Below are 72089 nucleotides of genomic sequence, written 5' to 3'. Positions count from 1 at the left end.
AAATCCGTTGCTAAAAGCATAAAAATAAGCTTGAAACCTTGTTGTCATAGGAATGATCCCAAAAGCAGCATTTTAAAATTTTAAATAAAAGAATTTATCATGTGTTAACTCCTTACAAACCTTAACAGCGCTCATCGCTTGTTTGTACCTCACCTCTACATTAGCACACAACTGGAACGCCTATAAAACACTGTTAGCGCTACATGGGCTCAACCACCACCCGCATGCCGTGTTGGATGGTATACTACCCACCCACCGAATTGGCTTGACTTACTTTTGGCTTGGCAGGCAGGGACTGCAACTGCTCTGCCGTCTGATCACTGAACTTGCTTTTACATGGACGACAGTTCTCCAGCACACTGAGCGCATTTCATTTTTATTTTTTTTATTTTTTTTTCTCTCTCTTACTTTCCACTTCACACCAGAAGCCTTCATGCAAAATGTTTCCCATTTATCATCGGTCTCTCTCTCTCTCTCTCTCTCTCTCTCTCTCTCTCTCTCTCTCTCTCTCTCTCTCTCTCTCTCTCTCTCTCTCTCTCTCTCTCTCACTCTCTCTCTCTCTCTCTCTCTCTCTCTCTCTCTCTCTCTCTCACACACACACACACAACACACACACACACACACACACACAGAGCCAGTGTATCGCTCTCAATCTCCCCCACATCCGCCCATTCATTTCTCTCTCTCACTCTCTGTCCCTCGTTGGAAACACATAACACTCACACCTTTTACAGCCCTGAACTGCTCGTAACTGGAGAACTCAAGTGTGTGAGACAAGCATGATAACTACCCATATCATTCTGATGCGGCCCACCCACCAACCTACCAGTCCACCTCTCGTTCACTCTCTCTTATTCTCACCTCATTCAACTATTCTCTATCTCTCTCTCCATTAATTCATTAGTCGGCATGCAACTTGAAGCCACTAGAACAACCCGTGCTTTTCTATGTGTTGCATGCAACCAAACAACCCCCCATCACATGCAGCACGACCAAAATCTTTGCCCATAGTCACTCAACTTTCTCTCTCTCACTCTGCGGCCACCAAACCAACCACGCATGCAGTGACCTGACATCTTTCTCTCTCACTCACTCATGCATGCACACACACACACACTCATTTTCTATCGATGCCACTCTCAGAAGAACGTCTCTCTCTCTCTCTCACCAACCACGAGCATCAACTCGTCTCTCTCTCCTTCATTCTTTTGTTGCAGCCTCTTTGGTGGCCATAAGACCTCTTGGAAGAGTAGCCTTCAAGACTTTGTGATTGGCCAAAAGCTTTTACTACCCCCCCTCCCCCCACTATCTCTCTCTCTCTCTCTCTCTCTCTCTCTCTCTCTCTCTCTCTCTCTCTCTCCCCTCCCAGGAAGACTACTTACACAAGTGCATCTCTTCAACGACTAATCTCTCTCCCCAAATACCACTACCTACAAAGGCGGGGAGAGAGACAAGTGGACTTTAGTACTTTGTCCTTTGTATCACTTGCAAGAAATTGCTTCATGATGGAAACTTGTAGAGTTTTCCATGTCTTTGGGGCTTCCTTGTTGCCACAAAGGCTAGCCCACCATTGACGAGCCGATTTTTGAAAGTGCATAGCTACATGGTGTAGCTTGGAGGACTCCATGAAGCCCTCGTCTCCAAAGGCCGCATCAAATTGTTGGATGAAGGCCAATACTTTGTCAGTGGCACCAAAGGTACCATCACAGGTGAGAAAAGAGATACTCTTTCTTCCCTCTTTGAACTTCTTCAGCTTTTGTGACCTTCACCATGCAGGGCATGATTTGTGATGTCCTCCCCTCTTGTATTCTCTAGAAGAATAGCGATAGCTTTCATCGGAAGAGGAGGAAGGTGAAGAAGAAGGAGAAGAGTGTGACCTCTTTCTTGAACTTTTCTTCCTTTGTTTCCTCTCTTCCCTTTCGGGGTGACGAGGAGAAGGATTGTGTGTTGATTGTTTCCTCTTGGGAGGAGTTGGCGATCGTCTAGACCGTCATCTTTGTGGAGCCATATTTTCAGAGGAACTTAGGGATTCATTATTTTCTTGTTCTTTGGATTCCTCCTCTCGTATGGGAGAGAGTCTTCTTTTGGGGGTCTCATCAAGAGGCCTCATAAGCTCTCTCTCCTCTTGGAGAGGAAGGGAAATCCCATAAGCACGAAGTTGTTGAGTAACTTTGGCTTGCAAAGAAGGGTTGCCCATAGCTTGCTGCAACCCAGTAACAAGATAATTGACAAACATGGGGGCATCATCATTAGCACCTTCATGTGAAAAATCAAAGTTACCAATGTTCATTCTATTCTCTTGGTTATTGTCATCCATGCTAATTATACTTATGTGTTTACTTCGTGTATTCTTTGGCAATCTAAAACCTTAGTTGCTACTCCTCTTAGACTTTGAAAACCAGCACTTAAGTATTTACACCCGCGGCTCGAATTGGTTAAGTATAGAGAGCAGTGGAGTGGGTCTAATATTGTAGAATTGCCGAGGGCTAGCTCCTTTTGAAATTCTTATGGCTCAATAATGGTAAAGCCGTAAGCAAGTCTAAAAAGACCCCATTATTAAGACCAAATCTCCCAATGTGTGCACCATATCCCACATAGTGGGCTCAACAAAATCGATAATAGATCCCAATCCCACTTACCCTAATGTAATTAACAAAATCAACCATTAAAAGGCTACTTAAGGACCTCTCTTCTTAAGCAAGAAAAGAGAAACCAAATGTTCTGATACCAATGTAATGGAAATGGCCTATGAACTTTGAGAACATCGGAATTAAGAGAATTAGAGTGAGCATTTTGGTGAGATTACTTTGAGAACATAGAGGGTGAACTTAATTGATGGTAGCAACATAAACATAGTACTTGATTAACTTGGCATGAGCAATACTTTGGCAAGAGAGAGTATTGAGAGCATGAAAATAGTTGAGGACCGTATTTACTTAATGCCGGTTCCCCCCTCCAAAAGGCATTTGTATTATAGATTCTCCCATCAAGAGAGACTTGTTACAATACAATCTTTGTGTTCCTTGTGACCTAGGTGATGCAATGAAGATGGAAAGCTTCATGCATCATGAGAATAACATAAAATTTGCAAAAAGCATTAACTATCCCGAGCCTCAGTCCCAAGGCGTCAAACACCTTCGGAGGTGGAGAGAGCTAGCGGGGAATGAGGGTAGGGAAGAGGAAGAAGAATCATTCATAGAAAAAAGATATAGTTCCTCACTTATTATCACTCTTATTGCTTAGCATAGAATAATATCATAGTGATGAAGATGAAGAAGATAGCAAAATTAAGCTTTGAAGCATGGCTCTTGGTTGGATTTGCATTCCATAGCCAAGAGTGTTGGTGTAGGCTCTCAACTTCTCAACAAGCTTGGAGGAGAAGATGGAGCTCTTGTACTTTGCACTGCACACAACGAGAGAGAGAGAGAGTGTGTGTGGGTGTGGGAGAGTATACCCCCTCTCATGCTTATCCACCCCTCTCTCTCTCTCTCTCTCTCTCTCTCATTATTTGATTATATCATTGGGACATGTGTCCTCTTTTTCCTCTTTGAGAGAAAGAAATTAATTATTTATTTTTATGCATCTAAATTCTCATTGGAGAATTCAAGCACATCATGAGGGCCAAATGGGGAGGATCTTGACATGTGTCTTTTATGCTTCTTAAGATATCATGTTTGAATTGAACACTTCAAGCACCTTAGTCATTTAAACATGAAAATTGTTTATGCCTCTTGAGAGATCATGTTTGAATTTAACACTTAAAGGACCTTAGTCATTTAAGCATGAGAAGCACCTCAAGCTTGGGCAAGGTTCCCACAAACACCTTAAGCACCTTAGTTAGCAAGAACGACAAGCACCTCATGCTTGGGTAGGATTCCCACCTCAAGGTCAGTCCTAGCTTGCCTAAGGTCAAAGGAATTTTTACACTAACTTTTGGATGTCTTTATGAAGCTAACCCTAAGGTCTTTAAGCTCTATTAGGTAGCATTGCTCTTTAACAGACCATCTCTCATTTGGAACCCCTTTAACCTTGGCCCCGTGTTGAGACAGATCCATAAGCACATGTCTATATTCTAGCCCTTGTTCCAGTTTATTCTCCCACATTAAATGATTAGTTTAATATGAGAGAATCATTTGGGTTGGTTAGATATTAGATGTTATGACATTACCTCTTTCTCTTGAAATCATAGTCGTCCTCGACTATGAGGTAGAAGAGATAAAGTCTTAGTCATTAGTCTACGTTTCTTAGTGGGTAGAGGATCCCTTTTCACCCTACGACATCATTCCAGAATGCATGACTAGTCCATTTGGTGCTTGGGAGACTTAGCTGCCACAAGCATGTCTGTTGTTTAGTCCATATCATACTCCCAAAGTAGAGTGACAAATTCTACTTGGTGTTTGAGTGACGTTGTCATCACAAATATGATTCTAAGCATGTATACTATTTAAATTTGTGCACAAAAGAGGATTAGCCTTATAAGACAAAAGCATTGTTCATTTAGAAAGCATTTACATTTGCTTACTCTAGTGTAGCATTGTAAGCATTGACATGGTTCATATTATCCTTAAGCTAGTTTCTTGCATTCTTAAACTTAACAAGATATCATTGGATAATCTTATCGTTTCTTAGTACCTTGTCTTCATCTAGAAGAATCAATTTGGGTTGCAACACCTATTCTTGATCCTCAATCTTTGGCGGGTCCTCAATTATTGGTTCTTTTGGTGGCTCTCCTTTGTAAGGCTTGAGTAGGCTCACATGGCTAGTATTGTGAATGAGCCAATGGTTGGGCAACTTTAACTAATAAGCCATCTCATTGATTGGCTTAAGTTTTATTTTTTAAAGGACCATAGTATCTTTTTGCTAGTTTAGCATAATACTCTCGGTGGTCCGTAGGATTCTTGCCCGTAGTATACCTTAGATGAGCCTTGAGAAACTTTAGCAATACCCAATCATTTTCCTTAAAGGTTAAGGCTCTTATGTGCTTATTAGCAGCAGCCCTTTTTGCCTTTTCTGTGAGATGGATATAACCTTTTTAATCTTTGGAAAAGATCCTTGTACGTCTCAGCTATATTCATCAGCAGCGAAGATCTTCCCATGTACTTTAAGTAGTAAGGAACTTTTGGATCTTTCCTCTTTATCCTCGAAAGGTACCTTCCCCCATAGAAGTATGTACAATATCATTGTACGTATACTCTATAAGAGGTAGGTACTTCTCTCAATAAGAACTTTGATCTACCTTTATGACATAGGCTTTTAGTAGATCAAGAATCGTTACGTTAGTTATTTTACTTTGTTCATCCGTTTGTGGATAGGCCAAAAGAGAAATTTAATCTAATTCGTAGATTCTCAAAGAGACCCTTCCAAAAATTATTGATCATTCTAGGATCTTTGTCTAACACTACGGATGTTGGCAAGCCATGATACTTGAAAATTTGAGATTTCAAAAGGGTTGTCATTTGATGTGCCTTAATAGTCTTTTTGACAGGCATAGAGTGTGTTTTCTTGCTAAGCCTGTCGACTAAAACAATCCAAGTTGCTTCCCTTGGTCAAATTTTGACTTTTGGCATACCATGCATTTTGAAACGTACTCTTCATGGTATGTTTACTTTTCATGGTAGGCCAACAGAAATACATTTTTACTCCTCGAAGAGTAGATTATGGAATCCTTATGCCCCGCATAATGAGAAGCATGGGATTCATACTTGACTTTGTTATTGTATGGGTGAATAACACATAGCCTATTGCCATTTGGAAGATAACCATCCTCCAAGGTGAATGGTTCTTTTTTCTTCCCTAATGCAAAGGCTGTAGTCACGTACTTAAATTCTCGGACAGTAGCATACTCATCTATCATAAAAGATAGATCATTGTGAGTTTATATAGACATCACATTTACCCTTGGCTGTCGTGAAAGTGCATCGACCACTTGATTGTGCTTGCCAACAATGTGAGCAATATGAAATTTAGATTGCAAAAGAAAATTTTCCCACCTCATTTGTTTGTCGGAGAGCTTGGTTTGCGTCATGAAGTTCTTGAGGCTTGTGATCCATTCGTAGGATGAAAGGAGCTCCCAAGAGATAGTGCTTCCATGTGCCTAGGGCATGTAGAATAGCTAAACGCTTTTTTTCGTATATGTCCAAGACCCATTCATCGGCATTGAGCCTTCGGCTCTCCTATGCTATGGCATGCCCTTCTTGAAGCAAAACTGCTCCAAGGCAATCACCACAAGCATCACATAGGACCTCAAATGGCTTTGAGAGATCTTGTGCTAATTAAACGCAGTCTAGAACAATGCGGACAAAATTGCGAGAAATATTGTGTTGCGTATGTATGAAAAAAAATCATAAAAACTATGCCATACTACATGTGCTACGAGAAGTGTTGACAATTTAAAGCAAACCAAAAGACTAGTGATAAATCCCAACATCATACAAGAGCTGATAAAGATAATGTGATATCCGTAAAAATTTGGGCTACATTAGAGATCTACGAAAGGAGGGCAGAAGGGAGCCTTGATAGGCTTATTACAAAATAAAATTAAAAGAGAAAAAAAAAACATGTCTATGGTGTAGGGTTGGGGAAAATAGAGCTAGGGGGGTCAAGGCGAGGTTTCTTGGTGTCAGTGGAGGGTGGTTGTCAGTGGAAGGTGGTTGTCCGAGAAGGTGCTTGGTGAGGCATATTAGAATAGAGTTTAAGGCGTGGATGGAGGCCTGCACGTCCAAAAGTCGAAGGCAAAGCTTTTGGAAGCGGTTTTCCAGGCGGTCGTAGTCTCGTCGAAGTTGTGTGAGCTCATCTTGCAAGGGCTGGTTTAGATAAGGATTGTATCAGTTTGGTCTCATTTTTTTGAAGACGAGTAATGTAACATCTCTTTTCATTTCTTTCTTTCCCTTCCCCCCTTCCACTATGCTTCCCTAGAGAGGCGGACATTCACAAAGCTTTTAAACGATTGCTGCAATACTTTCTAGCACAACGCCAAGCATCCACATGCATAGAAGATGATGATGATGATTTTAATCTGATGTTTTTAGGGTTTTAGTTTTAGTTCTTTTTAATCTACTTTTTCACTTTACTTTCTTTTATTTTGTCATGAGATATTGTATTAGATCCACCGAGATTGTATGTTACAGTGTAGACATATAGTACAATGTTCGCAGTATATGTCCTTATTATTATAGATAGAAGATAAATGGTATAGAAAAACATAATACATTCCATAAGTAAATACAATATAATATATAGGTAAAATCATAAGTTGGACATATACATCTCAATCAATGAAGATATTATTAAATATCATAATACACAATGCTAGTATATAAGAAAATCATAGAAATAAGATACTAGAATTAATGTAGATATAAAGTAAAAATATATATACCATACAATGTAAATTGAATACTACATAACAATAATTCATTGTTTATTTATTTTATGTGTTTTATAGATGAAAATAGTATTAGTATATCACAATTACATTATATAATGATATATCAACATATTAATTAATGTAATAAATTATTAAAAATTACAACCTTATAAGTAGATAAATAAAATAATTATAATACCTTAATAGTGTATATTATATAAAGAATAACAGTAGAGGTTATATGATAGTCAACAAGAAACTATTATTTTCATTGCATATAAAGATGTAAACTCACATTTTTCATTAGTTTATCTCCTTGACGTTCACGATTTCCACGAATATACACGCCCTCATCACTCTATTGTCCTTTTGGCACGTCAAGTTCAACACTTTCCATACAATATACCCACACCATAGCATGATTTTTGACCCCCACGACCTATATATCTTTTGTTTATTACTAACTCCTGACAACCTCTCACTCAAATGACTCAATGTTATGTTTTCAAACTTAATCACATTATGAGTTGTAAATCCCTGTACGTTTATTTAGTCTACAATATTGAATCCAAGTGTTTATCTTGAATTGCATTTTATTTTTGACCTTCTTTAACATGTTCAATTACTAATGATTCACACAGAGCTGGATAGAACATCAGGTCACCGAACACTAACCATATTGTATCAAATACTAAGGTACTTTCTTTGTACCCTTATACATACTAACCTAGCCTTTTATAGTATTGTCTGGCTCTCTCTCCTACCGCATCATGACACACCTCCCAATCACATTCAGACAGCAAGACGTAAGTACACAAACTTTGCTTACATGGCTTGCTTTTCAATTTGATTTCTACGTGTATTTCAAGAGTCTTTGAATTTTCTTGCCTGAGTATTTGCAAATATATATCTAATAAGAGTATTTAAAACTTCTATCGCACAATCTCTCAGTCTAATATTCTAGTTTGATAAATGGTCATTTAATTTTCTTTCTTGTGAGTTGCTTTCTTTCTAGATGCCTCTCAGAGACACCTCATATAATTTTGCACCATGAAGTATACCCTTGCACATTTTCAAAGACATGCCTCCTCTACTTATCTGCATTATTTTTTGAGCTATGAAATCTAACATCTCTAACATTGTGGTTTATACTTGCATTGTATAGCATTATAATTGAGACCACTTCACATTCAGTTGTATAGCTACTCCTATAAACAACATTTTGTAACTACCTTCTACAAACATGCACTTAAATTTGGTGTCAAATAGGTGGTAAATATTTTCTCCTTTACGTTTTGTCTAGTCCATTGGTCATAAGCACACAGATTCACCAGTTTAGGTAGTGTGTAAATGCTCATCCTAGTGAAGATTTGTCGATTTAAGAAACACCAATTGTCCGTGTAGATCCGCCGATTTAGGTAGCATTAGTGCAAATTCACCGATTTAGGCAGCACATCTTTTGGTGTAGATCCGTTGATTTAGGCAATACTGATCACAAAATCATGTTGCAGTGGCTGGCCACCACTGTAACTGGTATGAATTTGTTGCCCGGGTATACAAAATGAAGGATATTTGGATTTTGGATTTGAAATGGGTATATGTTGGCAGTTATTTGGATTTGGACTTAAATTGGGAATTGGTATATGATGCTTTTTTGTCGCGACGGTTTATGAAAGTGAACTTGAGATTGATGAGAATAGATTATTGAATGATGAGTGTGACCAATGATATCCTAATTCATCAAGGTGTGACATACACTGCTTATTCTAGTGGTATGGGACACTAGAATATGTAGTATGTGGATGACAACAGGCATAACCAATGTTGTTTAGTTTAATAAATTTTTCTTTTACTATGTGATATTTTGACACAAAATACTTATCACTGTTTTTGACAAGTATCATTTGCAAATTCTTATCTTTGCAAACTGAGGACAATTGCTTTCCAATGGAGAGGTATGTTCATTGTTATGGAATTGATATTTTACTATTTATTACAGCTGACATGTGAAAAAGGCTTGACCAATTTAGGCCTATGCAAACGGATATGTATACTATGTGCATTTGAATATTCAAGTGCTCTTTTATGAGCTTTGGCCATTTATGACCGATCGGCCGGTTTGTACTCACATTGACCATTCAAGAAATCTATAAATCAAATACATGCAAGAGGGAAATGGTCACTCTAGCATGGGGGGAGATTGCACCCAGTGTCTGTGTCATTCTTCTTCTCTCCTCTCTTCTCTCATGCCGTGTCGGCATAGCACTCCGCTCTAGGAGGTGCACCTGCACGTGTTTTCCTACTCTCTGTCACTCTTTGTCTCTCTCCTCTTGCTTATAGCTCAAATTATGAGCAAGTATGATTAGCAGGTATGCAAGCTTGTCGTTCATGCACTATGTTGTGCTATTTTTGGTATTTTGCAGGGATCTCCATGCCTCCGTTTGTAGCACAACATATGTACTTGACCTTCAGCCAAAAAGTTGGAACCAAATTATGATCGAATATGACCATGGAAGTCTTTAATAAAGCTTTAAAACATTAAGTTATTCTCTTTGATGGGAACAAATAGTGGTTTTCTATTAAATTTTGTTACAAATGATAGTCAAAAACTTCTTAACATTGCTATATTTTTAACTATGTATGGTTTGCTTTGATAGAGCTCGCCAAAGTACACACTTGTCATTAGTTATTTCACGATTCAAAAGCTACAAGTAGTGACACTGCTAACTTTTTCAACCTCAAATCTTGCCCAGTACCATAGACCACCCTCTCGAGCAAGATAAGTCCTTTCCTACTTTTACATGTCAAGTTCGTACTTGTATAGAAAGAACCACGACTCATGGACTTAGGAGGTACTATCTGACACTAATCATAATATAGCTTACGGTAGCTATCTTGTATAACTTAGAAGGACCTTCAAGCAAGCATCTTACCTTCATTAACTCCACTCAATCTTTAACTAAGTTTTTTCTATGTACAATTATACCATTATAGACGTTAAGTCGCATTGCTATTCTTTTATTTTTAACATAGTTTAATTGTCATATCATGTTTTACCTTAAACAAGATGGCACATTGTTTTATTTCCAAGTAAATTATTGATACAAAATTAACACTTTTTGAAATTGTTACCTACACTTTAGTACAAGTTTAATATCATGGTACATGCTTTTCAGATGCACTATATCCTTCAATCATCTCTTGCATTGTCTCTTACACTTGTACTAAATGGACTTTCTATTAACATCATTGATATTGAGTTATAGCATGAGTTTATTTGATTTGGGACGATTGTCAACATTTGGTATACACTGCATCACGTCCAACATATTATAATTTGGTACCAGGTAAATGTTTTGTATTTTTTATGTCTCGTCTAGTCCAATGGTCCCAAGTACACAGATTCGCCGATTTAAACAGTGTGAAAATACTCATCCTGGTGCAGATTTTCCGATTTTAGCAACACCAGTTGTCCGTGCAGATCCGTCGATTTAGGCATCACACCGACAAATTACAGATTCATTATTTCAAACAAAATTAAATGCAGATCCGCTAGTTTAGGAAGCATTAGTGCAGATTCGCCAATTTAATCAGTACGTCATATTGGTGTAGACTCGCCGGTTGAGGCAACACCGATCACAAAATCATGCTGCAGTGGCTGGCCACCACTGTATAACTGATATGATTTTGTTACCAGGGTATACAAAATGAAGGATATTTGGATTTGGATTCAAAATGGGTATATGTTGGCAGATATTTGGATTTGGATTTGGAATGGGTATATGATGATTTTTTCTCGTGGCAGTCTTTATGGAATTAAACATCAGATTGATCAGAAGTGATTATGATGAGTGTGACCAATGATATCATGATTCATTAGGGTATGACATATATTGCTTATTCTAATGGTATGGGACACTAGAATAAGTAGTATGTGGATGACGACAAGTATAAGCAATGTTGTTTAGTTTCATTATTTTTCTTTTCTTTTACTAGGTGCTATTCTTGACACAGATTTGTAATCATTGTTTTTTACACGTATCATTTCTCATATTTCTTATCTTTGCAATTGAGGACAGTTGCTTTCCAATGGAGAGGTATGTTATGGAATTGATATTTTACTATTTATTGCAGCTGACAAGTGGAAAAGTACTGACCGATCTATGCCTATGCGAACAGATATGTATATTTATGTACATTCTATTATTCAAGTGCTCTTTTATGAGCTTTGGCCATTTATGACCGTCCGGCCAGTTTGTACTCAATTTGACCATTCAAGAAATCTATAAATCAAATACTGCAAGAGGAAAATGGACACTCTTGCACGGGGGAAGATTGTACCCAGTTCTTGTGTGTTTCTTCTCTCCCCTCCTCTCTTCTCTCTTGCCATGCCGGTGTGTCACTCCACTATAGTAGGCGCATCTACACAAGCTCTTCTGCTCTCTTACGCGTTATATCTCTCTCTTTTGGCGTACGACTTCTATTTTGTGCTCATGGTATTTGCCGGGTATGCATATTTGTATGTTTCATGGGTTGCAATATGTTCTCTTTGGTATTTTGCAGGGTCTTCCACGCATCTGTTTGTAGCACTCCGCTCTTACGTGGTACGATAAGTTTTGAGTAAACCCCCCTTCTTTGCTCTTACATGCTAATACCCTCTCTTTGATGAAGTGGTAATGCACCTCAATGTGCTTTGTTCTTACATGAAACACTGGGTTTCAAGCCAATTGTATGATGATGATGTTGTTACAATAGATGACAACTGGCCACTATACATGTACTCCAAACTCTTGAAGTAGCAGTCCCAACCATGCTACCTTACATGTTGCCACTGCAACAACCCTATACTCTACCTCTGTACTCGATAGAGAAATTGCAGGTTGATTCTTTCCGCTCTATGTGATAGCAACACTCCTAAGTGAAAACATCAATGCGTTAGTAGACCTGCGATCGTATGTGCTACCGGCCTAATCTGCATTTGTGTGTACCATAGAGTTGCAAGTCCATATCATCCCTATAAAAGAGTGCATAATCCAAAGTAGCACTCACATAGCACAATGTGCACCTCACTGCATCCAAGTGTGGTTTCCTGGGAGACTACATAAACTGACTCACCAATGCAACTGTATAGCTCAAGGTTAGACGTGAGATAGTCAAGTAGATCAAGCTACCCACAATCTTCCTGTACATGGTAGCATTCTCAAGTACTTGACCTACATCATTCCCCAACTTCAAAGTTTGATCTAGGGCCATTGAAATCAGCTTACAATCAGCCATACCATATTTTTCAACATGTCCAGAGCATATTATCTTTGTGGTAGCCATACACCCTCTTTTATGCGAACAATTTCAATGCCCAAGAAATACCCCAAGTCTTCCAAGTCTTTCATCTCACAATCTTGCATAAGTAGACCTTGTACACCCTTTACTTCAATCACATTATCACCTCCAACAATTAGGTCATCTTCATAGATGTATATCACCACAATTCCTGCCTCGTTGTTATGTGCACACATTGAATGATCTACATCACACATCTCAAAGCCCAAAGAAATGAGGAATGCCAAATCCTCTTATACCAAGATTTAGGTGCTTGCTTCAGCCCATACAATGCTTTCTTTAACCTACATATAAGCTCACATAGACTCATATTCTCATAAACCTGTATACACAACTTCCTCCAAGTCTCCATTCAAGAAAGTATTCTTTACATTCATTTGTTTCAACACCCATCCTAAAGTTGTGGTCACTGCAATAAACACACAAATAGTAGCCATCTTGGCTACCGGGTTTCTCCTCATAATCGATCCCATAAGTTTGTCTTTGCATAACCTTTGGCCACAAGCTTGGCCTTGTACTTGCTCACACTGCATCATTATTGTGCTTTATTTTCTAGAACCACTTCCATCCAATTTCCTTCTTTCCCTTTAGTAATGGCACCAAATCCCATGTTCCATTTGCATCAAGGGCAACCATCTCTTCATCCATAGCTTGCCACCATTTTTCATCTTTACAACATCCTCAAAACACGTGGATTCTACCTCCTCAGTAATCTTCACCATATATGCACAATGATGAGCCACATAATAGTCATAAGTCAATATCTGCTCATGATTTCTTACTCTTTCAAACCTACATGGTTTAGGATCACTTCCAAGTGCCTTGTTCCCTATTTGCATCCTTCTTGCACCCGGAGTCTTCACAGAGGGTATTCCAAACTCCTCATCAGAACCACTGCTATCATTATCATCATGATTGGCACCCAAACATTATCACTAGATTTTTCCACATTTGCAGACATAGTATTCAGTATGTGCTTCACCAGAAATAGCCTCCCAGGTTCATCTACATTCCTGCTAGTGGTTGCATAATTATTTTTTTGTCTCCTGTTTGGACAGTCACATTCAAAGTGACCATGTCTCCCACAATTCTAGCATACTACATTTCCATCTTGACTAGTATTATTACGCTATGCATTTCCACAACCTCTTCAACCACCTTTGTTCTGTCTTTGATTGTTATTCTGCTATTGTGCTTGGTGGTTGTCTCTTCCTCGATGTTCTCCATGACCTGTACCACATCTTCTTCCTCTTCCTCTGTTGTTGAAGAGGACCTGTTCAAAATTATTTCTACCATGTGTAGAGAAGTCTTCCTCAAGTTTCTTCTCTTCCACAATCAGTAAGAACATTAAATCTATAAATGATGGAATGTTCTCTTGAAGATGGATACCAGTCTTAAACTGTTCGTATTATGGACCCAAACCTTGGATACATACTTCCACTTTATCATCATCATCAACTATAACACCAATTGATGCAAGCAAGTCACATATATTATGTATCTTCAATGAGTAGTCACTGATAGACAAGTTTTTATTATCTATTGTAGAGAAGTCTTCCTTAAGTTCTTTCTCTTCCACGATCAGTAAGAACATTAAATCTATAAATGATGGAATGTTCTCTCGAAGATGGATACCAGTCTTAAACTGTTCATATTATGGACCCAAACCTTGGATACATACTTCCACTTTATCATCATCATCAACTATAACACCAATTGATGCAAGCAACTCACATATGCTATGTATCTTCAATGAGTAGTCATTGATAGACAAGTTTTTCTTCTATAATGTATTCAACTCAGTCTTCAAATGTAGCTTTCTTTCTTTTGTGTTGGTCCCATCCAACAACAATAAGGCACCCCGAGCCTCCTTAGGGGTGTGAGCATTATATGTGCCCGATCATAGTGTCATGCACACTCACCAAAAGCAAATACATGGCCTTGTTCCCTGATTCCAATCTTTAAAAATCTTTATCTGCGCAGCACTTGCACCTTCCTTTGGTAACATTGGTGTTGTCTCATGTTCTCTATCAATGTACTCTCAATAGCCTTTATCCATAAGGAGATTTTTCATTCTAAACTTCCAAGCATGGAAGTTGTTCTTATCCAACTTCTCATTGACAATCTGGTTAAGTTCAACATTGTTAGACGACATGTTTTCAACCCTTCAATGAGTCACTGAGTAGCCTACTAAAAATAGTCACTTACCACACCCAAAACCACAATATATGTACATAAACTTGTTTCACAGTGCCAAACAATATTTTTGAACACTGCATTCAAAGTGGAGCTTTTTGCACCACCAAAATGTAGATCTGCAGAATCTCAAATCTTAGTGTTCCTACATGCGAACGCACTCCAACTCCAAAATGGGGACTGAAATGCCCAAATGGAGGTCTAGTTGCACAATCATAGGATTGTATAGAATCCCAAGATGCACAATATCCCAAAAAGAAATCACCTCAATTGTAGATCATTTGACAATAGCTCGCGAGAATCCCGAGACTGCTTCCTCTATTGCTCTTGCTTGCTGCTCCAAGCTCCTCAGACACAACCAAGCTCTGATACCATGTTAAGAGAGAGGGTTTGAGCTCTTGCAAGAACACACACACTCACATATATGGAGACAAACCATGTCCTTCTTCTTTTTTACTAACTCAAGATAAGAGGTCTACAAAAGAAACATAGGGAAAAAATAACAACTTAAAGGGAAACTAGTACAACGGTCTAGTATGAACCGCTAGTGAGTGAGGTGAATGGATAAGTGTGTCATCACTCCGGTAAGTAGAACAAATGAGTGTAATATAGCTGTAATATCACTACCAAAGATATGTGTATCCACCAAGGCATGCCAATGATGTGATGACTCTCGGTGATAGTCATCTGGGATTCATACATGTTGAGCTTGATGTCTCAACATCCTTTAGTCTAAGGAATGAGTTGCCCATCTTTCAAGATGCCATTTCTTTGCTGCAAACATGTTGAGAAACCAAAGATCTATGGTATTGTGGCCCATTGATGGATGGAATGTATTAGTCTTTGGGATATTGTCAAAATTGTATGGATGATCATATTATCATTCTTGGAGCTCTTTTATATGAGGGTTTCCCCAGAATTAGGAACAAACAATTTAGGTTTTTGATAAGCTTCTTGTGGCGGATGTCATCTGAGATCCCTTGAGATGAATGGATTGTAGGATATGCAAAGCATGTCCAAGGCCAAGAAGCTCTGGGCCATTTTCCAAGGACGCACGCAAAGGGCGCTTCTTCAAATCAATCTTGAAGGCATGTGGCATCACACAAGATGTTGACATGGGTTGAGCCAAGATGAGATAGCTAGTGAAGGGTTGTTGAGAAATAGGACAAGGGTTACTTCAATTGATGAAAAGAGAGGGTTTCTCTCAAGCCCAAAGATTTGTTTGTAGAAAGTGGTCTTTTGGAATGCAATGACTACAAGACAAGACCAAAAAGAACTTTGGAATGTGGTCTCATGGAACTCAACTTCTATAAAATATGACAGAAAGGGATAGCTTAAGATGCCACCATTTTTGAAAACCAGAAGGTAATGAATCTCTTTTCAAGCATTATAGACCCGAAATGAAAAGCAACCCTCCTATACTAGAGGAGAAACAAATGTGACCCTTCAACACTCAAGGAGAAGCATATCGTAATCCTCCAAATTTGGAGGACGAAAAAAAGTATACAGGGGAAGCACATGTTCTCTACGGTTTATAATAACTGGGGGAGAACGGTGACACCACCCCGCCATACCATCATAAAATTTTTGTTTTTTATTGCAGGCATGGCATGCAAGCACACAATGTGTAGATGAAAATGTTTATAACTATCGACATCAGCTAAAATCTGATTTTTCATTCTTGTGAGGTATGGACGATTGAGAACTTTTACACGTGCTTTGGGATCAATTTTGACACAAAATACAGGTACATTACTATCCTTCCATTAAAGCATATTCAAGAATGATTTGCTGTACGAATGTGATTGCAATTGAACTATTCCCTACAAAGTAATTATGGCACACTATTTGAGCTCTCACTAGCAAGAATAAAGATTCCAAAGCAATCGCACTGAGGGTAGATCTGTCTAACCCGGTGTAGAAGGTTCTCTCTCTCTCTCTCTCTCTCTCTCTCTCTCTCTCTCTCTCTCTCTCTCTCTCTCTCTCTCTCTCTCTCTCTCTCTAGCGATTCCATGTGTATCCTAAACTGAGCAAGAAGTAGGCAAATCCATTTAAGCCACAATAGAAGGTTCTCTCTCTCTCTCTCTCTCTCTCACGTGAAGTGGTGTCAAAGATTGTTTTGTTGTTGCTTCTTTCTTGTGAAGATGAAGACTTCTCCTTTTTCGAAAGTGCCATCATTGGCAAGATACTGGCAACCTTGTTTTTAACAATTATCTTTTGCTACAACGTGATATGCATGGATGGGGATGGCCCGTTGTGTCTGATGCTAATGTTGATTTGTAGAGAAGCATAGTTGTTGCTACTGCTATCGAGTGGTTGCTTTTGTAGAAGCATCAACAGGGATGTCAGTTTTGTTGATGAATGGGATGCAAAGCTCTTGTTCCTGCTGCTCGGCACACTAGGACTTAAAAATTATCTTGAGTAGCAATACTTGGAAAAGTTGATTTAGGGTCTCATTTCCATGAGGCCAAAGAGTGGTAGATTGGTTATCCTAGTTCCTTCTCGAACAATAGGTCTTGGGGTCAAAAACCCTCAGATAGACCTTAGCTGATTTAGGACTTTTTGTCCTTATGAGTATCCTTCTCTTAAGCTCTCACCCCCCTATCTAAGTAACAAGCTATGTGCATGAACTATCTAATAATTGCATGGATGTCCTCGATACCAAGAATGGCCTCTTCATATCTACAAAGAGAAAAATAAAAATAAAGAGAGAACCATGAAAAAGAAATGGTAGATCCATGTTTGTAGATCTGCATTGCCATGATCCATGTACCACTACCTTACAAATTATGTACGCTGATAGGCGATTTGACTTTAAATATGAGAATGCCATCCAGGGGTACAAACCAAGGTGTGTGATGTAGCCCTTAATGGTTATCATTTTCGTACATGAGGAGGCATTGGGGGTTACTTTCTCCCTCTGAACTCAAGGGTGACCTAGGTGCATAGTGTAGGTTCTAGGTCTACATGTTTTGTTTGCCTAATAAGTTTGCTAAGCTATCTTGTGTTGTTGTGTGTTTTTGCAATGCGTTTAGCCTTTATTCGGGAAATGTCATCAAATGACGTGGAATTTTTTGTGACATTTTAGTGACGATGTGTGAACTTACGACATGGCAATGATGACACGATGATTGTTGATGTGGTAGTGATAATGTAACACCTTGCTGAGGTTATGTTGTTTGCATGGTGGCAAGCTATACAATGTGGGTATCAACTCAAAGCTCTTGATGAGACCTTTCCAAAAAGCACACTTTTATGGTTGAAAGCTCAATCTTGCAGATAAAGATTTTATTTTTTATGTGGGGGGTATTGATACATTTTGAAAAATTCTGGACTTGCACACATATGTAGGTCGTTTTAAAACTTTGTGGACTATTTAGCGCACATAATTTTGAGGAGTACAAGACCTCCTCACCTTGGGATGACATAGACACATTGCTTTGCAAGGGGACTTAAGAATGTGTTGTCTATGTACTACTCTCACCACCATAGCTTGACAAAACGATTCACCACAAATTTTTGTTCACTTAGCTTGCCTTTATAGACCCCCGCTAACCGTTCTTGCAATATGGGGGACTCCCATGTTTAAATGGAGTTATATCTGCTAAAGCTTTTGTTCCTTGGCCCTATTGCGTAACGTAAGTACCACTTTCATAAATCCTTCATGTCTTCTTGAGCTCTTGACACTAAGATAGTGCACAATAGTGAGTTTGGATGCTTCCATTGAGTAACAAGCTTCTCTCTGGCGCCTCTTCTTGAGCACCTCATATGCCTAATGTAAACAACAAACCGGTCACTTTGTCGCACTGTGCCCTTGGATGGGGACCATTTTTTACGCCCTTCGTGCGCCAATTCAGCGTCAAGCATCTATGTAGAACACCCTTTGTGCCAAATAGCTTATGACCATTGACCTAAGCCATGATGAAAATTACAAAGCTTCTCCTCTTCTTCTCACTTCGTGGCCACGTGCCCACATGTTTTAATACAACGAAGAGTTTGAGAAATATCTGTTACTCCAACCGTCAACGACGTGCGTTCGAGACTCGAGAGGCCTCTCTCTCTCTCTCTCTCTCACACACACACACACACACACACACACACACACACACACACACACGTACGCACGCACAGAGCAGACCTGTAATGGCGCTCGCATCCCCAATTGATTGCATTTCGCTGCCTTGCGACCTTCCATCGCGGGTGGAAGCTGCTCCAAAACCTCATTCTTTTGTCCGTGCAAGCTCTCTTCTCTCTCACCGCTTATCGATTGCGTATCAGTCGTTCAGAGGCCCTTCCAGATGGGTCTGCCTAGCTTCGACAGCTTCTCCAGGGCCCCTTGACGATCCTGATGGGCATGATGAAGACGAGCTTGACGTTGAGCAGGCGCTTCATTTGGATGGCCAGATCCCCTCCACTTCAGATGCGCTTCTCAAGCAAGTATCTTCTCGTGCCTACGACATGCGGCGGCGTTTGGAGCAGAGTAAAGACAGCAGCAGCTATGATGGTTGGTTCTCCCTCATATTTTCTGAGAGTTCCAGGGTTAATGTTTTAGTTTTGAGTAATTTAAACACGTTAAGTACCTTAATATGTCTTTGAAGATCGAGTTGAATGGTTGATTAGGGCTTCAGCTGATTTTTCTGGTATTCAAGCAAGCTATGCCCAGCCATTTGTGGTCTAGTGAGAAGACAACAAACAATGCCAAACTAGTGAGCAAGTACGAAGTACTGCGATTTGTTCACATCTTTTGAGGCTTTCCCTAGCAGGAATACTATCACATGCGCCAACAATGCCTCTTATCGAATTAAATGAATGTAATCCTTTCTTTGTAAGGGCATGCAACAGTGAAGAAATCTTTGCAAAGATCTTGGTAAGCCTCCTTTAACAGGTATGCAAGCCCAATAAGCTCCTCATTTTATGCACGTTCTTCAAATGTGGCTAATTTTGTCTACCTTGGCGGGATTCATACAAACACACTCATGAGGGATGAAGTTTAATGCATAGTTACCAGAATGGGAAACCGGAACGGGAATGGGGAACGGGAACGTGGAACAAAATGCCATTCCCTGTTACGGGTACTCACGTTTGAAACACGGAACGGGGATTCGGAACGGGAACTTGGAATGGGAACGGGGAACGGAGACCTGAAAACGGCCATTCCCTGTTACTATGGTTTAATGCCACAGCATAGTGGGCGAGGGCATTAGTCTTTCTCTATGCAAGAGGCAGCAGCTTCGGAGGAACACACGGATATGCTTGGATTGGATGTGGTCATTGGTATATTTCAAGGAGCCTACGGTTCTTGGATGCATTGGTGATATCCTCATTATTGTATGGGATACAGATTTGGGGGCGTAGTTGCTACCGTTGCAATTTTTATAGTCGAATGTATGATGGATAGTCACTATGATGTCCAAGATGGTTCAATAGAAGGCCGTAGGGCCGTATGAGGTCGTTAGAGAAGAATTGGGAGCTACACAAGCTCTTGTGGGAGCTTCCAAGTCATTGAGATGCTAGATTGGCAACCATGGGGAGAGGTGTTGGTATGCACAAATGTCAGCCTGGTATCACTTTTATGGCTTTGCTATAAACAACTTGCCAAACTTTTAGTACTCCTAATCTCCTTGGATGCACCATCGCTCACATTTCCTTGTTCAAAAATCAACAAGACTCTTGGATAAGATCTTCTGCAACTTGATATAGAGAGGACGTGGGTGACTCCTTCTTGAGAGTTGGGAACAAAATGGCTTTTTACAAAGTGCATTTTCTTCACATTACTAAGGATGGCCTTATTTTTTCTGCCGAGACATGGATTCACGGCTCACGGGCTTGGTTTCATAGGACAGCTTTGCACCTCCCTCATCAATTGCAGAGAGAGACATGTAGATACACTTGATTAACTCCGTAGCGAAGATATTGGACTAAGAAGCCCATGTGCTGTGCCTCAAGAAAATTCAAGAACATGGTCTATGAAGTCTTTGGTCTCCACTAGTGCTTGGTCTAGTAAAGCATCATAGCCTATAACCTTTGTACAGGGAACCTTTATCTATGAAGTCTGTGGCCTCCACTAGTGCCTGCTTCAATAAAGCATCATAGTCTGCAACATTGTTACCTAGAACGAAAAATCGGAATGTGGAACTGGAAGGGGAACGGAAACGGGCAATTCCCTGTTATACAGATACTCACGTCTAAAACACGGAATGGGGATTCGAAACGGGAAGTTGGAATGGGAATGGGGAACGGAAGCCTAAAATTGGCAACTTCTTGTAACTATGGTTTGTAACCTTTGTCTAGGGAATCTCATATATGGTTTGTAAATTGTATGTGATCATGGAAGAGCTCTTTGGAACTAAAAATATCAAGCCCTGTGAAGGAGAATACTGCATGAGGATGTCCACACAGTGGCCCCTACCTCAATCGAGTGGCAAGAGATTTTCATGGGCCTAAACCATAGAAATGAGCAGTCAATCACATGGATAGAGGAACATTTGAAGGCGATGCAAACCTCATCAATTGAGAAAAATCAGTATCGTAACTTTCTCACAATAGTCCGTAAAGGGAGAGGCACTTGCATAGTTATGTGAAATGGGGAAATGAGAATAAGAACGAAACCAAAAGTGGAATTGGCACTACTTTTGGGGAGTTTTTAGTAATTGTAGGGAGTGGAAATGGAGAGGGAACTGATGATGGAAACAGAATCGGGGAGACGGGGAAAAGAATGATTTTTGGGGAGTTTTGTGTAATGGTAGGCACCTGTGACCACTGACTTGTGACTGGATCTCCAAGAGCCAATAAAAGATTGAATTGGAGTCTGGACAGCTCAAGGGCATCAAGACTGGCACCTCAGTGCCTGTGAGTGCCTATCTTTGTGCTCTGCCAGCATGTCCAGCTGCTCTGACGGACTCTTTGGTCTGATAACCTTTCACCAGGGGCCTATAAGGAGTCTGCTCCACATCCTCAATACACTATCTCTCTACCCGTCTATAAATAAGGATAGGGTTCTCCTTACCATGGCTGCTTGCCTGCCTATCTCTTATCTTTGTCTTTGCTGCCCACTTTGACTAGTCTACTGCTTACTCTTGACTCCTTTAATGTTTGTCCAGCTCGCATGGAGTGCCCCGTGCTAAGCAAAGATCTGTTGTGGCTGAGAAGATTGCGACTCTCTTTATTGCTAGCTCGGGGAAAATCCTTCAAGTGACCCATCATTTGACAACTGAGGCACGGCCGATTGTAGTGGAGGTTCTTGCTATATCAATGTCTTTCATTCATAGCACATCGAGCTCCTTTGTGGTAGATATACATGACTAGCCATTGAGTCATTGTGATAGTTTGCCAGTGAGCGTGATACTTCATGTTGGTTTGCATAGGTATCATCTTGGTTTGAGCTACATGGATTAGTATGGACAGGCTACTTGCCCCCTTTTGAGTATTCCTTGGTTGCACTATCCCTCACCCTCACACATTTAGAGATTAGCAAGATAATCTAACGTGATCTCATTTCTTTGGATTCTAAAGGACTTGGCAGTCCCTGCCACACGGTTGGGGACAAAGATGGCTTTTTATTGAGACCATCTTCTACGCGCGACAAATGATGGGTTCATCTCACGCCTTAGGTATATGGACACCCACCTATTACATGGCATTAGATGTGCTATTAGTCAGCTACGCACCTCATCTCACGAGTTGGAGATAGAGACAGGGTAGCTAGAGGCACCTTTGTCTCCTGTGTCTCCTCTTCTTATGGATCTCTTAGCTTTTGATCTGACTCTGCTAGAAGTACCTGTCAAAGAAGACTCCCACAGAGCCTCTTGCCCCTCGTGTCTCTCTAGCTCCTTTGTCTACTCTTGCCCCTAGTGTCTCTCCATCTCCTTCGTTTGCTCTCTGTGCTCATGCACTATGCTGCGATAGTCTAGCATCAATTGCACTCCTTGTGTCCCTGCTTCTTTTGTTAGGTTCTTCTGGGGTTCTTCTTTAGGTTTAGCAGGTGTTTTAGCTTTACCCTTAGATTCATTTTGAGAGTTCTTTTCCGAAGGATTAGAGGAAGATGGGCTAGAAGAGTTACCATTCTTACCATTCTTACTTTTCTTACCGTTCTGTGGGTTCTGAGGAGTCTGAGATTACTGTGAGAAGACTTGTTCTCCTTGGGCTTTCCTTTGTTGTGCTTCATCTCTTGCGCGAGAGCAATCTCTACCGCCTTGTTGAGATCTATGGGGTCAAGGACTTCGACATCGAACCTGATATACTCGTCCAACCCGAAAATAAAAGCCTCTTTACGTTTCTCATCCAATTTTGCGTAATTGGGTGCCAAGCTGCAAAACACGGTTAGAAAAAGACGATTGGGGTAGCATTTTGCTTGAGATTGCACCAATCTTCCTTTAACTGCGCTAGGTATTGAGGTGGCATGAACTGCGCCTTGAGCTTGTCTTGGAAGTCGGCCCAACTGAAAGAAAGGGGCACGCCTTCCTCCGCTTCCTCTAGGTGCACGACTATTTGTGCCTCTTGCCACGCTTGATACCAATTACGCTGACTGGTCTGATCTGAAAACGTTGGCTTTCATAGATTAGTTCTTGTGAGAAAACGTTGGGTTGAAGCTAGTATGTCTTGTGCTCCTACTGGCTCCCAGGTGATCTGCCTTCTACTGGTGCCCAAGGGGCTTCATTTATAGGTTTGCCCTACCTAGTTTTCCAACAAAAATCACTTATTAATAAATTAGTGAAAAATTGTGTATTTTGGGAAAAAAAGTTATATGCTCTGGAAAATGCTCATGCTAACTGACTCTCTTGTGCAAGAGAGGGTATGCAAGGAGTGCAACTGATGCTAGACTATGGTAGAAGCGTGTCCACGTGGGGCAAGTGGAGTGCGCATGTGACATCCCCCCCTGTTAAAAGTGAGGCACAACTGTTGAACTTCTATCTGTACTGCTGATGTTGACTGATGAATGCTTCTGATGCTGTGGATGCACAAACCAATGCAGATTCCTTCGAAACCAGGGACTGATGGTACTGTGGGTGTTGTGGGTATTGCTGGCGATGCAAACACCGTGTAAGGGTCATTGTCCAGCCTTACTACGATTGTCGAATATCAGCCTGAGCTCTATACCAGATAGTGCTGACTCTGCTTGCTGTAGCAAGAGTTGTTCCCTGAACACTGACTGTGGTGAAAACATTACCGGTCCTGATGGATTGAGGTTTGGTTCCGGAGTCCTTTCCAAAGGTTCAATGAGGAGGGAAATGGATGCACGCTATATGCGAATGTGAATGCAGAAGAGGTTAGGGATCGTGTCTCCAACTCCTTCGATATCCGCATAAGAGGCAAGTAGATCCTAGTACTCAAGATCTGGGTTTTCATGTATCCGATGTCGATCTTCCTTTGAAGACATGGCAATGTAGATGGGATCTGGTAAGTCCATGGTCGGGACTCAAAAGATTCTTCAGGAAAAAAAAAAAACTGAGAGGTTCCTTGGGTTCTTGAGGTTCTTGGTTCTTGATGGTTCTTCTCGAGTTCGCGAAGCCGAAGCACGCACAGAGCTCTGATACCAATGTCAGGTGCAACGCGCACAGTGCTCTGATACCAATGTAAGGTACAATGGAAGTGAATGTTGATATTGCTCAAGATGAGTGCTCCGAACTGTGCTCAAGGGTTCCTTTTACTTATGGAAGGGAGAGCCTTCCATTTCCTTTAGAGAGAAAGTGCAACGATCACAAACAAAGTGAATGCTACTGTGAATGAATGTGCTGAGAGAGAGAGAGAGAGAGAGAGAGAGAGAGAGAGAGAGAGAGAGAGAGAGAGAGAGAGAGAGAGAGAGAGAGAGAGATGAATGAAATGAAATGTTATATTAACGTCTTCAAAAGGCCATAGTGACCTATGAGACCAGAAAGTTACAAGGTGGTGGATCTGATACAAAGTCAGAGTAACAAAATAACAACAGTACAAAACAAAGATATATACTGTGGGATCCTAGATTGGTCGATGTGAACTAAGCAAAAAAAAAAGCAAAAATGGGCAGCTTGCTGGGATAGCTGAATCACAAGAGATCTAGCATCGGTCGTTGGCGGATCTCATCAATCTCCTCCATGGTTAGTAGTCTGACAGGGCGTTGTGCATGTCTCAAACCCTCCTCCAAGGGCCCCTTTTCTCTATGGCGAGAGAGGTCTATGCTATAGATTGCACAATCTGGTACAATGGTCTAGATGCAATGGACTTGCCGACGATGGCGACGACTATGACGATGAGGGCGAGGACGGGGTTGAAATTTGAAATTGAAAGGACTGATCTGCTGAATTCTGAAACGTTGGCTGATTTGGAAAATGCTGGCTGAATTCGGCCATGCGGACTGGTCTGATTTGAAAACGCTGGCTTTCATGGACTGGTTCCTATGAGAAAACGCTGGCTGAAGCTGGTATGTCTTGTGCTCCTACTGGTTCCCAGGTGATCTACCTTCTACCGGTGCCCAAGGGGCTTCATTTATAGGGTTACACAAATGACATGGGATGAAATTAGATTGAGTCTGCTGCTGTGTCACATTGCCTTTGGGGTTGCCCAAAATTCACAGTGAGATATGCTTGGTCAGAACAAATTTGGAGTAAAGCTCAAGTCAATTGCTCACAACGTGAAGAAATGGAATGTGGTCAGGGAAAGTGTTCGATTTTGCTAGAGTGTAAATCTATTTACAGAAGGAAAACTAACTTTGGTGTGCTGAAAGCATTTACAAGTTGAGATTTTGGGAGAGATGCTCACAGTGTGCCATCTGTTTGTTTAATAGTGCTGGAGTCCAACCCTTGGAGGGAAGATCCAAAACCAGTATATGTACTTGCCCAGGAGGAAAATAAACTTCTTACCATGCGCACAAGGAGAGCACGGAGGTAATTTTTTTCTCATCCTGGGCAAAGCTTGTGATAACTTTAGCAACTGTTTTTAACTCCTCTGCAATCTGCGTTATAATGTGCAGTGAAGTGGAAAACGAATTAAGTCTTCTCTTTCCTAAACGAGGCAGTAGGAGGGGATCCAATGGGCTTCCTCGTTCATCTTCTTCTCTTTCCAAGTCTTCAGCTTCCTCGCCTGACACTAGGTTTCGCATGGCTGTGGAGGATGTGCGTGAGGGAGTTTTGGTACAACAGCTTTTCACCCTTTATCATCACATTTGATCTTTGCATCAAATTTCGTCTCTCTTCTCGAGGTTCAACCACTTTGAGCTGAATTTGTGGTATGCATGTGGGATTCAGAGTTTAAGCAATGCTTTATGCATCAGGTATTTGAGGACGAGCAGGAAGCAACCCAATATTGCAGCCTTTTGGATGGGCAAGGGAAGGGGTGCATGGGTGTAGCAGAATTAGATGCTTCTGATGTAAGTCTATCTGAATGCTTTTATTTTTCCAAAAAGTGGCATCCTATGTCAGGAATGTTTATTGTCTTGTAATTTATTCCTGAGTCTCTTATCATTTAGGATTTCACAAGGCACTGTTTCATATTGAATCTGGAAAATTCCCTAGTCCACCTTCCCTTGTAAGCAACTATGGTGACAATCTGGATAAAGTTGGCCTTACTCCATTAACAATTGGTCAGATCAATATTGCTGGTTTAGAGCCCCACCCAGTTTCTGGATACTGGGCTATGGAAGGCGATCGAAACGGAAGCTTGTTTCAGGCTAGCCAGGAATCTTGCAGATGTCTGGGGTTTAGGACATTGGGTGAATGTTGGTCTGGAAGGCATCTCTGATGTTTTTGGTGCAAGTTTTCAGTCACTCAAAATTGTTCTAGAAAATTACGGACTCGTAATTTCTGAAGTGAAGAGCTCAAACTTTGGATGTTTTTTTAATAGACTAGCTCAGAATGTTGTGAAAAAGGATCATGGACGGTGTGATTAAGTGGGTGGCTGAGGTGAGGAGGTGCTCTTGTGATTGCAATAGTTCTCAGCACTTGCGTGTAAGTCTTAGTTTCTCGTGACATGCACATAGGCTAGATATGCCATGCGGACATGCTTGTAGACTAGGGGACCCCAGGTGATTTTATATCGGCACCATTGGATCTTGTCCACAGAACCTTCATATCCAGTTAGATCCATTAGACTAGTTAGGACCCCTGCTGCAGAACCCTCTTCCCCAAGTTGTAACCTGTGGGATTTGTTGGTCTCTGTCAAAGAAACTTTGCAGGCATCCGGGGACCAGTGACATCAACATGTAGCCTAGGACTAGTAGCATCACGGAGCATGTGATGTGTGAGCGTGCATATGCATTCAGCTAGTGTGCTTTTGCCAGTACCTTTTATGAAGATTCAACTGAAGGTGACTTGGAATAGTTTAGGGGGATTTATTTAGTTGAGTTTGATGTCTATTCATATCATATATGAACTCTTGTTAGAATCAACATTTAGGGAGTGTATAATTGACTCTTTGGGTCCCATCGGGGATCGTCAGGGGAAGAAGATTTTGCCAGTAGCTTAGGGCCAATTCAGCCCCGTCCCTTTTCCAGAGGGACTTTGCAGTGAACCTGGCAGCTATTGCTAGGACATCAACCCGCCATAAAGGTGTCCTAAATCTGCCAGAAATTCATCCCAGAATCACCCTCTACAAAGGAGTAGTATCTGCATTTTTCTGCACCCAGGTTCAACCACAAGAACCAGGGTTGAGCAAGGGGATCTCTGTACACGAACAATCCAGAGCAGTATCAAATCAGCACAGAATTAAGTCAGCATCTTAGAGGCCATTTTCAGCCAAATAGAAGCACAATTTGGAGCCTGTCATCCTCTCCCACATCAGCCCAAGAGGTGTCTTTTCAGAGGAGTGATGTGGAGCGACCACGGAGGAGGAGATCGGAGCATTCCAAAGAGTCGTCAGCTTGCTACCAAGCATCCATCAGTTTGATCTTCACCAAAGGTGCTCATTGCATGAGCTTAATGTACACTTGTATGATCAATTTTGTGCCATAAAAAGAATATTACCTCTTAGGTAAATGAGTGGAGGGCCCTTGGAGGGGTTTGTGGGTTCCCGAGTGTGGTGTTGATCTCTTTCCTGCTCCCTAAGAATAGCCTTCTTCTTTTTAACTACCTAAGAATGAATAGCAGTTGTGAGGCTTTTGGAATTGAACCTGTGAACACATCCTCTCCAAACCTCCTAAAGCTGCATATGCCCTAGTATAACTGGCCTATACAACGTAGAGGGCGGTACTATTTCAATCACCTGTTAACTTTACACAGAGCACTGAGAAGGGAAGAGAACATAGTTGCGTCCAGCGACTAGAATGTCACTGCGCACACGAGACCGACACTCTGTAGGCCCCAAAGACTGGCGCCCCTTTCGGTATTTCTTTATTCAAATTAAGGTAGACGATCCGACCAGTTAGCACAAGCTTTCACAAAGCTGTCCAAACCTGGCGAGGGCTGAAAACCTGCGGCTGAAAACGCAGGTTTTCGACCTGATTTTGGCAGCTTAACGGCGCAAAAACCCCTGAAGGTCAAAAGCACCTGTCTAGGACGGATTCCCTCGCTATCTGGAAGCTTTTTGGTGAGCTGTCACAGAAATTCAGCGGGCTGTAATTCCCTGTTTTTCACTGCCGGGTGTCCAAAAGCCTGTACACGCATCCCAAGGCTCTCACGAGGCTCCCCCGGTGTTCCCTTGCAGTTTAGGTGCGAAACCCTAAACCTGCAGAAAAACACAGCTGGCTGTAATTCGCTGTTTCGGATGGTTTTTAGCGGAGCGAACACGCCTACGCGTGTCCCAAGGGCTCCTGCACGCAATGGGACAATTCCCCTGTGAATTGGACGAGTTTTCACGCGAGAAAACTCTCCAAACTCGCAATTTCTCGCGATGGAACTGTGCATACCTGTGGGGGATTAGCAATTAGCTAATCCGGTTCCTGTTCAGAAGGCTCTTGCCTTGGCAAACGCGCATAAACCCCCAGAACTGTTCATGTTCAACTGAGTAGCCCAACTAGTGGGGCATTACCATATGTGCCAAAGGGGAGAGAGAGATGCACGAGAGCAAATCATCGCGCTACATGAGACAGAGGAGAAGGCAAGCTTTCCATTAAAGCTGTAGACCTGCACCTACTACTCACACACACACTGTAGGTCACTTATGAGTCAAATCAGCCTCCTCTCTCAAATTGGGCGCCCCCTCTTGCTAATGGAAGTGGAAAACTACACCAGGAGCCGCCATGTGTCCAGTTTGCCCCTTTTGAGTTAATTCTCTAGTTCCCACTGACTTATAAAGTTATAAGTGACTTTCCGAGTGGCCCAGATTTCATTTGGCGCACACAGGCTTCAATACTCATCAGAATTCAGTGCTAACTGGCCCGACCAGTCCCAGACTGACCGACCCAGACTCCCGCTGTGAGAAACCTATTCGGCCGCAACCGTTTCACACTGGCCATGCAATGTCCCCTTGCACCTTTTCAAGGGTTCCGGGAAAAACAAGTAAAAATAAAAATAAATAAAAATATCTAGTACTTATTTACGGAAGGCAACAGGAAAAATACACCTCCTGGTGACACACCCCACCCTTGAAATACTGCAAGCGACCTCGCTTGCATGCCAATAATACATGCAGTATCTTTTGATTTCACATATATTCTATGATGGGAATCCAAGATATACATGCTTCCGGAAATGTAGCGTTGGACCATTAAACAATTCCACCAACCTGGCTACGACACATATATCAAGCATAGAAGCCTTCTAGTGTACTCTGAAGCACAAACTTCTCTGGCTAAATTCTGTATGGAAAGAGTAGATACAATTTCTTAACTACTCTCTTGAGCATCATGAACCATGCTCTTGCCTTGCTCCAAAAAGGCTACATCAAGTCACTGTGGGTTCCATCTAAAAGGCTTCAAGATACAATTGCAATAGTTGAGGTGAATCAACCAATTTAGACTCTTCCATCCATTTGGCATCCAACGATGGATAGTTCTTGAACTTCACCAAATAGCGTCTTGCAACCTTTCCTCTAACCTTTCTTTCTTTATGTGTCAATATCTGTTCAGGAACAAGGATTTCATCCAATTCTTCCACTTCGGGTTGTTCCTCATGAAGCATATTCTCGAGCACATTACCAACAAAGGGTCTTAGAAGGCTGACATGAAAAGCATTATGTATTTTCCAACCTTCTGGTAGCTTTAACCTGTAAGCTACATTGCTGATCTTTTCTGAAATTTGAAAAGGACCATAATATCGCATACTGAGCTTAGGAAACAAGCGTTCCTTGCCTTTCCTTTTCCTTAACCTGGCCTTTTCAAAGCGCAAAAGTACCCAATCACCAAGTGAAAATACAAGTTCACGACGGTGACGATCAACAACTTTCTTTTGTTTAGCCTGAGTCTTCTCAAGAGCAATCTTTATCTTCCTGTATGTTTCATCCATATCTTGCACTTACTTGTCTGCCTCAAAAATCTTGTCCTTAGTCTGCAAAATGGGCGGGACTTTCTTCCCTCCTTCCACTATCTCAAATGGTGCCTTACCTGTTGACGTATGCACAGTGTTATTGTAAGCATATTCAACCAATGGAAGATGGTGTTCCCAAGTTGCCTTGTGCTCTGACACATAACATTTGAGCAGGTCCAGAACAGTAGAATTTGCCTCTTCTGACTGTCCATCAGTTTGCGGATGAAACGAAGAAGAGAACTTTAGCGTAGTGCCCATGTTCTCAAACAATGCCTTCCAGAAAAGACTCGTCATGCGTGGATCCTTGTCACTGACAATTGATTGAGGCATCCCGTGATATTTAAAGATATTGCTCATGAATATCTTGACCATGTGTTCTGGCTTTATCTTCTTCCTCACAGGAATGAAATGGGCCTGCTTACTGAACCTACAAATGATAGTCCAAATCCCATCATTGCCTGTTTGCGTCCTTGGAAGATCAAAGATAAAGTCCATTGCTATGCTTTCCCATGGCCTATCTGGGATCGGCAATGGCTGCAACAATCCCGGTTGCTTTTGTCTGTCAAGTTTGACGTTTTGGCATACTAAGCATGATCTTACAAATGTGTCAACATCTTGACGCAAAGTTGGCCAATAGAAGAATGCCTCAACCCCTTTCACTGTCGCATCAATTCCACGATGCCCAGCATAAGGTGGAGCATGACTTTCCATCAAAATCTTTGGCCGTAACTGTTTAGTAATGCATAATTTTCCATGCATCATGAGAAAGTCATTCTTAAGCATATAGTGCTCATGATGTTGCCCATCAACAAGCTGGTCATAGATCCTTGCAAAATCTGTATCTTCAGCATATTGTGTCTTCATTTCGTCTAGTTCACAATGGTACGGAATTGACACTGCTGAAATTTGGGGCTTTCGTGACAACGCATCAGCCACCACGTTCTTTTTCCCTTGCACATACACAATCTGAAAATGGAACATTGACAGATGTTTGCCCATCGCATGTGCTTCTCAAACAACTTCCTCTGTGTGAGAAAATATCGCAAGGTTTGATGATCCGTTTGGACAACAAAATCAGCCCCTAGCAAATAGTGTTTCCAACTAGTGAGAGCATGAATTAATGCCAGCAATTCTTTCTCATAGACTTGCAAGTTCCTTTCAGTCTTCAAAAGAATTCTGCTCTCATATGCGACTACTCGGCCATTTTGCATTAGAACTGCACCAAGACTATGGCCACACGCATCACACTGAACCACAAAAGGTTTCGAAAGATCTCGCAAAATGATTACCGGATCTGAAGTCAGCTTCTCTTTCAAGTGTTTGAACGCTAAAATTTCCTTGGCTGTCCACTTGAAAGTAACTCCTTTTCCTTGTAGTGCATGGAGTGGAGAAGCAATCTCAGCAAAATTTCGGATGAACCTCCTGTAGTAGGAACATAAGCCTAGAAAGCTTTGAATGTCATGTACGGACTTCAAGTTTGGCCATGACCTAATTGCTTCCACTTTAGCGGGATCCATGCGTACCCCATCCTTTGAAACAATGTGCCCAAGGAAGTGAATCTCTTGCAAAAAGAATTCACTCTTCTTTGCATTAATGAGTAGCCTATTCTTACGTAACTCATTGAAAACTGCAGTCAAGTGATCCCTATGCTCCTCTTCAGACTTCGAATAGACAATCATGTCATCAAAGAAGGTACCCACGAAGTTTCTATGTGGTCTAAAAATTCTGTCCATCATTCTATTAAACGTGGCTGGAGCATTTGTGAGACCAAATGGCATAACAAGAAACTCATAGAGACCAAATGTTGTCCTGAACGTAGTCTTATGGACATCTTCTGGCCTAATGCGTATCTGATGGTAGCCACTCTTTAGGTCTATCCTTGTAAACAATGACGCTCCCTCAAGCCGATCAAGAATGTCATCTATCCTCGGTATGGGGAACCTGTTCTTGATGGTATTCTTATTCAAGGCGCGATAGTGAATGCACATGTGCCATGAACCATCCTTCTCCTGCACTAAGAGTACAGGCGAACAAAAAGGGGATGAACTGGGCTGAATCAGCCCCTTCTCTAAAAGCTCGTTGACCTGACTCATAATCTCTTTCTGCTGGGCTGCACTAACCCTGTATGGTGGTCTATTCGGTGGACTAGAACCTGGCACAAGATCTATGGTATGATCCTGAAGTCTCTCAGGAGGTAACTCCCCTGGCAAAGAGTCCGAAAAACAATCACTGAAACCACTCAAAAAAGTTGACCTCTCTTTATCTAAGGTAGACAAATTAGATACAACTTGAGGTACTTCTTTTGCAAAGATCAAGTACGCAGAAAGATGATTCTTTATTACAGATGAAATAGCAGAAGCAGAAACAACTGGAACAGACTTGCCTTCAAGCTTTACATCAAGGACATGAGTCTTTCCTCTATGTACAAGGGTAATCTTTTTGTTGTAAGTATCCACCATAGCATGTAACCTGTAACACCATGGGATACCCAGTAACACATCACAGCCCTCAAGTGGCATAATATGAAATTCTTCCGCATCCACATAGCTCTGAATGTGCAAACGAAACTTTCCCAAAATGGGAGTAACAGGCTCTGAATGACCTGGGCATGCCAAACCTGCTTCCCCTGTCATACCCATTTCCTCTGCATGAATGCCCAACTTTGATGCCAATTCCGGTGATATGAAATTTGCACGGGCTCCTGGATCAAAGAAAACCAGCACTGTCTAGTCTCTAACTTTGCCCCAAGCTCTGCACAGCTCCGTGGCATTTGTGTTTGGCTGGTCTCCAACCAAATCTGAAACAAGTCCTGCACTTGGCTTTGGCTTCTTCCCTTTATGGTCCGACTTGTCATCCTTATCCTGTGATTTCTTCTGTGGGCATTCATTTGCAAAATGTCCTTCCTGTTCACAAATATAGCATTTCTTGGCCTCCCTAAGAGCTTTCCTTTCTTCAAAAGTTTTGCTAGAAAAGTGCCTCTTTTGTCCTTGTCCTCGTCCCGAAGAAGACTTAGACTGCTTCTTGGACGTATCACCTTCTTCAGTGGAGGGCTTCTTTGTGGGAGGCTCAGAAGGCTTTGCTGCAACATTGCCCTTGGCTGAAAACTGTTTGCCTTGGGACCCTTTCTTGTGGCTATTAAATCCATCGGAATCTCCCTTCGACAGATTGCTGGCCACTCTTGCATTCTCTATCAACTGAAACATATTCATGACAGTAGTCTTTGTGCAATAGTCCCTGATTTTCTTGGGCAATCCGCAACAGTACTTCTCAATTTGTTCTGACAATGGCACAAACCTGTAAGAGGTGACTGGCAACAGTGTGGCCCAAAACTGTTTATTGTACTCTTTCAGATTCGCACACTGTTTAGCATTCAACTCGTGCCATTCTGTCATCACATCCACTTCAAAGGTGTTTGTCAACCATGCAGGCGCAAAAAGCTGTTTGAATTGGACCCACGTTGTTGGGGCTTGACCCTGGTTCAACAATGCGGTCCACCATTGAAGCGCATTCCCTTTCAAGAAAGTGGCAGCCTTGCGTATCTTCGAAGATTCCGTGAAGTTTCCTCCAGCATAAGCTGCATCGAACTGCTGTATGAAGGTCAAAGCCTTCAATTGGTCCTCAGTTCCTCTAAAAGTTTCAAACTTCACTCCCTGCCCACCTTCCTTGTAATCCTTAAGCTGACTCAAAGGAGCCACATCATCATAAACAGGTGCCTGTAACAGTGGTGCTCCATGAGTGTTCATTCCAACACTCGCATCAACTGTTTTACCTGTCATATCTGCATTTTGTACGTATGGCTGCGAAAAACCAGCCATACCAAATTGTGTTCCAGACACTCGAAACTGGCCATAGGCACCCTGAAAACCTGGTTGGACACCCATGTTCGCGTACATAGGGTTACCCATGCCTGTTTGCATTGTCCCGAACACATTCCCTGGCATATAACCTGTGGAAGGTCCAGCCATAGCTTGAAACACTGAACCACCTCCAAAATAACCAGGATAAGTATTAGGTAATGGAAGGGTCTGACGCATAGTGTGTTCATTACTCCCTTGACCATTCACAATTGGTTCCTGTCCAGCTAAAGCAAGTTGCTTTGGATCATTGGACACCGCTAGTTGCTCAACCACATGGGCTGTCTCTCGAGCATCATGAGTCGTCTGCGCATTGGAAATCTCCTTTTCTTGCAACGGCTCAGTCATGCCTTGTGTAGGAGGCTGAAAACCCTGTGTCGGAGCCTGTAAGAACTCCTGCATCCTTGGGTTGTTAGCCAACTGCTGAAACATATCCATGCAACAACGCAGTTGAGTTCTAAACAACCTGTTCTCTTCTTGAAGAGTTGAAGGAACTTTCTCCATGCCATGTGAGGAAGATCCCTCTTCAGGTACTTGGTCTCTCTTCTCTGCCAGAACGACAAGCTCTATGTTGCTTTCACCCACAACAATCCACGCTGCACTTTTTGAAGAAAAAGTGACTATCCCGTCGATGGAACCATATAACCGGCCTGTACAACGTAGAGGGCGGTACTATTTCAATCACCTGTTAACTTTACACGGAGCACTTAGAAGGGAAGAGAACACAGTTGCGTCCAGTGACTAGAATGTCACTGCGCACACGAGACCGACACTCTTTAGGCCCCAAAGACTGGCGCCCCTTTCGGTATTTCTTTATTCAAATTAAGGTAGACGATCCGACCAGTTAGCACAAGCTTTCACAAAGCTGTCCAAACCTGGCGAGGGCTGAAAATGCAGGTTTTCGACCTGATTTTGGCAGCATAACGGTGCAAAAACCCCTGTAGGTCAAAAGCACCTGTCTAGGACGGATTCCCTCGCTATCTGGAAGCTTTCTGGTGAGCTGTCACAGAAATTCAGCGGGCTGTAATTCCCTGTTTTTCACTGCCGGGTGCCCAAAAGCTTGTACACGCATCCCAAGGCTCTCACGAGGCTCCCCCGGTGTTCCCTTGCAGTTTAGGTGCGAAACCCTAAACCTGCAGAAAAAAACAGCAGGATGTAATTCGCTGTTTCGTATCGTTTTTAGCGGAGCGAACATGCCTACGCGTGTCCCAAGGGCTCCCGCACGCAATGGGACAGTTCCCCTGTGAATTGGACGAGTTTTCACGCGAGAAAACTCTCCGAACTCGCAATTTCTCGCGATGGAACTGTGCGTACCTGTGGGGGATTAGCAATTAGCTAATCCGGTTCCTGTTTAGAAGGTTCTTGCCTTGGCAAACGCGCATAAACCCCCAGAACTGTACATGTTCAATTGAGTAGTCCAACTAGTGGGGCATTACCATATGTGCCAAAGGGGGGAGAGAGATGCACGAGAGCAAATCATCGCGCTACATGAGACAGAGGAGAAGGCAAGCTTTCCATTAAAGCTGTAGACCTGCACCCACTACTCACACACACACACTGTAGGTCACTTATGAGTCAAATCAGCCTCCTCTCTCAAATTGGGCGCCTCCTCTTGCTGATGGAAGTGGAAAACTGCACCAGGAGCCGCCATGTGTCCAGTTTGCCCCTTTTGAGTTAATTCTCTAGTTCCCACTGACTTATAAAGTTGTAAGTGACTTTCCGAGTGGCCCAGATTTCATTTGGCGCACACAGGCTTCCATACTCATCAGAATTCAGTGCTAACTGGCCCGACCAGTCCCAGACTCCCGCTGTGAGAAACCTATTCGGCCGCAACCGTTTCACACTGGCCATGCAATGTCCCCTTGCACCTTTTCAAGGGTTCTGGGAAAAACAAGTAAAAATAAAAATAAATAAAAATATCTAGTACTTATTTACGGAAGGCAACAGGAAAAATACACCTCTTGGTGACACCTAGTCAGTCTAGTCTCTGTTGCTCTCCTCATGGAGAAAATGAGGCCACTAATAACCACCCTAAGGTAAGTGTACATATCTGTGTACTCCACTCGGTCCTGCCCATAAGTAAAACTGGGTGCTGATTGCCTAACCCATTCTGCTGTAGTATTGAATACCATAGCCTTGGTCTTCATAAGGTTAACAAACATACTAGTATCCTGCACAAATGTGTGTAAAGCATTAAGATGGCGTTCACTCAAGTGAATCTGAAATAAGCATAATATTGTCTGCATACAACAATAGGGGTATCCGTGTCCTTGCCAAAAACGCTCCTCTATCACCCTCACTCTATGTAGTCCGAAGCCTCATCCACATACATGCCAAAAAGAGTGGGGGATAGTAGGAAGCCTTGTTTCACCCCAATGGTGGAATAATCTTTGACATCCCCTAGGGACTACGCACTCGTCCTGTAATTGTCTTGTACAAGGCCATGAACCCCCATATGAGCTCTACAGCCTCTCAGCTCCTGTAGTTTGCACATCAATCTGTCCCCAGGGATTGTATCAAAAGCTTTGCGGAAATCCACAAAGCTACAATGAATTCTCCTCCCATGAAATCTGCTCTCCTCAATAATAGCTCGTAGTGTGAGAATGTGATCTAGGGCAGAGAAATCCCTCCTAAAACCAGGTTGGCCTTGCGCTTGGGTGCCCTCTCTCTCTGTCCATTTACTCAGCTCATACTCAATGATGGATGCATATAATCTGGCTAGTGTGTGCCCAATCATGCTAGTACGGTAATTCCCATGCAAAGTAGGGTTCTGAGATTTGAAAATAGGTACAATCATGGACATGCTCCAAGTATCAGGGAAACCCTCACACAGCTCTATTAAACATCAATGCAAGAAGATCAGCCAAAAGATCCTTCGCATGTATAAAATGCTCAGCTACCAAGCCATCATGGTCATATGCTCTCCGAGTTCTCATCCTATCAATAGCCTTCTTTACCATCTCTACAGTAAAGAAAGCACAAGTGTGTAGGCATGCTTTTGGTGGATCTGGCAATAATTGTTGGTCCGGGGCGATGTAGAGAGAAGTAGCATACTCACCCCATAGGTGTGTAGATGTAATAGCTGGTGCTGGGGAGTGCTCATGAAACAATTTCCAAGCCTCACTCGAGTCCTTGCTCAAGATAATTGATATAAATCTCTCTCCAGTTGAGCTAGGTAAGCTCTCTTCTTTTGTCGCACAAGGTGCCAAGAGGTAACCCGTGAATGTATGCTAGTGATGACGCCCATGAGTTCCTCCCTCTGTAGTCTGACTCTCATCCCCCTTCACTCCTCATCATATCATCTGTTGTGGGGCATCTTCTGAGAACAAGGTGTTGTCACTAACCGGTGACGTGGCATGGCCCTAGCATCAAGTGGGGCAGTAGACCGGACACATGGCTGGCAGACAAACCCGGAAAAAGCGCTGACATGCTGACATGGCAGATTTCCGGATTTTGCGCCGTAAATCCCGTTGACAGTGCTGACGTGGCTGGCTGTACGGATCCCCGCTTTTCACGATGACAGTGTACGGAAATTAGCTTTTTGCGCTGCTGAAAATCTATGCAAGCTAATTGGGAAGCTTTTGGGAATAGATGCTTTATTTTTACAAAGATTTTGAAAGAAAAGATTTTGGGGCTGCGTTTGGGCATCTCTTGTAACCTTTAAATTGGTGGGCAGGGCCTCACAACTCAGAGCATATTGACGTAGAGTCTGAGAGTGAGAGCCCTCTCACTCTCTTGTACTTTGAGCACAAATTAATACAAAAAGAAATACCGAAAGGGGCGCCAGTCTTTGGGGCCAATATCTCTTGGCACGGAACTCCGCCGGTCTGTGTTGAATCAATTGTGAATTGTTTTGAAGAGAATCTCTGCTGTGTCGCGATAGAATCTTGACTTGGTGTCCAAGTTTGTTATAGTGGTATCAAAGCACAGAAAGATTCTTCTTCTACGGAGGATTTGATCCTTTTTGCAGCGCGCACAGCTTTTGAGAAACAGTCTTCGTGTCTCGACCTCGGACTTATTAGCCACTCCCACTCTTCATACATCGCGCATTGGGCGTGCTCCCGTCTACATCGCTCTGTCTTATAGGGCATAAAGCCATTAAGAATCCCAGATTACACATGGGTTCTCGTGAAGAATCTGACGGAGATGACACCTCTCAATGGGAAGCCAAAGAAAAGTTGAAGATCCGGCGCGGGAAACTGAAGAAAAGAATGAAGATTTGGGCAATTTTTTTTTGGACAAGTTTGCCAGAAAAGGAGTACAAAGGTCAACTGCAGATTGGCATATGTGTGAACAAATTGATTAAGTACTCAAGGGACCCGAGATTGGTGATACACATGAAGAATTACCTGATTGATAAGATGGCGTGTGGCCATTGCTTCTCCTCTCAGGTAGGGAGTAAAGTTGAAAAGACAGACAAGTGGAGAAAAGAAAAACCTGTACTGGCAGAAAGACATGGACAAGCGAAGCAAAAAGCAAAGCTTCGGAAAGGGCAAGAAAAAGGCAAAGAAGCCTAGATTTCACCCAGTTTCTGACAGTTCGGACTCCGACGATCACAAATTTTACGCAAAGAAGAAGCATTTCTATAAAGCCAACGAGTATGACTTGAAGATAAAAGCAAGAAAGTTCGAGAATTTAAAGAAGGTGGGCAGTCAATTAAGTTTGACACTTTTTCTGGATTCCGAGATGCTTCGAGGGCTTTGGCCTTCACACAGCAGTTTGATATAGCTTTCTCTGGAAGGCATTACTTAGAGCACTCCAAGATTCGGAGGGCTACCTCTTTCTTCAAGGGAAATGCTCGAACATGGTGGTCCACCCTTCTACTGAACAAGAAAGCGCCACTTAAATGGCTGAAATTCAAAAGGCTTTTTTATTTCTTCTTGGCTGACTTGGGAGTACGAACGAGATATACAAACTTGTCACAAAGTGATGACATGGCTGGCCGAAACCCTAATTCTGCTGAAACCCTAAAATTAAAAACCCTAATTCTGTCCAAAAGCCTAATTCTGTTGAAACCCTAACCCTATAATCAGAAACCCTAATTCTGTCCTAACCCTAACCCTAACCCTAACCCTAACCCTGATTTGCTGACGTGGCGGACTGACACGTGGCCTGGTGTACGGACACCAGCGCGATTTACGGAAAGCTGGGCAGATTTTTGGCATTGCTTTTGCTTTCGCGTGGGCTGTTTTTGATTTCAGCTTTTGGCATTGCTTTTCCATGCAATAGGAAACGAGAGAAAGCCTCTTTGCTTTATTTCATTTAAGCAAGAGAGAGAGAGAGAGAGAAGAAAAGCCTCTTTGCTCTCTTAAAAGAAAGAGAGAGAAAGAACTTTTGCTTTATTTTTCAAAGCTTATACTTAAGCTTTTGATTTTCAGCTTTTGGGGCTCTACTCTTGGCAACCCTTGTACTCTTTAAATAAGTGGGTAGGCCACTGACAACTCAGAGCATCTGGACGCAGAGTCTGAGTGTGAGCGGCTGCCCGCACTCTTGTACTTTGAACACAGATTAATACAAAAAGAAATACCGAAAGGGGCGCCAGTCTTTGGGGCCAATATCTCTAGGCACGAACTCCGCCGGGCCAATGTCGAATCAATTATAAACTGTGAACTGTTTTGAAGTGGTTATTGGTGCTGTTGTGGTAGATTCTTGACTTGCAAGTGTTGAAGTCGGTTACAGTGGTATCCGAGCACGGCCGATTTCTCTTCTACGAGAAATCCGATGCCTAATTTTTTTTTCCGCGGCACCTATGGCTTCAGGCAAAGATCAGTCGACTCCCTCTGCATCCAAAGATGCGGGAAGGGATCACAACGAAGATTCACGCGGGGAGTATGGCCCGCCTTGGCCTATTCTGCCGGAGCGTCGAGAGATGGAGTGTCATCAATTGATCGGCGATGCAACAAAGATGATGCTCAATTTTGCGAAGGACCCAAAGTTTGCAAAATATATGAGCGAGACTTCTTTCCAGGAAGTGCATACGCAGTGGCAGAAAACCACACCACCACCCCCAAAACCCGCTCTCAAGAAACCTTCTGCTCACAAGAAATATACAGAGAAGGAATTAGAAGAGGTGGTTGATGCACGACTTGCTTAGTTTTTTTGACGCACAAAACAAAGCTAAAAAAGCACGGCAAAAAGCAGAAGAAAGGCATTGACTTCCCGGGCTATTTGGGTCGACAGACGACTTTTGAAAAAGCAAAGAAACAGAAGAAGCGTGTTCGATATGAAGGATTACTCAGTTCTTCTTCTTCTTCTTCTTCTGACAGTTCTTCTAGCTCATCTGACTAGAGCGAAGAAGACCGAAAAGGCAAAAAGCGAAGCATGAAGCAACGCTTCGGAAAGGGCAAGAAAAAGACAAAGAAGTCTAAATCTCGGCCGTGAGTGACAATTCTACAAAGGACTCGTCTATAGACAATTCAGACTCTGATGAGAGCAACTGTTATGCAAAGAAGAATTTTTTACAAAGCCAACCAATATGACTTTCTGGAAGATAAAAAGCAAGAAGGTTCGAGAGTTTAAGGAAGGTGGACGGTCAATTAAATTTGACACGTTTTTGGGATATAGAGATGCTTCGAAGGCTTTGTCTTTTGTACAGTAGTTTGACATCGCTTTCGTGGGAGGACGCTACTCAGAGCACTCTAAGATTCAGAGAGCTGCCTCTTACTTTAAGGGGAATGCTTGAACTTGGTGGTCCACGCTTCTTTTAAACAAGACTGCGCCAATTAAATGGCTGAAATTTAAGAAGCTTTTTATTTCTTCTTGGCTGACTCAAGAGTATGATCGCGATATACGAGCTGCTTGGAACTATCTTCGGATGACCAAGAAAGATATAGTGGACACTTATTGCGAGAGATTCTGGAGCTCTTTTCTACCCGCCTCTTCATTCAAGAAGATCTCGTTGAGAGAACAGATTGAGCGTTTTACCTTGGGTCTACCTACAGAGATCCGAGATCACTGCTTGGAATAGAAGTCGGCTTCTATTCAGGAGTTGATGAGTCATGCGAAACCGGGTTTTGCCATTCACTTTGGCAGTCTGACCTACCCCACCAATGAGGTCATGACACAAGGAGCCGAACAGACTTCAGCAAATGAAAGTAGAAAGAGAAAGAGCAACCCAGAAAAGAAGGATGCATGACCCAAGCTTACTCCTCAAGAGAGAGCTCGCTTCATCAGGGAGGGGAAGTGCTTTGGATGCGGGGAACATGGACATATCTCCGCGAAGTGCCCTAAAAAGGCACAGAAAGAACAGAATGACAAGGACGACGAAAAGCGTGAGAGTTTGAGAGCAGCTGAGGAAGGTGGAAGAAAAGGCAAGATGAAAACAGGACTAGTTCCAGATTTTGTGGGTACCGATCCCAACACAATGGACGAGAGTATAGAACTTTGTCGAGCTTGGGGCAAAGTGAAAGACCAAGAGGCCCTGATCTTCTTTGATGGAGGAGCCAAGGCCAACTTCATTTCATCGGAATTGGCGGCGCGGCTCGAGATCACTCCCGATCAGATGGGACCACTTGCGGAGGCTGTTCTAGCGGCACCCAGCAGCGACGTAGCCATTACACCTGTCATTGGCAAACTTCGGTTGCATTGTCAGGGGTATTTGGGGCATGAGGACTTTTACATAATGCCTTTGGAAGGTGATTCTCTTGAGAATTCCCTAGTACCACAAGAACAACGCCGTGGTCGACTATCGGGCGAGGAAAGCGACATTGACTACAGAGAAGGGCAGAACCATTGTACTTGACATTAAACTGAAGGGCGAGGCTGTCCCTATTGTATCGGCTTCGGCCATTTCTAAATTAATGAAATCCAGTCTGTTTGTTTACTTGATCTTTATGAAAGAGTTGAGTGATGAGGATAGGACAAATATGTCTAAAGTTGATAAAGAACGCCAAGATTTTCTCCACTCTCACGCCAATTGCTTCTCAGAGGGCCTACCAAGCGAGTTACCACTTGCTCGTCGTGAAGATCATACCATTATTTGATACTTGGAAGCACACCACCGAACCGGCCACCTTACCGTGTGAGCCGAGCACAGAACGAAGAGATTATGAACCAAGTGAAAGACCTCTTGGAAAAGGGTCTTGTCCAGCCTAGTACTTCACCGTATTGCTCTCCAGTGTTGTTTGTTTTGAAGAAAGACGGATCTTGGAGAATGTGCATCGATTATAGAGCTCTCAACAAAATCACCATCAAGAACAGATTTCCGATTCCTAGGATCGATGATATACTCGACAGATTACAGGGATCCTCGTGTTTTAGCAGGATTGCTTTGAAGAGTGGATATCATCAGATCAGAATCGCGCCAAGAGACGTCTACAAGACAACTTTTCGGGCGACTTTTGGGTTATTTGAGTTTTTGGTGATGCCTTTTGGCTTAACCAATGCTCCTGCGACACTTAACCGGATAATGGACAGGATTTGTCGAGAGTACAGGCTATTTGTTGGCACTTTCTTTTCGATATCATTGTTTTCTCCAAGAATGAGGCAGAACATAGAGATCATTTGCTTCAGGTCTTTCAGGCATTACGAGATCACAAGTTAGTGATTAATGCAGAGAAAAGTGAATTTTTCCTACCAGAGATACACCTTTTGGGACACATTGTGTCAGCAGCAGCAGGAGTGCAAATGGACCCGGCTAAGATAAAGACTATCCGTGATTGGCCCGATTTGAAGAATATCCATGAAGTTAGAAGCTTCTTGGGCCCGATTTGAAGAATGTCCATGAAGTTAGAATTTTTCCTACCAGAGACACTTTTTGGGACACATTGTGTCAGCAACAGCAGGAGTGCAAATGGACCCGGCTAAGATAAAGACTATCCGTGATTGGCCCGATTTGAAGAATGTCCATGAAGTTAGAAGCTTCTTGGGTCTGTGTTCGTACTACAGGCGGTTCATTCGAAAGTTTGCAGAGGTTGCTTCCCCTTTGCATATCTTGACACAGAAAGGAGTCCGTTTCTCGTGGGGACCCACAGAGGTAACTGCCTTTGAGACTTTGAAAGAGAAATTGACTACGGGACCAATTTTGACTTTGCCGGACTTGCAGAAGTCGTTTGAAGTATATTGTGATACTTGTGGTCATAGTCTGGATGTGGTCTTAAATCAAGAAGGCTAATGTCATTGCCTACGAGTGACGATTGTTCTCAAGGCCGGAATTGACAGCACAGATTTGTGGGAAAGAGCTTTTGGCGGCTATCCATGCTCTTATTCAATGGCGACATTACCTACTCGGAGCCGATTTTACGGTTTTCACAGATGATGGGAGTTTACGCTACTTCTTGTCACAGAAGCAGCTATGGGAAAAAAGCAGATGCGGTGGGCAAACATCTTGTCACGGTTTACTTCCGGATTGTCCATGTGCAGGGACAAAAGAAATTGGTGGCAAATACTTTGTCTCGAAAGCCGTTGGTTTTTTTGGCTATTTCCTTGATACATCATAGGAACTTCGAGGATATGATCGGTCAGTACGCCATAGAACAGATTTTGCAGATGTATCCAATTGAATACAGAAAGGGGAGACAGTAGCGGATTATTCCATTCGGGATGGCTACTTGATGAACAAAAAAACCATGTTGTGCGTTGCACAACCGTTGAGGGAAAAGTTTATGACCGAATGCCACTGTCCGCCTTTTACGGGTCACCGCGGCATTGCTATCGCCATGAAAGGGGTAGAGAGATACTTCTTTTGGTCGAGACTCTAGAAGGATGTGGACGAGTTTGTGTGCAGTTGGTTGGTATGCCAGAAGGTCAAGTTGACATGCATAAGCACAGGGATTGTTACAACCTTTACCCATACCCACCCGCCTCTGGGAAAGTGTTACAATGGATTTCATCTCCCGAGAACACAGCGTGGGCACGATTGTTTATCGCCCAGGTCTTCAGATTACATGGCATGCCTGAGACAATTATCTTCGATAGGACCCCAGGTTCACGAGTTTGTTTCGGACGGCTATTTGGGAGAACATAGGCACGCGGTTGTAGTTCTCGTCATCGTTCCACCCGCAGACCGACAAGCAATTAGAGATTGCTAATTCAATGAAACACGATTAACTCTTTGATGGGGAAGGTGCCATTTGAGATTCTTGAATTTGCTACGAAGGTTTCACCCTTCCTTAGCACGAAAGATAAGATTTTTCTTTGAAGCCGACCAGTTCACGAGGGACTTGGTTCGGAAGGCTTTGCAGAAATTTCAGGAAAGATAGAAAAAGGCAGCAGATCGCCATCGTCGTGATTCGAAATTGAAGGAGAATGATTGGGTGCTCTTACATTATGGGAAGGCACGCTCGAGAAAGAAAACAAAAGGGAAAGGAGCGGCTTCTTTGTAAGCTTAGCATGACATAGTGTGGACCTTTCCAGGTTTTTCGAAAAGATAAATGATATCTCCTTTGGACTGAAGCTGTCAGAATACTTGGAGGATTTACATTGTTTTTCATGTGAGTCTCTTGAAGCCTTTTGAAGGCGATGTGCTTGTTGATTAACAACCCGAAATGGACGAAAACGAGCAGATACTCGTTCCAAAACAGAAATTGGTAGAGAAAGAAAGAAAGAAGGTAAAGCGAACTGACGGTTCTTGGTTAAATTCAAGACCTACTTCGCATTGGATGCCAAGCGAATGGAGGAGGAAGACCTAGCAGATATTCCTCGGAATGTGAATCTTTACCTTGAAGCTTTTGGTTTGGCATAGTCTACCTTAAAAGGAATCCAGAATTCAGCTTGGTCGGAGATCTGGTGCAGTGGGTTTGCACAAGAGGGGAGTTACTCCGCTCCTTTGTCAACAGATGCCTCGATTTTTCAAATACTAGAGTCACTGATGTCTCTTTGAGCTTCAGGGATATTGAGAGCTGACAGTATTCTGCTAGATGACTTTATGAAATGAAATTCCGGATTATGAAACTAATTTGTTCTTGACTTGTTTTTAAGTGCAGGAACTGATAGACGAAATGACTGTAGTGTTTTGGTCTAAATGATCTCGAATAGACAAGCGGTTAGTCAATCTGGCATCTATGAGGTCTCGATTGGATCTAGATGCGATTGCTAACTACATTGCCGATAAATCATGGTCTAAGATCCGAATGAATGTTGATTTGTCATGTGATGTCCTGTGATGACTACTGATGTCCTGTGATGTAACAGACTTGGACACTCCAAGTCAAGAATCAACCGCGACAGCACCAAATAACCACGTCAAAACAATTCACAGATCACAATAGATTTGCACTGGCCCGGCGGAGTTCCGTGCCTAGAGATATTGGCCCCAAAGACTGGCGCCCCTTTCGGTATTTCTTTTTGTATTAATCAATCATCAAAGTACAAGAGAGCGGTAGGGTTTCACTCTCAGACTCTGCGTCCAGATGCTCTGAGAAGTGAGGCCCTCACCACTAATTTAAAGGTTACAAGGGATGCCCAAAAGCAGAGCCCCAAAAGCATCAAATCAAAAGCAATTGCTCTCTCTCTCTCTCTCTCTCTCTCTCTCTCTCTCTCACAGAGAGTCAAAACATGAAAGCAAAAGCATTCTCTCTCTCTCTCTCTCTCTCTCTCTCTCTCTCTCACAAAGAGTCAAAACATGAAAGCAAAAGCATTCTCTCTCTCTTTCTCATTTAAGTAGAGAAAAAGCGAAATTTGCGTCGCTCATCATTTTTCAAATTTTTTTTAAAAAAAATAAAAAAATAATCCGCCTCCGCGATTTCCGGAAATTAGGGTTTCTGGCAGAAATTAGGGTTTCTACTGTCTGCCACGTCGTCACTTTGTGACATACCCCCCTCTTGAAAGCATTGTAATCGACCGCGATTACGCCTGCAAAACCGACAAAAGCCATAAACCGTCTTAGCAGACACTGACTGTTAGTACCTACGTACTAGGAACACACATCTAGCACATGTACAGAATCGACAGTCACATCACACGACATCACAGGACATCACCAGACATCACAGGACATCACATGACATTCAATATTCATTCGGATCTTAGACCATGATTTATCGGCAATGTAGCTAGCAATCACATCTAGGTCCAATCGGGACCTCATCGATGTCCGATTGACTAACCCCTATTGCAACCATGTCTATTCGAGATCAATCAAACCAAAATGCTGCAGTCATTTCGGCTATCAGTTCCTACACTCACAAGAAGTCAAGAACAAATCAGTATCATAATCAGGAATTCCATTTCATAAAGTCATCCAACAGAATACTGTCAGCTCTCAGTATCCCTGAAGCTCAAAGAGACATCAGTGACTTTAGTATCAAAATCGAGGCATCTGTTGACAAAGGAGTGGAGTGACTCCCCTCTTGTGCATCCCACTGCACCAGATCTTCGGCCAAGCTGAATTCTGGGTTCCGTTTGGAGTAGACTATGCTAAACCAAAACATTGAGGTAAAATTTCACAATCCGAGGAGTATCTGCTAGGTCCTCCTCCTCCATCCACTTTGCATCAAATGCAGGAAAGTTCTTGAACTTAACCAAGAACCGCCTTCGGACTTTACCTTTCTTCGTATCATTATGTGCCAAAATCTGTTCAGGAACAAGGATCTCCTCGTTTTCTTTCACTTTGGGTTGCTCATCAGGCTCCCCATCATCAGGCACATCACCCTTAACAGGTTTCAAGAGACTCACATGCAATGCATTGTGAATCCTCCAAGTGTCTGGCAGTTTCAATCGGAAGGAGACATCATTTATCTTGTGAGTAATCTGGAAAGGTCCGTAGTATCACATACTAAGCTTTGGAAAAAGCCTCTCCTTTCCCTTTTTCTTTCTTAGGTGTGCCTTCTCAAAAGTAAGAGCACCCAATCATCCTCCTTCAGTTTCCAGTCGCGACGATGGCGATCCGCTGCCTTTTTCTGTCGTTCTTGAGACTTCTACAAAGTCTCGCGAACCTTGGCAAAAGCTGTATCCAAGTCTCGCGAATATTCATCCGCTTCAAATTTCTAATCTTTCGTGCTCAGGAAGAATGGAACCTTCGCAGCAGTTTCAACAATCTCACATGGCGTCTTCCCCGTCGAAGAGTGTATCGTGTTATTGTAGGCAAATTCCACCAAAGGTAAGTTCTTTTCCCATTGAGTCTTCTGATGCGAGATACAAGACTTCAATAAATCTAAAATCACTGAATTGGCAATCTCAGATTACCCGTCAGTCTGCAAGTGGAACGATGACGAGAACTGCAACCGCGTGCCAATGTTCTCCCAAATTGCCTTCCAAAACAAACTCATAAATCTGGGGTCTCTGTCGGAGACAATCGTCTCAGGCGTGCCATGTAATCGGAAAATCATCGTGATCATTCTGTATTCTCGGGTGATAAAAAAAAATGAAATCCATTTCAATATTTTCCCAGGGGCGGGTGGGTATGGGTAAAGGCTGTAACAATCCCTGTGCCTTATGCCTGTCAAACTTGACCTTCTGGCATACCAAGCAACTGCGCACAAACTCTTCCACATCCTTCTTCAGTCTCCGCCAAAAGAAATCTCTCTCTACCCCTTTCATGGTGGTAGCAATGCCGCGGTGACCCGTAAAAGGTGGACAGTGGCAATTAGTCATAACCTTTTCCCTCAACGGCTGTGTAACGCACAACATAGTCTTTTTCATCAAGTAGCCTTCCCGAAGGGAGTATCCAGCTACTGTCTCCCCATCCCGTATCCGTGTGAAAATATCTGCAAAATCTGTATCTGTGGCACACTGATCGACCATATCCTCGAAGCTCCTATGATGTATCACGGAAATAGCCAGAACCAACGGTTTTCGAGACAAAGCATCTGCCACCACATTCTTCTGTCCCTGCACATGGACAATCTGGAAGTGGAACTGTGACAAGATGTTCACCCACCGCATCTGCTTTTCCGAAAGCTGCTTCTGTGACAAGAAGTAGCGCAAACTCTGATGGTTTGTAAAGACAGTAAAATCCGCTCCGAGTAGGTAATGCCGCCACCGAGTAAGAGCGTGGATAACCGCCAAAAGCTCTTTCCCATAGATCTGTGCTGTCATCTCCGGCCTAGAGAACAAACGGCTCTCGTAAGCTATGACATGGCCTTCTTGCATCAAGACCGTACCCAGACTACGACTACAAGCATCACAAAATACTTCAAATGACTTCTGCAAGTCCGGCAAAGTCAAATCTGGTCCTGTAGTGAATTTCTCTTTCAATGTCTGAAAGACAGTCACCTCTGTGGGTCCCCACGAAAAAGGTACTCCTTTCTGTGTCAAGGTATGCAAAGGGGAAGCAACCTTTGCAAACTTTCGTATGAACCGCCTGTAGTACGAACACAGTCCCAAGAAGCTTCTAACTTCATGGACATTCCTCAAATCGGGCCAATCACGGATAGTCTCTATCTTGGCCGGGTTCATTTGCACTCCTGCTGTTGACACAATGTGTCCCAAAAAATGTATCTCTGGTAGGAAAAATTCACTTTTCGTAGCATTAATCACTAATGTGTGATCTCGTAATGCCTGAAAGACTTGAAGCAGATGATCTCTGTGTTCTGCCTCATTCTTGGAGAAAACAATGATGTCGTCGAAGAAAGTGCCAACAAATAGCCTGTACTCTCGAAAAATCCTATCCATCATCCGGTTAAATGTCGCAGGAGCATTGGTTAAGCCAAAAGGCATCACCAAAAACTCAAATAACCCAAAAGTCGTCCGAAAAGTTGTCTTGTAGACATCTCCTTGCGCTATCCTGATCTGATGATATCCACTCTTCAAGTCAATCCTGCTAAAGCACGAGGATCCATGTAACCTGTCGAGTATATCATCGATCCTAGGAATCGGAAATCTGTTCTTGATGGTGATTTCGTTGAGAGTGCTATAATCGATGCACATTCTCCAAGATCCGTCTTTCTTCAAAACCAACAACACTGGAGAGCAATACGGTGAAGTACTAGGCTGGACAAGACCCTTTTCCAAGAGGTCTTTCACTGAGTTCATAATCTTTTCATTCTGTACTCGGCTCACACGATAAGGTGGCCGATTCGGTGGCGTGCTTCTAGATATCAGATCAATGGTATGATCTTCAGGCCCTCTCAAAAGCAATCGGCATGAGCGTGGAGAAAAAAAATCTTGGCGTTCTTTTCTTCAGGTCAAAACATATTCAACTTTTATCCATCGTTCAGTTCTCCCAAAAGAATGAGTAAGAAAACTGAAGTTCATCAAGTACAATCTCTAAGCCCTTCATTTATCAAAGTCGCTTTCTCGGCCCGGTAGTCAACCACGGCGTAGTTCTTGTGGTACCAAGGGATCCCGAGTAGAACGTCACTCGCGTGCCCTGAACACCCCTGTCATTGCAAACGAAGTTTGCCAATGCTCGGTGTAATGGCAACATCCCATTCGGGTGCCAGTCGAACTACCTCCGCCTGTGGCGTCAGTCTGTTGGGCGTAGTTCCAAATCGAGCCGCCAATTCCAAGTGAAAAGAAGTTGGCCTTGGCTCCTTCAAAAGAGCTTCCTGATCCTTCACTTTGCCCCGAAAGCGGCAAAGTTTGTACTTTCATTCATTAGATTCGGTGCAGGTCCCACGCCATGTGGTACCAGTTCTGCTTTTCTATCTGCCTTTTCTGCCACATTCCTCAGCTGCTCTCGAACTCTCAAATCTGTCGTCGTCTTTATCATTCTGTTCTTTCTGTGCCTTATCAGGGCACTTTGCGGAAATATGTCCATGTTCCCCGCATCCAAAGCACTTCCCCTCTCTGATGAAGCGAGCTCTCTCCTCAGGAGTAAGCTTGGGTTGTGCATCCTTTTTCTCTGGCTTGCTCTTTTTCTTTCTATTTTCATTCCCAGAAGTTTGTTCGGCTCGTTGTGTCATGGCCTTATCTGTGGGGTAGGTCAAACTGCCAGAGTGAATGGCAAAGCCCCGCTTCGCATGACTCATCAACTCCTGAATAGAAGCTGACTTCTGTTCCAAGCAGTGATCTCGGATCTCTGTAGGTAGACTCAAGGTAAACCGCTCAATCTGTTCTCTGAACGAGATCTTCTTGAATGAAGAGGCGGGTAGAAAAGAGTTCCAGAATCTGTCACAATAAGCATTGATTGTATCTTTCTTGGTCATCCGAAGATGGATCCAAGCAGCTCGTACATCTCGTTCATATTCTTGCGTCAACCAAGAAGAAATAAAAAGCTTCTTAAATTTCAGCCATTTAACTGGTGCAGTCTTGTTTAAAAGAAGCGTGGACCACCAAGTACGAGCATTCCCCTTAAAGTAAGAGGCAGCTCTCCGAATCTTGGAGTGCTCTGAATAGCGTCCTCCCGCGAAAGCGATGTCAAACTGCTGAAAAAAGACACAGCCTTCGAAGCATCCGAGTATCTTGAAAAAGTATCAAACTTGATCGAGTGGCCACCTTCCTTAAACTCTCGGACTTTCTTGCTTTTATCTTCGAGAAAGTCATACTGGTTGGCTTTGTAAAAATTCTTCTTGTTCGCATAAAACTTTCCGTCATCGGAATCTGAGCTGTCTGTAGACGAGTCCTCAGTAGAACTGTCAGTTTCTGGGCGAGATGTAGCCTTCTTTGCCTTTTTCTTGCCCTTTCCAAAGCGTTGCTTCTTGCTTCGCTTTTTACCTTTTCTGTCTTCTTCGCTCGAATCCGAGGAGCTAGAAGAACTGTCAGAAGAAGAAGAAGAAGAAGAATTGGGTAGGTCTTCAAACTTGACGCGCTTCTTCAATTTCTTTGCCTTGTCAAATGTCGACCGACGACCCAAATATCCCGGGAAGTGAGTGCCTTTCTTCTGCTTTTTGCCGTGCTTTTTGGCTTTCTTTTGCGTGTCAAAAAGCTGAGCAATCCGTGCATCAACCACGTTCTCTAGTTCCTGCTCTGTATATTTTCTTGGAGGCAGAAGGTTTCTTGAGAGCGGGTTTCGAGAGTGGTGTTGTGGTTCTTTGCCACTCCATCTGTACCTCTTTCAAAGAGGTCTGGTTCATATATTTCGCCATCTTCGGGTCCTTGGCAAAATTGAGCATCATCTTTGTTGCATCGCTGATCAACTGGCGACGCTCTATCTCTCGCCGCTCCGCCTAAGTAGGCCAAGGCGGGCCATACTCTCTGCCTGAATCTTCGTTGTGATCCCAGCCTGCATCTCCAGATGCAGAAGGAGTCGACTGATCATTGCCTGAAGCCATAGGTGCCGCGGAAAAAAAATTCGGGGATCGGATTTCCCGTAAAAGAGAAATCGGCCGTGCTCTGATACCACTATAACAGACTTGGACACTCCAAGTCAAGAATCAACCGCGACAGCACCAAATAACCACTTCAAAACAATTCACACATCACAATAGATTTGCACTGGCCCGACAGAGTTCCGTGCCTAGAGATATTGGCCCCAAAGACTGGCGCCCCTTTCGGTATTTCTTTTTGTATTAATCAATCATCAAAGTACAAGAGAGCGGTAGGGTTTCACTCTCAGACTCTGCGTCCAGATGCTCTGAGAAGTGAGGCCCTCACCACTAATTTAAAGGTTACAAGGGATGCCCAAAAGCAGAGCCCCAAAAGCTTCAAATCAAAAGCAATTGCTCTCTCTCTCTCACAGAGAGTCAAAACATGAAAGCAAAAGCATTCTCTCTCTCTTTCTCATTTAAGTAGAGAAAAAGCAAAATTTGCGTCGCTCATCATTTTCCAAAATTTTTTTTAAAAAAAATAAAATAATAAAAAATAATCCGCCTCCGCGATTTCCGGAAATTAGGGTTTCTGGCAAAAATTAGGGTTTGCAGGAATTTTAGGGTTTCTGGCAGAAATTAGGGTTTCTGCTGTCCGCCACGTCATCACTTTGTGACATGTGATGTCGTGTGATGTGACTGTCGATTGGTATATGTGTGTTCCTAGTGCGTAGGTACTAACAGTCAGTGTCTGCTAAGACAGTTTATGGCTTCTGTCTGTTTTGCAGGCGTAATCGAGGGCGATTACAATGCTTTCAAGAGGGGGGTATGTCACAAAGTGCTGACGTGGCTGGCCGAAACCCTAATTCTGCCCAAAACCCTAATTCTGTTGAAACCCTAACCCTAAAATCTGAAACCCTAATTCTGTCCTAACCCTAACCCTGATTCGCTGATGTGGCGGGCTGACACGTGGTCTGGTATACGGACACCAGCTCGATTTACGGAAAGCTGGGCAGATTTTTGGCATTGCTTTTGCTTTTGCGTGGGCTGTTTTTGATTTCAGCTTTTGGCATTGCTTTTCCACGCAATGGGAAAAGAGAGAAAGCCTTTTTGTTGTATTTCATTTAAGCAAGAGAGAGAGAGAAGAAAAGCCTCTTTGCTTTAAGGAGAGAGAGAGAACTTTTGCTTTATTTTTCAAAGCTTTTACTTAAGCTTTTGATTTTCAGCTTTTGGGGCTCTGCTTTTGGCAACCCTTGTACTCTTTAAGTAAGTGGGTAGGCCACTCACAACTCAGAGCATCTGGACGCAGAGTCTGAGTGTGAGCGGCTGCTTGCACTCTTGTACTTCGAACACATATTAATACAAAAAGAAATACCGAAAGGGGCGCCAGTCTTTGGGCCAATATCTCTAGGCACGGAACTCCGGCGGGCCAGTGTCGAATCATTTGTGAACTGTGAACTTTTTTGAAGTGGTTATTGGTGCTGTCGTGGTAGATTCTTGACTTGGAGTGTCCAAGTGGGTTACAAACTGCTTGGAATCATCTTCAGATGACCAAGGGAGATTCGATGGACGCTTATTGCGAGAGATTTTGGAACTCCTTTCTACCAGCCTCTTCATTTACGAAGGTCTTGTTTAAGGAACAGATTGAGCGGTTTTGCTGTAGACTTCCTACAGAGATCCGAGACTACTACTTGGAATAGAAGTTGAACTCTTTTGAAGAATTGATGGGTCATGTGAAATGGGGTTTTCGATACATTCGGGAAATTTGACTTACCCCACTGATCAGATCTTGACTCGAAGAACCCAACATACCTCTCACAATGAAAGTAGAAAGAGAAAGAGAAAAAGGTCCCAGAACAAAGAAAAATAAGATACACGTCCCCGACAGACTCTTAGAGAAAGGGTTATCTATCTCAAAGAGGGGAAGTGTTTTGGATACGGGGAACATGGGCACATCTCCGCAAACTGCCCCAAAAAAAGGCACAACAAGGACAGACTGAAGATAGGCCAGAGAGTTCTAGAGCAGCTGCCAGCAGAGGAATGTGGCAGAAAAGGTAGATGAAAACAGAACTGGTACCACGTTGCGTAGGGCCTGAACCGAATTAGATGAACGAAAGTACAAACTTTGCCGCATTTAGGGCAAAGTGAACGATCAGGAAGCCCTCATTTTCTTTGATGGAGGAGCCAAGGCCAACTTCTTTTCACTTGAATTGGCGGCTCGATTTGGAATTACGTCTGACAGGTTGAGGCCACAGGCGGAGGTAGTTCTAGCGGCACCTGCACGGGATGATGCCATTACACCGATCATTGACAAACTTCTTTTGCAATGTCAGGGGTGTTTAGGGCACGAGGACTTCTACGTAATCCCCTTGGGAGGTTGTGACGTCCTCCTCGAAATCCTTTGATACCATAAGAACAATGCCGTGGTTGACTATTGGGCTGAGAGAGCGACTTTGACAAATGAAGACCTTTAACTGAATGATGGACAAGATTTTCAGAGAGTACAGATCTTTTGTTGGCTTTTTCTTTGATGGCATTATTGTCTTCTCCAAGGATGACGCAGAACATAGAGAACATCTGCTACAGGTCTTTCAGGCATTGCGAGATCACAAGTTGATGATTAATACAAAGAAAAGTGAATTTTTTCAACAGAGATACACTTTTTGGGACACATTGTCTCAGCAACAGGAGTGTAGATGGACTCCGCCAAGATTGAGACTATACGTGATTGGCCCAATTTGAAGAATTTCCATGAAGCTAGAAGCTTCTTGGGCTTATGTTCTTGGCGGTTCATTAGAAAGTTTGCAGAGGTTGCTTCCCCTTTGCATTTGTTGACACACAAAGGAGTCCCTTTCTCGTGGGGACCCACAGAGGTAACTCCCTTTCAGACTCTGAAAGAAAAATTGACTATAGGACCAGTTTTGACTTTGCTGGATTTGTAGAAGTCATTCGAGGTATTCTGTGATGCTTGTGGTCGTAGTCTGAGTGCGGTCTTAATGCAAGAAGGCCATGTGTTTCCTTATGAGAGTCTATTGTTTTCAAGACCGGAATTGACAACACAGATATATGAGAAAGAGCTTTTGGCGGTTATCCATGCTCTTACTCAGTGGCGATATTACCTACTGGGAGCCGATTTTACAGTCTTCACAGAGCACCAAAGTTTACGCTACTTCTTGTCATAGAAGCAGCTATCAGAAAAGCAGATACGGTGGGCGAACATCTTGTCACAGTTTCACTTCCAGATTGTCCATGTGCAAGGATAGAAGAACTTGGTGGCAGATGCTTTGTCTTGGAAGCCGTTGGTTCTGGCTATTTCCGCGATACACCATACAAGCTTTGAGGATATGGTCAATCAGTATGCCACAGATCCAGGTTTTGCAGATATAATCGGTTGAATACAGAATGGGAAGGTAGTAGTGGGATATTCCATTCGGGATGGCTACTTGAAGAAAACAATGTTGTGTGTTACACAGCCGTTGAGGAAAAAGGTTCTAACCGAATGCCAGTGTCCACCATTTACGGGTCACAGTGGCATTGATACCACCTTGAAAGGTGTGGAGAGATACTTCTTTTTGCCGAGACTCAAGAAGGACGTGGACGATTTTGTCTCCAGTTGCTTGGTATGCCAGAAGGTCAAGTTTGATAGGCATAAAGCACAGGGATTGTTACAGCCTTTACCCATTCCCACTCGCCCTTGGGAAAGTATTGCAATGGATTTCATTTTTGATCTCCCGAAGACGCAGAGTGGGCACAATGGTATCTGGATTGTTATTGACAGATTTGGCAAGCAAGCTCATTTCATTCCAATAAAGAAAACAGTCAAGCCAGATCACTTAGCAAGACTGTTCATTGCCCAGATATTCAGATTACATGGCATGCCCGAGACAATTGTTTCTGACAGAGATCCCCGATTTACGAGTTTGTTTCGGAAGGCTATTTGGGAGAACATTGACACACGGTTGCAGTTCTCGTCATCTTTCCACCCGCAGACAGATGGGCAATCTGAGATTGCAAATTCAGTCGTATTGGATTTGTTGAAATCTTCTTCTTTGGATCAGAAGACTACATGGGAAAAGTATTTTGCCCTTGGTGGAATTTGCCTACGATTCACTCTTTGCTGGGGAAGGCGCCATTTGAGATTATTGAATTTGCTCTGAAGGTTCCACCCTTCCTTAGCACGAAAGATAAGATTTTTGAAGCCGACCAGTTCACGAGGGACTTGGACTTGGTCCGGGAGGCTTTAGAGAAAGACATAAGAAGGGAGCAGATCGACATGGTCACGATTTGAAATTAAAGGAGAACGATTGGGTGCTCTTACGTTTTGAGAAGGCACGCCTGAGAAACGAAAAGGAACGGCTTTTTCCAGAGCTTCGCATGAGATTCTATGGACCTTTCCGGATAAAAGAAAAGATAAACGATGTTTCCTTTAGACTGAAGCTGCCTGATACTTGGAGAATTCACAATGCTTTTCATGTGAGTCTCTTGAAGCCTTTTAAAGGCGATGTGCCTGATGATGGGGGGCCAAATAAGCAACCCAAAGTGGAGGAAAGCGAGGAGATTCTCATTCCAGAACAGATATTGTCACATAAAGATAGAAGGATAAAAGGTAAAGCGATAAGACGGTTCTTGGTTAAATTCAAGAACTATCCCGCATTGGATGTGAAGTGGATGGAGGAGGAGGACTTGGCAAATACTCCTCAGATTGTGAACCTTTACCTTGAAGCATTCGGTTTAGCATAGTCTACTTCGATAGAACCCCAATTTCAGCTTGGGCAGAATTTGGTGCAACGGGTTTGCACAAGAGGGGAGTCACTCCGCTCCTTTGTCAACAGATTGCCCCAAATTTTTGATAATAGAGTTACTAATGTCCCTATTGGGTTTCAGGGATACTGCTAAGCTGACAGTATTCTGCTGTATGACTTTATGAACTGGAATTCCCGATAATGAAAATAGTACTGATTGATTTGTACTTAACTTGTTTGAGTGCAGGAACTGATAGACGAAATGACTGCAGCATTTTGGTCTGATAAATCTCTATAGACATGATTGCAATAAGGATTAGTCAATCTGACATCTGAGAGGTCTCGACTGGATCTAGATGCGATTGCTAAATACGTTGCCGATTAATCGTGGTCTGAGATTGGAATGATTGTTGAATGTGATTTGTCATGCGATGTCCTGTGATGTCAAGTGATGTCCTGTGATGTGACTGTCGATTGGTACATGTGCTAGATGTATTGTTCCTAGTGCGTAGGCACTAACAGTCAGTGTCTACTAAGACAGTTTATGGCCTCTGTGTTTTGCAGCCGTAATCGAGGGCGATTACAATGCTTTCAAGAGGGGGGTATGTCAGAAACCGTGACGTGGCATGGCCCTAGTATCAAGTGGGGCAGCAGACCAAACACACGGTTGGCAGACAAACCCGAAAAAAGCGTTGACATGTTGACGTGGCAGATTTCCGGATTACGGGCCGTAAATCCCGCTGACAGTGCTGACGTGGCTGGCCGTACGGATCCCCGCTTTTCACGCTGACAGTGTACAGAAATTAGCTTTTTGCGATGCTGAAAATCTACGCAAGCTAATTGGGAAGCTTTTGGAAATAGATGCTTTATTTTACAAAGCTTTTAAAAGAACAGCTTTTGGGGCCTGCTTTAGGGCATCCCTTGTAACCTTTAAATTGGTGGGCAGGGCCTCACAACTAAGAGCATCTGGACACAGAGTCTGAGAGTGAGAGCCCTCCCACTCCCTTGTACTTTGAGCACAGATTAATACAAAAAAAAATACCGAAAGGGGTGCCAGTCTTTGGGGCCAATACCTCTTGGCATGGAACTCTGTCGGGCCATGTCGAATCAATTATGAATTGTGAATTGTTTTGAAGAGAATCACTGTTGTGTCGCGATAGAATCTTGACTTGGAGTGTCCAAGTTTGTTACACGAGGTCTCTCTAAAGGGTGGCTATGTGGAAAGGCTTGTGCGGCTACATCATGTAGTGCGTTTGTCAGAGGGCGCCCTGGGTTCTCCACGTAGAGGTGCATGTATATCTCATCAATATAGATAGTCTTTGTCTCCCTCTTAAATGTATAGCGAGTGGGCTTGGGTGCTTGCGACGGTGCAACTATACTTTAAGAGAAACTAAGCGAAAAATGCAAGACAACATGATCCACTACTATGCCAATTGGCCTAGGGCCCACCACAAAATCATCAATACATGGAATGAAACTGAGTGTAGTCATGACATAATCCATTGTACGAGCTCCATGATGGTGGGGGAAACAAGTGAAACTGCTCGACTCAAGGATTCTTCCGATACCATTCAGGATGGCTAAACCATGTGCACTACCCATCTCTGTAAGAAATCTGCCATACTCCGTCTGCTTTCTATCATGTGAGACGTTGTATAGACCCATGTCAGTGGTATCAAGCTCTCTCAACATCTCTGTAGAGGTGTCATAGAAGACAGAGTGGCACTGCGTTGTCCTCGCGTTGAAATCTTCAAAAATCATGATATCAACATCTCTGGAAAATTCCCGTATTTCCTTATCCAAAATAGTAAATGGTGATTTCCTCTGGGCATCGCATAAGCTGATGTACAAGGTGCAAAATAGCATATATCTCAGTCTCACCCACATATGATCATCTGTGCGAGCAATGTGTGTCATTGGTTGTAACTCCTCCTTGTAAAGTACAGCCACTCCGCCAGACCCTTGTCCCTTGTCGTCTCCTGTCTACTGGCCGACTCCCATCTATATCCACTAGCATTTGGTTAACTCTATCCAGGTGCTTAATGCGTCTCTGAGTAAAGTAAGTCTCTCCTAATGAAGCTATACGACAGGATCTGTTTCAGTTGGATACATAGAGGACATGGATGCAGCCTAACAGGAGCTGGGCACATAGATGACAACATATATAGAGATATTTCTCTAGCTCACAGAGGATGGGTTCTTATCACACTCATTAGTCCCACAGATTACGATGTGCTATTGGACAGATTCGGACATCATCACATGAGTTGGATACCGAGACTAGCTAATGCCAACGGCTTTTTCAGCTGAGGCGAGGTTGTGCCATCTGTGTCAGAGAGCCAGAGACAGAGCTTCAATGGCCCCTTGATAGGCGTCTCTTGCGGCATTTCTTTTGATATTGTTGAATTGTTGTGGTTACAATTGTTTGAATGAGGCCTCTCACAAAGTATTAGGCCTGTCACAAAGTATTTGAGTGCCATTTGGCCCTAGCCTCTTATAGGCAATTGGCCCCAAAAGCAATTAAAAATTACGTGCTATTTATAGTATGGGTGTTGTGGAGAGTAAACTCGGGCACCTGAGATCACTTTTATCCACAAAGTAATCTCAGGTATCCAAGATTACGTTGCCTGCAAGGCACAATTCTAGGTCAAAACAAATGTGGGCGCTCGTACATCATAGGTGTTGTAATCATTCAGGCGAGGGATGGATAACTGCAATCTACACACTCTTAGTACTTCAAAACAAGAGAGAGAGAGAGAGAGAGAGAGAGAGAGAGAGAGAGAGAGAGAGAGAGAGAGAGAGAGAGAGAGAGAGAGAGAGAGAGAGAGAGAGAGAGAGAGAGAGAGAGAGAGAGAGAGAGTCCACACGAGACACGGAATGTCGCCTTGGTAACTCTTCAAGATGAACCATCTTTGGGGCTAATTTGATGCACCTTTGGATCGTCTCGATGTGGGATTGCGGATGGCCACCAAGGGGTGCTGATTTGCACTCTTGATGTGAGAGGAATGAAGGGCTGAAAATGCAAATGCTGTTGAGACCGACGGACAGCAATAGGAGCACTTGATGCGGCGAGGTAATGGCTGAGGAGAGGCTCAATGGGCTGCCGAAGTACTGGACCACAACGGGAAGGCTAGCGAGTGCAAATCCGAGCCGGTTCCGGTGAGGAAAAGGCTGAAATCTGAAAATGCTAGGGTTTATTTGTCGGAATAGGCAAGCGCTGGCTGATCTGTGGCCGTGGAGCAAAAACGCCAAGGCTGATCTGGTCCAAAAGCACTAGGGCTTATATGGGTGCCAAAAACGCCAAGATGCTCTGCTATTGGCGCTAGCCTATTTGATGCCAAAATGTTGGGAGAGCTGCTCCCTGATAGGCAAGAATTGGGCCTAAGAACTTCTGAAGGCTTAGGTAGGGCAAAAGTGGAAGACAAAGTGTCACAAAATGATGACGTGGCATGTCCACGTGGAAACATACAAATTTCAAGATTAGAAGCTGTTCCAACTTATAGGGTACCCGTCCCATGGGGCCCTGGGGACGCTAGAATAAATAAAAAAGCCAAATCATGTGGACGTGCTGACGTGGTAGGGTTGTACGGATGCTTCCATGTTTTCCATTGGCTGCTGACATGGCACTGTACGGAATTCCGTGATTTGTGTTGGCAGCTTTTGGGGCGCCAACTCTTGGACGAGATGCTTTTGGAACTTGTAGCTTTTCATGTGATTGCTTTCGAGGCTCTGCTTTTGGAGCATCCCTTGTAAGAATAAAAGAGTCCTTGGGGCCTCACTTTGCAAAGCATCTGGACGTAGAGTGTGAGAGCAGAGGTCCCTTGGGAGTTGTACTTGGCAATGGATAATGATAAAGAAATACCGAAAGGGCGCCTGACTTTGGGGCCAATACCTCTGGGCACAAAACTACGTCTAGGCCGTGTCAACTCTCTCTCTCTCTCTCTCTCTCTCTCTCTCTCTCTCTCTTAAAGTGATTTTGAAGTTTCTGTTTGTGTGTTGCTATTGACTTCTCGCTTGGAGTGAACAAGCTTGTTACAGTGGTATCAGAGCTCAGAAAGATTCTTCTTGTATGGAGGATCCGATCCCTTTTGCAGCGCACACGAATTTTCGAGGAGAAGATGATAGAACAGTCGAGATTTCATCTTTATGTGAAAGAATCTTCGTGTCCGGACCCCGGACTTATTAGCCACTCCCACCCTTCGCACATCGCGCCATTGGGCGCACTCCCGTCTTCACCCCTGTGTCTTACAGGGCATAAGCCATAAAGAACCCCAGATTACACATGGGTTCTCGTGGAGAATTTGACAGAGATAACACCTCTTGGTGGGTAGGCAAAGAAAAGTTGAAATCTGACGCGGGAACTGAAGAAAATAATGAAGATTTGGACAAATTCTTGGCGGAAAAGTTTGCCAGAGCAGAGTACAAACGTGAGCTGCAGGTTGACAGGTGTGAAAAGATTGATCAAGTACAGAGGGTGGTAGACAATAGTGTTGCTAGATCCACATGAAACTTATGTACGAAACAAGGTTTCATAGGTATGGAACGAGTCTCAAATATCTTTCGAAACATAAGAACCACGGTATATAAAAAACTCAAATATATAACCATATTTAATTATTCCACTGAGATTTCCTATAAACATGGTTCAAAACACTCAACCTTATAGACACAATTAAGCAGAAAAAGTCACAAAGAACATATCACGTGATGCATCTCATTGGCAACTGCTACCAATCTAGTAAAATTTCAATGTTTAAGGAAATACAAGTTTACAGCTAGAGCATGCCACAAAGTACAATCTCCGCCATTTTGAATTATTAGTTTGATAAAACTTAGGAATAGATATATAAGCTATCAGCCAATGAGCATTCAAATGCTCAAAATACATATTGGAACTCTTGATGCACTCATAGCAGTATTCAATCATCTCATCCAGATAGATATCTTGATGCACTAGAATCACTTTCACTTAGCCATCCCATCCATATCTCACCAATCTTCTAACAAATGTCTAGATGCACTAAGTTCATCAAATCATTCTTCAGATAAAATGCTGCAGACATTAATCTTTCCAACACGTACTCTTAACAATACATGCATAAAAGTCTAAAGAGAATGTTCAATCTAGGAAATTGCCAATTCAATGTACATATTGTCATAAAGTCATTCCGCAAAATACTGTTAGTTTGTTAGTATCCCTAAATCTCAAAGAAGCTTTATTCAATCTAGGCAATCTGTGACAAAGGAGTGGAGTGGCTCCTCTTTTGTGCAATCCGTAATGCACCAAGTTCAACCTGCGGATTTATCGGTAACTTTCGGAATAGGCAGTCCAAAAGCCTCAAGGTACAACTCAAAACTGAAGAGAATTTGCCAAGTTCTCCCCCATTCACTTTGCGTTGAGAGCCAAAAAAGTGCCATTGACCAAATTCTTTGGTGGACCTAGCTTACCTTTCTATTCTTTTCTTGTGCCGTGTGACCTGTTGGTAGCCTGGCTATTCTCCTCTGTCCACTAGCACCTCAATCTAAATCTTTGGAATTCTCTGATGAACTATCAGCTGAATTCTTTGTTTCTTCGCAACTCTTTGATGAATTATCATCTGATTCCCTTGCTTCTTCGGGTTCTTTCTTTTCCTTGGAAGACTCTTGTTGTATCGAGGTGGACACTAGGTGGACACTGACTTGTCCATAGGATAGGTCAATGAGCTAGCATGCACACCAAAACCTTGCTTGGCATGTCCCATTAGCCTTTGAATGGATCTGACTTTTGCCTCGAGCAGTTTCGTCGAATCTCTTTTGGTAGTCTGCAACAAAACCGGTCAATCTGGTCCTTCAAAGAGATGCTTCGAAACGAGGACACTGGCAAAAGGGTATCCCAAAACCTCTAGGAATACTCAGCCAAAGTGTCTTCTTTCTTCATTCTCATATGATGCCAACCCGCCCGTTACATCTTCTTCATATTTTTCTGATAGCCATGCAGATGAAACTTCTCTTGAATTTTATCCACTTCTTAGTTGCTTCTCTATGAAACAACAGATTAGACCCATGTTTGTGCGTTTCCTTTCAATTAAGATGTTGCCCTTTGTACCTTGAAGGAAGAAGTTCCGAGAACAATCTCCTGAAAAGGCAATGTCAATTTTTGGTATAAATTCAAGGGCTCGATAGGTGTGTAGCCTGAAAATGTGTCAAACTTGATTGCTTGACCCCCATCCTTGAACTCCTTGGTCTTCTTTCTCTCTTTCTCACTGTCTGAACTCTTAGAATAGGACGAGATCCGCTCCTCTAAACTGCTAGATTGCTTTCTATGCATTTTAGAATTTTTCTTGGATCTACTTTTCTTGCTTTTCAGGATTTTTCTCCGCTTCTTCCGCCTTTTCTCATCCTTACTAGAACTAGAGGAAGATAAACTAGCGGAACTCTCTAAAGACGAAGAAAAATTTGGATCATCCTTGAAACAAACACGCTTCTTGGATCTTTTAGCCACCTCGAAAGTCGATTTCTAGCCCAAGTCATCGGGAAATCTACTGATTTGATCTTCTTTCATTGCTCTTCTTCTGACAGTGCTTTAGGCTTTTCATCAATTGGTTTGTCTTCTCGCAAGAGCTTAACTCTTTCAGTGAGTACAATTTCTGCTTTTCTGCCTTGGCTTTGCTTTCTACTTCATTACCGATTTGACAAGAGAATGGACAAGCTCTTGCCATCTGGAGTGAACCTTGTCAAGCGGGTAATTCTTCAGGTGATTCACATATATATTTCGAGTCCTTGGAGTACTTGATCAATCTTTTCATGTACGTGTCAAGCTTTGTGGAGATTCCCTGCCGGGAATTTGCCTAAATCTCCCGAGTCCTTGGAAAATTTGCCAATTCCTCTGTTCCCTCGTCAAGCATGTAAGTCTTTATTGGATCAGGCAGATGAGGGACTGGCACAGAAGAATGTTCCCCTGGATTAGAGCGGAACATTCTTCTACTTGTATAGGTGGAGACAGGGTATGGACCTATTTGGCTTGGGTGAAAGTCTCGCTGTGACAGAGATTACCAGGCCTTCTTTGAGAATTTTTGTCATACAAGATAGGGAGGCGCCTAGATGTTTTACTTGGTTGGTGTAGACCCCATCCAGTAGAGGTCGGGGTCTGATCCCCTCTATCAAAGTTATCCTTCACTTCTCTTGTGTGAAGGATCCGCCACAGTTCCATCTTTCTTCCTACTATTCTTTGGGAAGATATATGGCAGAGAGTCTTCTTCCTTGGGCTTCCTGCACATTGTTTTGTTCCTGGCCCTTGTTTTGCTTGTGGGAGACCTGGTCATAGGGAGGAAGTCTTATGGTACGGGAACTTCCAGCAGAGTTGATGAGAGGTCAAGAGATCCAGATGAAGAGAGGCGAAGAAAGGGGGATGAATGAGACAGATGCAGTCAGAGGTGCCTCAAGTTATTTTAGTTTATAAGCATAGGGGCTGCACTCGTGGCTGTACCCCCTTTTTCCCCTATGGAGCCTGGTGGCATGTTATTTGACTCTTTCCCTTTAGATAGTTCTGATGGAGATGATGCTCCTCTTGCTGTATTGATGAGACAATATGAGAGGAGTTTTTGGCCTCTTGTATCTAATAGAGTTGCTTATGTTAGGAAATCTGAGAGGTTGAAAAACAAGTAGTAGCCTTGTTTCTTCAGTTGTATATGTTAGTTTGGATATTTCCTCTGATGATTTTTGTATTATGATGCCCTCAAGATGTTTATTAATAGAAAATATTTCCCACAGAGAGAGAGAGAGAGAGAGAGAGAGAGAGAGAGAGAGAGAGAGATTTTTAAAAATGGGCTGATGGTTATGTAATTGCAGGTTTTTGCACTCTGCAAGAGTATTAGAGCTTTTGCTGTTTTATTCAGACGAGGCAGGACTCCTCCAGTACCGGAGCGCTTGCAATTAAATCTGAAGGCCCGGAAACAGTCTTTAGAGGACTAACTTGATTTGCTTTGCACAGCAGCTCAAATTTGAGCAGTAGTTGTAGTGCTGGCAATATGTCTTGGTTGTTTGCATCAACCCAAGGTGCTATATCCACCATTTAAAGGTCGGTGAACTTGTTGGTGCCACTTGCAAGAGTTAATATTGATAGTGGCAATGTAAAGCCATCTCATCTATGTACATAACGGTGCGACAAGGGATAAGGCGAAACACAGAGGACATTGTTTTATCCTAAAATTTGAGTAGATAGAAATTGGTTTAAATGATGTTAAGTTTCTCCAGCTTAGGCTTCAATGTTGTAAATGAACCTCTTCTGTGTCTTGCGCGCACGCATGCACACCATGTCATCATTTTCATCTTTCTTGAATGGTCTAGATAAAGTGCAGGCAGCAAGGAGAGAATTGTGATGAAAGATAATTACTTTGATTTGCTCGCATATGTTGAGCATGTAATGGTGGGCTCTGGAGGCAACGTGAGCCGTTGTGCCCATATCAAGGCACAGAGACAATCTGCTTTGTTGCAATGTACTATTAGTTGATAAGCTTGCACATGATGCATAACCTCTACGCGCACGCACACAGTCAATGGTCAGAGTTGTCAAAATTCAGGCTACTATATATAATGCATATTTTTCTGAACTGTCTAAAAATGTTGCCAAAGCATATGATTATTTTTAAGCTATAGGTTATATTGCTTTCCTAGTTTGTAAATGGCTAAATATATCTCTTTAGTAATTAGGACTTGGAATGTTGAGTGACAGGTCATTCAACCTTTTGCAGAAGGTAGTAGCTCATCTCTCTCTCTCTCTCTCTCTCTCTCTCTCTCTCTCTCTCTCTTTCTCTCTCTCTCAATCAACACACACTCTTTCAAAAGTATTTTTTCGCCGTCAGCGTGGAAGAATGGAGAGCCCTATACATGGCACTTGATGGAGGTAGACATACACTCGATGTGATGGATTGAGTGATTGAAATTTTCTTTGATATTTCATAAAATTGTTTTAGAATGCCAATGTGACCCTTCACCTTGTTTGCTTGAGTGAACTGAAAAAAACCAAGAGCAATGAGGCCATCCACATGGCACAAACCCTTGAAACTTGGAGTATGAAGTAAGCCTTAGGTTATGTCCTAAGTGGTGGCATAGAGAGTACACAATTCATATTGTGGTGAATGTAGAGAAGGATGGGAAGTGGGCACTTTTTTTGTCTCAACCGTGCTTACTCGTTATCTCACTGAAGCACATTACTGCAAATCAGTGTTTGTGATTGTGTTCTCTTTCTGCATGCATACCTTCATCGATTACACACACACACACACACACACACACACACACACACACACACACACAAGGACACATGCATGCACACACAATCTTTTATATGGGCATTGAAATCAACTAAATACCTTGAGGTAGTGAGGGCTACCTATATCTGTACCTATAGTGTTTTTTTCTTTACTACATGTGTGACTTGATGATGATCAGGCTTAGGCTTTGGCTTCTCAACGTACGGGTTGTGGGTTCAATTCCCCCGTTGGATCCCCTCTAGAGGAACACCTTGTGCTCACCTAGTGTACATGTTACTAGGGCTCTTGCCCTTGAACACTCAAGTGCATCCTCCTCTTGGGGTGGGTCACTTGAGGAGGAGGAGGTTCTTAGCTTGTTGCTATGAGTTCTCTCCATTATTTCCAGTCCATGTGGTGTATCAATTAGGTGGCCAGATGGTGCCTATGTATGGCTTTTGCCTAATGGTACACGGCCCTTGCCCGACTATCTTTCGTGCCTAATATTTGGAAGGGATAAGCACCTCCCCATATGGGCCCCCTAGTGTTGTAAAAAATAAAAATAAAAATGATGATAATCAATTTTATCTGTGAAAAGAAAGAGCACCATTTTTCATTAGCCCACCTTAGATATCTTTATGCATTGTATTTTATCACATAGTTCAAAGTTATTTTTTTTGTGCCATCGAGTACATAAAGAAATATTAGTTTTGAGAGCTTTTCTCCATTACAAGCCTTTTCTAATAGTAGTAGGAAAAATTGCAAACTACATTGTGACGAGTCAAGATAGAGAGTCATTAAGATCTCAGCCTCTCAAATTTAGGTGGATCTTATGATATAAGAAATATAGAGGTTGTTTGATCCTATAGAGAAGAGAATGCAAGAAGAGCCTACACAAAACTTTGCACACCATACTCTTGTCATAATCAACACCTCTTTTAAGTAATTTCCTAGGGTAATGTCATTGTGCATAACGTGCAACTTGTTGTGAACTGCGTTGGGCCTTTTTCATCATTTGGGAATGTAAATGCGGAAGAGACGAGAGATGCTCTCGAAAACTCCATCTAGTAAAAATTATTTATTTCTATAAGAGGTGATCAGTTTCAGCTTTTTCAACCAATTTATAAAGACAATATCTAAGTTTCCCATTTACTTATTTCCAAAGATGAAACAACACCTATTATTGACTAAAGATTTGTGTAATAAATAAAAATCTAACTTTCCTATTTACTTATTTCCAAAGAAGAAACAATACTTATTATTGACTAAAGATCTATGTAATAAATAAAAATCCAAGTTTCTAGCGAACATGTACGATGCAACCAACACATTGCCTAGTGCTATGAGTGTTTAGATCGAAGCATAATGACCAAACTACAATTCTTGCATCTACACATAGCATAATGCTTTGAGTGTTTAGCTTGAAGCATAAATACCTAAATTAAATTCTAACAACAATTTGCAAATGTGGGGAAGAAAATTCTCTGAATCAAGTAACCAAAATAAACTTTGTGTAGCTTTAGTTTGTGTCATACTTGTTGGTATACTTGCAATGCCCACCTCTTTTAGTTTTTCCACCACAATATATGCTGCACAATTTGTAAGGCTTCCATATGAGGAGAAGCCAATGGTATTTGGTGGATTCCAACTTTGCACGCTGATGAGATCTTTATTTGTGATCGTGGATGGCACGGAACAAATTTAGGGCCAACTTCGGGTGACTCGGAGGCGGAAGCCCCCAAGATTTTTTATTTGCTAGAATATTCATTTTTGTTGCAATATATTGGTCGGAAGATGGTGAAAGACAATCAAAAAACGGTTGCTCGGTGGTCGATGGTCCGCGGTCTTTGGCCGGTGGCCGACGGTCAAAAGACAATCGAAAAACGGTCGTCCAATGGTCGGTGGTCCGTGGTGTTTGCTGATAGCCGGTGGTCCTTGTAGTGCTATTCTTATTAGTATTATTAATATATAAATTAGCCATGAATGCCACTTTGGCTAACCCACCCTAATCCTTTTAGAAGCTATATATGCCATATTTCTCAAGTTCTTTTTTTTTGTGGAAAGTTACATTCACACTTTAAATCAACAAACAACAACGCATCAATATCAGAGTTTTATGTCTATCCAAAATTTTGTGAGAGATTCAAAAATTGCCCTCGAGGTTGCGATGACCCCAAGTGGTAAGACCACCTCAATGTGATTTGGGCACGTTAGCCACGTGGTCCTCACCCCTGTGTTGTAGGGGAGGACTTTGTGTGTCCCACCTTGTGTTTGAATGAATTTGTTCATCCAATCTGTATTCAAAGGGAGAATTGTGTCTTGTGAACCTACCCCTAGTGTGTTTTGAGGAGAGATAGTATGAGTGATGCAGACAAAACCCACATAGGGAGGATTGTTACGGTGCGGGTTTTGTAGCACCTAATGTGTGTGTGTGTCCCCTCTTACATGCGTATGCTTAGTCAACTTATGACGTGATAGACCATGTGGTAAATCCTAATGTGCAACCTACTTAGAAACCCCAGTCATATCATCACCTGTGTGTGCAAATATGCTTTAGCTCAAAGCTATAATGTTAGCTTGTGTATAACTCAATAATCACCTAATAATACGGTTCATTGCATCAAGTTTATGCTATCTTTGCATCAAGTAATTAGTTTCTCTACTTACTTTAATTATGTCCTCATCATGACTGGTACAATGGCTTATCCACCATAAACAATTGCACCAACACCCATTTTGATTCAAAATTATGCCGATCACTTAGAGTTTCTCATACCTCCTAGTAGATTTTATTTTTAATGTTTTCCCTTCCACATTTGTAATGGAGAAACTTATTGCATCTATGCTAGCTTGAATTATTATCTAAAAGATTAAGGATGTCTATTTAGCACCCACTTTCATGATATATGCACACACATGGCCATTCACAAGAAGGGTACTAGTCTCAAGCTCTTGAATGAGTTCCATATGTGAGTGACACGCTCGTCACATAAAAACCATTACTTGATAATCATGACTATGATGCAATACTCTTTCTGTATTTCATCAATATCAGTGATGTGTGTGAACAAATACCTTACCTCAAGGCATTGACTATATGTTTTCATAATTTGAGATTTGTCCATATTCAACATTGAAATGGTTTATTACTGGAAAAGAATGGTAAATTTCTATATCTTTTCAAAGAACAATGCAAAATCCTTGTCAAAGTTAGAGATAGTTTTTTAACATTAATGCACTAGCACAAAATAGGTGTGTGTCCAAATGCCTTGGCATTAGGAACTCAATTAGCATTGAATTACAACTTGTTTTACATACTATAGCAAATTCATAGCATTTGTCAAAATTGAAAGCTTTTTGCCCTAGTTTTTGCTACTAACGTGATTTCAACCTTCTAACAAGATAGCTAGTTTGCTACATGTGTAGGACCTCCATTATCCTACCCATAGGTAGTTAGAGCATTGAAAGTGGTAAAGAGAGAAGCTTGTATATAATATATTTTGGCATTATAGTCCATGCAATGTTTCTCTTTATTGAACTTATGTATTCCCTTACCGGGTTGCTACCTGTTGCAACTCACGTTTGTTCAAAGGGAGATAGATCTCATAGAGTTGATGCCCAAAAAGGTTTCGTTGCTAAATGGACTATTTTCTTTCTTTTTGAGTAGTTTTTATTTTATTGAAATTAAGATATTTAAATGTGTGCACATGAATTGTAAAAGTTAGGAACTATAGATCTACTGGAATTGATAAAAGCCATCAAGAAACGAACAACTCTGATGTGTCAAATGATGGGTGACATTAAGCATTGCGAAGGAGGAGTACCATTCGTTTGGTGGGAGAGACCAGGAAATGGATATTACCGATGCATCACATGATGGGTGACAGGAGCATCGAAAAGGGAATATTCTATTGGTCTAGCAAGAAACCCAAACCAGAAAAAGGCATACGCGTAAAGATGCAAGCACAAGAATAAAGATGGGTTCTAAAAAGCTTTTTCTAAAAAGCAAAATATTTTTAAAGTGCTTTTCGTGAAAGCAAATGCTTTCTGACGAGGAATCTATGTCTGCATTGCATCTGTGCATGAGGACTGTATTCGGGGACACCTAGAATGTGTTTGTGTCAACATCCGTTCTTAGCTCATAAGTCTTTTTTAGTTTTGAACACGTTCACACTTATTTAAAAAGAAACAGTAAGCCAAAAGGAGGCGCCCCCTTCTGCTAAAAATAGTCAAAAAATTTGTGCTCTCTCTCTCTCTCTCTCTCTCTCTCTCTCTCTCTCTCTTAAAAACCTACCTTTAGCCTTCTCCCTCGTCTCCCTGCTTTTTCTAGTGCCCCATCCTCTACTATTGTTGTAGGATCCCTGTCGACTATTCCTGATAGTCCCAAAAGTCTAAAAAATTAAACAGTGCTCCCTCTCTTCCTCTCATATTTTCGAGGGGATGGGAATGGAGAGAGCTTTTGGAGGGAGCTTTTTCAATCCTTTCACTGAAGTAGTGTTTCAAGAAAAATGCTTTCCATGCCCTCATTGGAGAGAGCTTTTTGGAGTCAGCTTTCTTTGCTATTTCACAATCCAATTGAACCTTCAATGTTACATGTATATATAAAAACATTATGCTTCAAACTTAGGGCTAGGACCGTAAGAAGATACAGATACACGCCACCCTACTAAATCACAAAATTCTCCAAAAGGAGCCTTGTTGTCTCCGACGAGCAATTTTTTTGGTTGTGGTCCAGCTCCGTGGTATCTACCCTCGACAAAGCCAAGCATCTTCACACTTTGAAGCAAAGTGTTTGACTAAACAGATACGCATGCATCGTACAAGCCCAACATTTCTTTGTTTTCCTCGACAGCAAGCCAACTCGCGTGTTTTGTTTCAACAAGATTTGTAGTCGGAATGTACGATAGATCATCCACTTCCTGCAATATATTGTTATAATGGGATTTCATTCGAGCACTAAAATACAAGAATTCATCAAAAAATTTCTTAGCAATGTTTATCCCGACTAAGTGTTTCCTCCAATGAGGGTACCGTATACATGCCACCAACTTAGCCAACAATCCATTTGTGACAAGTTATAGTTAGACACTTTCTCACAAGCCCACCAAGCTCGTATCGTCCTGTACAAATTGGTTGCTTATTCCTTGATCCTTGCACAACGTCACAATTCACACATACACTTGTGCTCAATTGACACCCAAGCGTATATTTATAGACACTCTCTTTTTTCCCAATTGTCTCTCACTCACCTCTTTCTCTCTCTCTCTCTCTCTCTCTCTCTCTCTCTCTCTCTCTCTCATGGTGGGCGTTAGTGCCATAACGCATAGGAGGGAGACAAACGCCATCGTTGGGAGAAGGGTGGACTCATTCCAAACTCTATCCTTCCAAGCATCAAAACCCAAAGGTCTTGTTGCATGAGGTCCATTATAATACTAGGTTTTTGTTTAGATGGTCTCTTTGTGCAGCAGACAAGGGTATTACATTAGGATGCTTTAGCTTGGTATGTATGACTGCCTCCCTTCCAAAAACTTTAGTGTTTTTTATGGTAAGCCTTTGCTTTCATCGATCCTTTTAACTGAGGATATGATATTTGTAGCAGATCAGTTTGTTCAAGATATGGACACTGCCTATGGGCAAGTTAAGAGAGCAATATTATGCTCTCAGAAAACTACGGACAAGCACAAAAGGAATTTGGACTTAACAAGCAGTCGATTGTTCTTACTCAAGTTAAGAAACAAGCGACTCATAAGAAGAAAGTAATACAAGTTTCCAATTGTTATTTGGGCCATTTAAGATAATTGACGAAGTGAACGATGTGACATTTTAATAATTTTGGAGGATCCAAAATGATTTCCATGTTAGTTTACTCCGGCCATATGCGGGACCACTTCCAACTAAGCCTATTCTTGAGGAATCTTTAGAGGTTGAGGAAATGAAAGAAATACTCCAACCAAAACATATTATTCATCAAGAGTGGCCAATAAAGTCTAGGAGTACACGAAAGTATTTGGTATCGAGCAAGAATTAACATCTTATCTTGAGATTCTAGAAGGATATGTATAAGCACTATAATTGAGGACAATTGTTTAGAAGCCAGAGGGATGTTGCTAAATGGACTTTTTTTTTAATAGTAATTTCTATATATTGAAATTGGGATATTTAAATATGTACAGTTGAACTGTAAAAGTTAGGAATTGTAGATCTACTAGAATTGATAAAAGCCATTAGGAACGAAAAACTCTGATGTGTCATATAATGGGTGACATTAAGCATCGCGAAGGAGTTGTACCGTTAGTTTGGTGGGAGAGACCGGAAAGTGGATATTCCTAATGCATCACATGATGGGTGATGGGACCATGGAAAAGGGAATCTTCCATTGGTATGGCTAGAAATCCAAATTGAAAAAAAGAATAAGTGTAAAGATGTAGGCACAAGAATAAAGATAGGTTTTGAGAAGCTTTTTCTAAAAAGCAGAATATTTTTAAGTGCTTTTTGGGAAAGCAGATGCTTTCTCGCGAGAAATCTATGTCTGCATAGCATATGCGCATGAGAACTGCATTTGGGGATGCCTGGAAGGTGTTTGTCTATGCATCCATTTTCAACTCATAATTCTTTGAGTTTTGAATAGGTTCACACTTATTTAAAAAGAAAAAATGACCGGTTGTCCATTTTAGTAAGTGGGTAGGCATTGTTTTAGAGAAAGCAAGCCAGAAGGAGGCGTCCCCACATCTGCTAAAAACAACCCAAAAATCTACAATCTCTCTCCTCTCTCTAAAAAACAAACCGCCAGCCTTCTCCCTCCTCTCCCTGCTTTTTCTAGCTCCCCATCCTCTACTATTGTTGCAGGATCCCTGCCGGCTATTCGTGCCGGTCCCAGAAGTCTATAAAAGCTACCAACGCTTCCTCTCTTTCTCTCAGATTTGCTAGTGC

General features: G+C 42.4%; 1 protein-coding gene across 1 annotated transcript; it reads left to right on the top strand.

The window, feature by feature from the left end:
• Nucleotides 1-18933: 18933 nt before the first annotated feature.
• Nucleotides 18934-64163, top strand: LOC147456268 (uncharacterized). Its single transcript, XM_086514788.1, has 5 exons — nucleotides 18934-19406; nucleotides 25662-25761; nucleotides 25848-26007; nucleotides 26148-26243; nucleotides 63760-64163. The coding sequence occupies exons 1-5, from the start codon at nucleotides 19046-19048 to the stop codon at nucleotides 63880-63882; spliced, it is 840 nt and encodes a 279-aa protein (XP_086370914.1). The 5' UTR covers nucleotides 18934-19045; the 3' UTR covers nucleotides 63883-64163.
• Nucleotides 64164-72089: the final 7926 nt, after the last annotated feature.

This window comes from Adiantum capillus-veneris, chromosome 6 (genome assembly GCF_014529385.1).
Source record: "Adiantum capillus-veneris isolate H3 chromosome 6, ASM1452938v2, whole genome shotgun sequence".
NCBI lineage: Eukaryota > Viridiplantae > Streptophyta > Polypodiopsida > Polypodiales > Pteridaceae > Adiantum > Adiantum capillus-veneris.
The sequence above is the reverse complement of the archived record's forward strand: the minus strand, read 5'-3'. Positions and strand labels throughout refer to the sequence as shown.

Excerpts from the sequence above, each read along its gene's own strand:
- LOC147456268 (XM_086514788.1), top strand. The coding sequence starts at position 19,046 with ATGGCGCTCGCATCCCCAATTGATTGCATTTCGCTGCCTTGCGACCTT. Across the intron at positions 25,762-25,847 it reads CGCACAAGGAGAGCACGGAG|TGAAGTGGAAAACGAATTAA; the intron begins GTAATTTTTTTC and ends TATAATGTGCAG. Across the intron at positions 26,244-63,759 it reads CAGAATTAGATGCTTCTGAT|GTTTTTGCACTCTGCAAGAG; the intron begins GTAAGTCTATCT and ends ATGTAATTGCAG.